The sequence below is a fragment of the Hippoglossus stenolepis genome, chromosome 4, assembly GCF_022539355.2.
Source record: "Hippoglossus stenolepis isolate QCI-W04-F060 chromosome 4, HSTE1.2, whole genome shotgun sequence".
Classification (NCBI taxonomy): Eukaryota; Metazoa; Chordata; class Actinopteri; order Pleuronectiformes; family Pleuronectidae; genus Hippoglossus; species Hippoglossus stenolepis.
Window position 1 is genome coordinate 24,633,174 of NC_061486.1, and position 58,135 is coordinate 24,691,308.

At 41.0% G+C, this 58,135-nt stretch overlaps 6 protein-coding genes across 8 annotated transcripts; 4 read left to right on the plus strand and 2 right to left on the minus strand.

The window, feature by feature from the left end:
* Positions 1 to 309: 309 nt before the first annotated feature.
* On the plus strand, positions 310 to 1,850 carry apoa1b (apolipoprotein A-Ib). The gene is made up of 3 exons (XM_035155403.2): positions 310 to 410; positions 550 to 694; positions 830 to 1,850. Exons 1-3 carry the CDS (start codon positions 368 to 370, stop codon positions 1,431 to 1,433), a joined length of 792 nt encoding a protein of 263 aa, XP_035011294.1. The 5' UTR covers positions 310 to 367; the 3' UTR covers positions 1,434 to 1,850.
* Positions 1,851 to 3,406: 1,556 nt separating this feature from the next.
* Positions 3,407 to 4,842, plus strand: LOC118105737 (T-box transcription factor TBX1). The gene is made up of 6 exons (XM_035153536.2): positions 3,407 to 3,413; positions 3,592 to 3,718; positions 3,840 to 3,941; positions 4,158 to 4,329; positions 4,453 to 4,608; positions 4,771 to 4,842. The coding sequence occupies exons 1-6, from the start codon at positions 3,407 to 3,409 to the stop codon at positions 4,840 to 4,842; spliced, it is 636 nt and encodes a 211-aa protein (XP_035009427.2).
* A 3,712-nt stretch (positions 4,843 to 8,554) lies between these two features.
* Positions 8,555 to 25,484, plus strand: bace1 (beta-secretase 1). Its single transcript, XM_035155373.2, has 9 exons — positions 8,555 to 8,867; positions 18,616 to 18,704; positions 19,282 to 19,498; positions 21,245 to 21,382; positions 21,468 to 21,602; positions 21,695 to 21,796; positions 21,905 to 22,054; positions 23,640 to 23,811; positions 24,021 to 25,484. The coding sequence occupies exons 1-9, from the start codon at positions 8,568 to 8,570 to the stop codon at positions 24,257 to 24,259; spliced, it is 1,542 nt and encodes a 513-aa protein (XP_035011264.1). The 5' UTR covers positions 8,555 to 8,567; the 3' UTR covers positions 24,260 to 25,484.
* Positions 25,485 to 26,417: 933 nt separating this feature from the next.
* Positions 26,418 to 41,918, plus strand: pcsk7 (proprotein convertase subtilisin/kexin type 7). Of its 2 annotated transcripts, none has more exons than XM_035153916.2 (17): positions 26,418 to 26,515; positions 27,827 to 28,131; positions 28,505 to 28,747; positions 29,363 to 29,497; positions 31,278 to 31,443; positions 31,561 to 31,651; positions 31,801 to 31,855; positions 32,055 to 32,193; positions 32,301 to 32,401; positions 34,392 to 34,559; positions 35,318 to 35,422; positions 35,536 to 35,638; positions 38,601 to 38,757; positions 39,052 to 39,146; positions 39,309 to 39,414; positions 40,234 to 40,351; positions 40,677 to 41,918. In XM_035153916.2, the coding sequence occupies exons 2-17, from the start codon at positions 27,886 to 27,888 to the stop codon at positions 40,947 to 40,949; spliced, it is 2,301 nt and encodes a 766-aa protein (XP_035009807.1). In that variant the 5' UTR covers positions 26,418 to 26,515; positions 27,827 to 27,885; the 3' UTR covers positions 40,950 to 41,918. The 2 variants fall into 2 exon arrangements, with proteins under 2 accessions (XP_035009807.1, XP_035009806.1); XM_035153915.2 differs by having other exon boundaries at positions 26,421 to 26,543.
* A 1,255-nt stretch (positions 41,919 to 43,173) lies between these two features.
* tagln (transgelin) lies at positions 43,174 to 49,292 on the minus strand. Of its 2 annotated transcripts, XM_035153919.2 has the most exons (6): positions 49,129 to 49,292; positions 45,526 to 45,568; positions 44,630 to 44,818; positions 44,346 to 44,517; positions 44,085 to 44,187; positions 43,174 to 43,980 (listed from the first exon to the last, which is right to left on the minus strand). In XM_035153919.2, the coding sequence occupies exons 2-6, from the start codon at positions 45,535 to 45,537 to the stop codon at positions 43,842 to 43,844; spliced, it is 615 nt and encodes a 204-aa protein (XP_035009810.1). In that variant the 5' UTR covers positions 45,538 to 45,568; positions 49,129 to 49,292; the 3' UTR covers positions 43,174 to 43,841. The 2 variants fall into 2 exon arrangements, with proteins under 2 accessions (XP_035009810.1, XP_035009811.1); XM_035153920.2 differs by lacking the exon at positions 45,526 to 45,568 and having other exon boundaries at positions 49,129 to 49,289.
* A 1,876-nt stretch (positions 49,293 to 51,168) lies between these two features.
* On the minus strand, positions 51,169 to 53,251 carry cbln18 (cerebellin 18). The gene is made up of 7 exons (XM_035153917.1): positions 53,199 to 53,251; positions 52,578 to 52,677; positions 52,236 to 52,415; positions 51,997 to 52,149; positions 51,807 to 51,895; positions 51,638 to 51,718; positions 51,169 to 51,534 (listed from the first exon to the last, which is right to left on the minus strand). Exons 2-7 carry the CDS (start codon positions 52,675 to 52,677, stop codon positions 51,406 to 51,408), a joined length of 732 nt encoding a protein of 243 aa, XP_035009808.1. The 5' UTR covers positions 53,199 to 53,251; the 3' UTR covers positions 51,169 to 51,405.
* Positions 53,252 to 58,135: the final 4,884 nt, after the last annotated feature.

Genomic DNA, 58,135 nt, shown 5'->3' on the forward strand with positions numbered 1-58,135 from the left:
ACAGCCATATGTTCAGTGTGAACTTATTCAGGTCAATGCAGGGATGAGTGTGTAGCTTTAATGGTGTGTTAAGACATTCTGACTTTTCAGTCTACTTATCTGGCCTTCGAATTGCTTTAGGTGGGGTACTTATTTGATCAATGGTCAATTGGATCATTTTTATTTAAAATTTGTGTTCATTTCTTTGTGTATTTTTTATTGAAACAAATTTGAGCCGGAAAAATCCCCAAATATAACATTTATATATATATATACATTAGGACAAAGCGGCAAATTCTAAGGTTTTGATTAACATTATTACTTTGAGTGTAAATGTTCACTGAATAATCAGCAACTATTGCCTCTTTTTCCACTCCAGACCACCATCATGAAATTCGTGGCTCTTGCTCTTGCCCTTCTGCTGGCCGTCGGTAAGTACTCCATGTGCTGTTTCATTCAGGGAAAAAATTTACCATTTAGAATTTTCTAACTGTGTACTGTCTCTCCCTCCCATTATCTCTCTTTCTGCTCAACTATCTTCCTCCTCATTTTTCTTCTTGTCCTTGTCAGGCTCTCATGCCGCTTCCATGCAGGCTGATGCACCTAACCAGCTGCAACATGTCCGATCCCTCATGGAGATGTACATGACTCAGCTGAAGGACAGTGCCAACAAAGTCCTGGACCAGCTCGATAACACTGAGTACAGCGCACTCAAGTAAGGCTATGTCACACTCCTCAGTCAGTCCCACCTTCGGTCACTGGTTCATTCAACTTTCTGCCTTGGCCCCTTTTTACAGTTCTCTGGTTATTATTTACTCTCTGACATTTATGTAACTTTTTTCTCTCTCAGGGTCAGCCTGTCTCACCGCCTGGATGAAGCATACGTTCAGATCAAGGCTTTGCAGACCTCTGTTTCGCCCATCACCGACAATGTCTTCACTACCATTGCTGAAGCCACCGCTGACTTCCGTGCCTCTGTCGATGCTGATATCAAAGCCCTGAAAGCTGACATCGAGCCCAAACGCGTTGAACTGAGGAGAGTCATCACCGAGCACATTGAAGAATACCGTCGTCAGCTGGAGCCCATCATCAAAGACTACCATACCAAGCACTCAGCAGATATGGAGGCCCTGAAGATCAAGCTGGAGCCTGTGGTGGAAGCAATGAAGACCAGTGTGGCTGCCAATGTGGAGGAGACCAAGACCGCCCTGATGCCCATTTTGGAATCTGTGCGTGCTAAACTCTCCGAGCGTCTTGAGAATCTGAAGGAGATGGCTACTCCCTACGTCGAGGAATACAAGGATCAGCTGAAGAGCGCCTACAGCCAGGCACAAGCCGTCAACCCTGAAGACATCACTGCCCTGAGGGAAAAGATTGCACCTATGGCTGAGGAAGTCAAGGCTAAGGTCCAAGAAATGTTCGAGGCCATCGCTGCTGCCTTCAACAAGAGCTAAATCCTCTCCACCCTGTTCCTGTAACTAACCTTACCTGCCTGCCTGTTATAGATCCATTCCCCCTTTCTCTCCATTCCTTTTTTCTTCACATGCACACACAGACCATCTCCCAAAATGAAGCCAATACCTAGCTGATGCACATCACTGCAACAAAATGGCAGGACTCTTGCTCTCTCTCCACCAAGCAAACAACTTCATACGCACATGCTCAAGCACATGCAAGCTAAGACATACACCGACTTTCACATAACTCAGCACACACATGCTTTGCTCTTCATGTGCCAAGGCCAGCTGCTTACATTTTGTGTAGGAATTGTATGTGAATGATCACAAATGCCTGAACCTCTGTGATATGATGCTTGTTTGATAAAAACTGTGCTTTGACGAAATACAGCTCAATAAACATCTGACTCTTTATATTACTTTTCTCTCTGACTCTTAACTTGAACACTTAGATTCTCTCTCTAAATGACAATATGTAAGGCACTGCAGTTCACTTAGTTATTACATCCACATCTGCCTCATCGGAATTAGATTTGATCCAAACTGTCAAAATACATAAGCTTAAAAGCAAAGACATTCCTTTTCAGAAATGAATCACTACACATTCAGTTATATTGGGGTGTTCTTGACCTCAGTGAGCCTCTAAGGTCATATCACACATACAGCATTTTGAGAGGTCATCATTGATCTAAAGCTCCATTGGAGAAGAACAATATTAATGCAATCCGTTCTACTTCAGACAGTTATCCAATAATATGTGGAGTATTTCTGCTGTGATCCTGAAACCTGTGATTAATGAGTAGATCAGGGCTGCAAATTGGCCTATTGATAAACTTAAGTCTTGTTGTGCTTTGTTCGGGAAAAAGCCTCTTTTCTGTTTTCGATCCCTCAGGACAGAACCCTTCAACACTGTCCTATCATAGAGCCACATGAGGATGTAGATGGAGTCTCACACACACACACACATGCTCACATCTGCAATGACACCGCTAAATACTTCCACTTACCTCTGTAATTAGACAACTTTGATTTATCAAGCTCATATATCATATCATTCGTGTCTTGTTTGGGGTAAAATTAATCATTGTCAGGTATTTTTGCAACACACATTTCCTTAATATGATTTTATGTAAACAGATGTAGGTCCCCACAACATGACTAATACCTGGACCACACTCAAACACACATTGACACCGTCTGAAACCTCAGCTTTAGAGGCAAGCAAAAATAATCATTGGATCTTTGACACAGTTTGATATATAATACCGCCATTAAACAATTTTCAGCCTATTAGTTTTAGGGAATAAGTCTCTCTAATTAGGATGGTGTTGAAACTATGCTCCAAGAAATTAGGCTATGAATAATAAAAGCAGTTGGTTGCTGTCTTCATCTGTCCACACCCAGTAACACCGGGCTGATTAGGATGTTATTAATGTGCTACTGATTGGTCAAAACAAGCTCGACCTGAGGCGTTAGACTATATTAAAAAAATAGCAAGTACAAGCAGGGATTTGTAGATGCTCCGAAAAGGTTGTGTGTATGTGCGTGTGCACAGTACTTGGGGCCACATGCACGCATGCATGTGCAGCTGTGATCAGTGCATGTCAGGGGCACTATGAGTATTGTAATGGATGAGGGCAGCTTGGAGGTCCCCAGTGAGAGACTCATGGTGTATAAAACCAGCGACTTCCTGCACAGAACAGCCACTCCTCATGCTTAATGCTTGGATGTACCTCTATCCAAGTGGCTCATAAAGAACTGGGAGGGAGACTAAATACAATATTCTTGCCTTCAGTTTTATATTGCAAAACTACATTTTTGGTTTGACTCTGTGCTGGTCTTAATGTCATGACAGTAGTTGCTAATTCTGTTCAGAAGAGGAGAAACAGACAGGAGTTAGAAAATAGTTAAAGAATATTAAAAAAACAGCAAAATTCAATATTTTTCTCTTGTTTGAAGACAGTCGGGGAATGGATGGTAAGTAATGTGTTCAAATGTATGCGAGCTCTGGAGACCAGATATTCATTCATTTGATGATAATGATTACCGGCAAATGTATCTGTGATTCGTCTTCAAATTATTCACATCAGCACCTATCTCTCCTCAGGTCCTCTGTTGTCTCAAAGCTGTGCACTATCTCTACCCTGCTGTGCAGATGGGGGGTCACTGTTGAGCACCAAGGCCCCTCAAGTCAGTGGGGTCAGAGTTCAGTTGGAGATGCATGCGCTTTGGCAGCAGTTTGACCAGCTGGGCACGGAGATGATTGTTACCAAAGCTGGAAGGTGACAACAACACATATTTACACTATTAACAACTGACCTTTTCTTGCGCTTCTCCTTTCCTCTTTTCTCTTTCTCTGTCGTTTACTCCATTATTTTCATTTTATGCCTTCATGTGCTGCAGAAGGATGTTTCCGACATTCCAGGTGCAAATCTCTGGGATGGATCCAACTGCTGAATATGTCTTGCTTATGGACTTCATCCCTGTTGATGATAAAAGATACAGGTTACACACACACACACACACACACACACACACACACACACACACACACACACACCAACACACAAAGAACGGGTGTGCAGTGTTTACTGTGCAACAGAGATCATTACTTTTTCTGAAATACAGAAAATCAATCTGTGCTAGTTACCATTTCTGCAAGCTTCATCTTACAAGTCCTATTTCTAAGGTTTAACATTTGTCTGTTTATGTGTGTGTTAGATATGCATTCCATAGTTCATCCTGGTTGGTGGCTGGGCGAGCAGATGTTGCAGCTCCAAGCAGGATGCATTTCCACCCGGACTCACCTGCCCGTGGAGCCCAGTGGATGAAGCAGACGGTGTCCTTCGATACTCTCAAACTCACCAACAACTTGCTGGATGACAATGGACATGTCAGTTAAACCTAAAAAAGAAGATGAAGTGTTTTGGTTTTCATTTCATAGTTAAATAACATGCAGAAATGTCCCTTTTTGGATTTACTAATCATGTGTTTTTTCCTATTTCCTCATTGGCAGATGATATTAAACTCCATGCATCGTTACCAGCCACGCTTCCATGTGGTGTATGTGGATCCGGCACCCAACAGCCACTTAAATGCTTACAGAAACTTCAGCTCTTTCTCCTTCCCAGAGACACGCTTCATGGCCGTCACCGCCTATCAGAACCACCGGGTAGGATCCCAGGATCAGTAGGCTTCAAACTAAATATTACCCTGGCACATCAGACATTCATTTCACTCACTTGAACTAAGCAGAGTACTTGTGCATTAAATGATATAATGAGCAAAGGTTTAGGAAGGAATTTCATTATTTTATTTCCCAACCTTCTCTCAGATTACCCAGCTAAAAATTGCAAGCAACCCGTTTGCTAAAGGCTTTAGGACTACAGACCCTCAGGATTGGTGAGTGCCTATTTGTCACTCAGTCAAGTGTGAATACAGTTTGCCTGATTGAGAAACACATTTTCCCTTGATGGGCCAGTTGAAATCACAACTAGATCACTGTGTATCTTTCACTGTGTATCTTTATTACTATTATCAGCTGATAAAAAGTCATATGGCAGCAGTTTTCGATGATAACTAATCTTCGACCTTTGTATGGAGCACAGCAGACCATGTATGGTAAACTGTGAGGGATGTAGTTCATGTGCGGGTTAAGGCATCTATATGTCCACAATGATAATGAGTGTGTGTGTGTATGTGTGTGTGTAGGGTGGGAAATTCCAGGCCCCCGTCAGTATGGTGTCCACCAGAGGGCAGAACAGATCCCCTTACCGCTAAACCTGGAGAGCAGAGAAGCTGGGGCTCGAAGACTTTAATCAGTGAGTCTCACTGGTATATATGACTCAGAATATACAAATCAAGTTCAGTATACTGAGTTTTAATATAGTTAACACTCCTCTCTTAACAAAAGATTTGTTGAGGTTAGTTGAATTGGAGAATGATTTTCTGCATTTTTATTTTAAATCTATTTGCTGTGTAGATGCTGTGTATAAGAGCCCATAAGAAAGTCCTATTTCAATTTCAACACCAGTGCTTGTACATCTATATACTAATTGTGGGAACTGTTGGTTTTCTCTATCATTGTATAAAGCCTGACCATACTATGTAAAGTGCCTTGAGATAATAACAACAGTCCAACATACATTATCTCAAGGCCTTATACATAGTAAGGTTGAGCCCTTAGAATATTATAGAAAAATCAAACAGCTGGATGGATTAATATGAATTATTTGAGTCAGCATTGAGATAATGGTTCAGATTTAATAGTCAAATAGACAAATAATTGGTGATCAATTGCACCTGTCCGACCATATTCTTCTGCATCCTCAGGACAGGAGGAAACAGCTTTGTTTCTGGTGGAGCAGAATGGACCGTTCCACCACTGTAAAGAGTCTGCAGAACTCACCATGGAGAGGAGAGACGGGGACAATTTATCAGCACCTGCTTCCTTCTTCCCTCTCACTTCCTACAGCGACTGTGCTGGATCATCTGAAGCCAGAGACAATCTGCCCTATAGAGAAAAATAAGCAAAGTGACTGAACTTTGACTTAAATTTGACCTTATTTAATATCATACAGCTTGTGTGTTTATAGCAAAAGTTTGTGATACCCTTTACAAATAGATTTTTAAGAATCCTGCAGTCTAACATCAAGGGCATAATGTCTATGAGAACATGACAGATGTACTGCAGTGACGCTGTACGCTATATATAATATCCAATACATACTATGTATATGAGCACTACCGAGTCGCAGTGGTACATAAAGAACATAAAGCATAAAGTAGTATTAGTCCCTACATACTTAATTGTAATCTGTCATTTGTGCAACAGAAATTAATTTGTTTGTTGTCTGAAATAATAAAATAACATTTCCTCAAATTTTGGTCGATTTTCTTTTATGTTTAGGTTGGTTGTGGGAGAAAAATGGGAGAAAAACCATCATGTAATCCCAGAGAAAACTTCATTACCCAGAATGGAGGAGTGGCGGCAAGACATCACATTGATTTTGCCTTCAAACTCAGAGACATTACTAAAAAGGAACAGTGTTTGATATGAATATGTGGCCAAATGCCCTCAGAGAAGAAGAAGAAGAAGAAGAAAAGAAAAGAAGAAGAAGAAGAAGAAGAAGAAGAAGAAGAAGAAGAAGAAGAAGAAGAAGAAGAAGAAGAAGAAGAAGAAGAAGAAGAAGAATGAAATTTAAGGAATGTAAAATAATTGTTTCCTTCATATATTAATTCTGTACAGCAACACAGGCTGTTCAGTAGCCTATAGCACAGTTTGATCGAAACATCACAAACTGGTTATTATCATTATCCTGAGTGTTATCATTTCAAACTTTTCTCAGGTAGCTGAGTATGAATTGCAGGCCTATAAATGGCTTGCATTATAATGTAGGCTACATTTGAACTTGGTATTGTGTTTCCCCGTAAATAATTAGTGCTATAACTCCAGTGTTTTTCTAATGACAAATTTCAATAATTGTCAGTATTGGGTTTGGTTGTATTAGACATACAAACTGGAAGACCTGGTGTAAGGAATCGTGACAGAAATGTGTTTTTAAGTCAATTTGGATTTTAAATGATGATGGTGTATATGCCTAAAGAAGCCTATTTTATCACACATGTTAAAATGAGCTAAAATGTGGATTTAAGCCAACAAGGCAAACTAGCTTCATTTTACAACCGACTTTACCACAAATAAGGTTGTGTGTGTTCATCCGCATGTATTTATTATTTAGCAGGATTATGAAAAAAGGGGATTCCATGAAACTTTGTGGAGAAGTGATGCATGAGTTAAGATAGAACCCATTAAAAAAAATTTACACTGTGAAATATGGCGTTTATTGACACATTTGTTAATTTCTCAGAAAATAATCATTGATCTTGATCAGAAAAATAGGCATGTTTGGGGGAATGATATTTATGAGTTTGTGCAATTTTTTGCAGATCCAAATAAAAATCCAGATCCAGTGACTTAAATTTTGTTTCATGAGGGGATTGTTAGGCCTTGGCGGAGATGTGTGCTGACATGACATGACATTTTTACTATTGAGACTCAGGGTCCAGATAAAATACAACACAATATGAATTAAATTACACACTGAAATCCTAAAAAGTGCTTTACTGAGAAGTTTTAAAAAGGAGTACTCGATTGAGTGCCATCCTAGTTTTTAAATGGTGCTCTTTGACAATACAGTGAGGATGTTTTAAAGGTTTAGTGTGTAGAATTTAGTGACATCTAGTGGTGAAGTGTCATGTTGCAGCTATCCCCTCACCTCTCCCTCCCCTTCCAAACATCAAAGAGAACCCGTGGAAGCCTTCAGTTTTCAGAAAAACTCAAAAGGAGTTTAGTTTGTCCAGTAAAAAACATGGCGGCCTCCGCAAAGAGAACCCACTCCAGAAGTATTTAAATGTTAAGGGCTCATTCTATGGTAAAGAAAACAACAATTCGTATGATTTAGATGATCACACACTAGTGACAACATCCGTAGGATTCCTTTATATTCAATTTCTGCCAATCGATCCCTTTCACCTAAATCTTCCACACTGGACCTTTAATGTTATTTTGAAAGCGCTGACAGGAAGTCATGTGGGGAGGCGCTTCACCTTGACGGCGGTGATGCTCGCTGCCTCAGCTCTGGAGGATGCAGCGGGGTGGATGGAGGAGGAGGCGGAGGTGAAAGACTGGAAGGAGGAGAACAGAAGGACCGGCCCGGGAGAGGACAGGGGGAGGATGCGGATCACGGTAGCTCGCCGGACAGCCTGTCCACCCACCACGGCTCGGCTCGTTTGACGTGAGGATGTGCGGAGGAAACAGCGCGGGCCTGCGGGTTGATGAGACACGGCGAGCGGAGGCAGCGAGAGCTTAACCGGGAGGGCGGTTAGACCTCCAGCGCTGGATATCCGTGTGGTCGCATAGTGTTTTCTTCTGAATAAGCTGTCAGAAAACCCGCAGTGGAAGCGCAGTGACCCCGTCCCCCTCGGCGGCTCAGCTGCCAGCATGAGTATAGCCGTCATTTTAGCATCGTCGCCACCGGTTCTCCTCCGCCCCGCTGCTGCAGAGCGGGCGTCAAAGTGAACGGAGTCAAAGCCAAACACACACACAGAGACAAACACAAGCTCTTCATCATGGAGGCGTCGTCGTTACGGGGCGCTCTGGTTATATTGTCGGCTATGTGCTGCCTCAGCTGCGGTCACTCGGCGCCGGAAGCCTCGGGCCTGCCTCGGGCCATCCGCGTGCCACTGCGGCAAGGCGCTCGCGCTGAACCGTTACTGCCGCTGCCGCCTGCCGCGGGGAGACACGCGGCGCGGCGCAGGAGAGGAGCGGCAGCGAGCGGCATCAGCTTCGTGGATATGATCGATAACCTGCGGGGGAAGTCCGGACAGGGATACTACGTGGAGATGGCCGTGGGTTCTCCTCCGCAGAAGGTAAAGGTTGCATATACACCATGATCAATATGGTGTCAAAAGCACGCTTCATATACGAATATAACCACGTGATGTGTCATTTATGTATCATTTTGTAATATAAAAAGGTTGCGCAATATGTGCTCATTGTCAGCAGATGTGTATGTGTGAACTGTGGCATGTGTGTGGAAGTGTTATAGGCCAATGTGTATTATTTATGTGAAACTGCAGGCTGCACAAAGCAAATCTCCCCAGGGACAATAAAGTTTATCTTATCGTATCTTATCTTATCTTATCTTATATTTTGCACTCTTACTGTATTTAAGATGAGATAGCCCTTCATTTGTCCCACAACAGAGAAACGTGCAGTGTTACACCAGCAATGAGGACAGTGAAAAATGGAGATCAGTAAAGTAATAATAAGTATAAGGTAAATAGTAAGTATAATAATGTATTCATTTCATTTTTGGATTTATTTGATTGGGACAGTGTTCATGAATCAACAGACAAAATGAAAATTTGCCAGAATTAGCCTTATGAGATCATTTTCATCTGTTGTTCTGAGCCACCTGAAATAAAATATAATTATCTATCTTATATAATTACACATGTCTATGGATAATTCATTACCATTATATATACCATCCAAGTTAACTGTGCAACAAACCCAATAACTAAAACACTACAACCGATAATAATAATATAAGATAATCCATAAATAAACACTGCTACCGCTAAAAACAAGCATGTAACCCATTATTAAAATACATTATAAAAATTTTAAAAATACATCCAAAAACGACAGATATGTAAATTAAATCACGTAAGATAAAGTGGAATGATTACACCTGACCCCATTTTTGGATTACAATTGATAAAAACCTGCTTTGAACATAGTCCGATTGTCCAATACTGTTGATGTCCTTGCAGTGACAGATGGCCTGTGTGTGCAAGTGTGTGAGTCTGTGTGTGTGTGAAAGTGAGAAAGAGGACTGAATGACACAGACAGATAATGGAACCATTAATTCTGTGGAGTGAAGAGTGCCAGCTGGGTGCAGCTGCGGTGTACAGGCTGGCACACAGAGGGCGATGGATAGAGTTGGGAGGGAGAAAGTGATGAGGTGGAAGAAGAGGAGAAGGAGGGGAGGACAAAGGTGACAGAGAGCGTGAAATGGAGAAATGAAATTAACAGCAGCAAAGAGAGACAACCGGGGAGGGCAACCAGGAGTGCATTAGAGCAAGTGTGGGAGACAGTGAGTCTGAGAGAGGTAGAGAGAAACCAAGAGTGTGTGACAGAGGGATGATGTGGGAGGTAGACTAGGGGCTATTAGGAGATGATGAGAGAGATGGAGGGCTCTAAGGTTAAAAATGGAGGTGTCACAAAGCCACTGAGACAGATGCTTCCTACAGTATATCAAGGAGGGAGACACCACAGTGACGACCAGCCAGTTGAGGACAATCAGCAAAGACAGACTAACCCCAACACAAGGTTTTTGAAGCTAAGGTGTCCTTTAACCAGGTGACAGCAGATATTCACCCTGCTGGAGGCTTGGGCATCATTTACACGTTTTTGATTTATTCTTTGTGCCAATATGTTAACAAAATTGAGATATGTATTATATCAAGCAATAGAACCCAAACGATTTATCTGTTGGCCAGTATGAACCTTTTGCAGATATGTTGGTGTCATTGTTTGCTGATATGCACTGTTATAAAAACTTTTATACTACAGTTATAAACAAAGTAAAAAAGCAATTAGGTAAAGATGTTTTTATATAAAATATGCATATTTTCTTAATTCAAGTTCTACATAATTGGTTGTATTTGTTATTTATTTAGATTTTTATTTAAGTTTATGGTTAAACTGTAAAATACCAAGCCTCAAATATATTTTTTTGTCACAAGGGTTTGATTACGACATCTTAGGAACCAGTCAATGTAAGCGTAAACATCCACGATTTTCACTGAGTGATGTTGCAACTTTTATTCCTTTGAACCGAGGTCAATTTTTCCAAGGTTTGCTTTCTGTGTACACTTCTAACCAATCAGAACGCATGTGGTTGACAATGGCACATTTTGAAGCTGTGCTAGAGCAATAGAGGAACACCTTTCTCTTCTGTCAAGAAACAGGCAACCAAACTCCTGTTGAAGAAAATGAATGAACCAAATGCCGACAACTGGGACTGTTTACAAACAAGCTTACTCAAATTACATTCTCAAGTAAAACTAGGGCTGCGAAGCAGCACTTTGCGGGCCTGAGCACTTGCGAACTCGGGACCTCATGTGGGGAGGGCAGTCTGAGATCGGGCGAAACAGCTCAGTGCTGCGTGCTTCACTTCCTGTGTCCGTCACGCAATGTCGAACCACGCCCACAAACCTCGCATTACGGTCCACGCCATCAAGGGCAGACCACACGGTGAAAATTGTATGTAAATCTAATTAAAGCTGTAAAACGAAGCTTACTTCCTGTTGCCAGTAGGTGGCGCTATTCCTACATACAGACTAATATATCTGTTCAGGTTGGGGCTCTGATGAAGCTGAGCCATTTGGGGCCGATTGGACATAAAAGTTAAAAAAAACGTCCTGTTTCATGGTGAATCAGTAGGTGGCGCTATGACCCTGAGTTAGTTTTGACATATGGAGATGTTAACCCTTTGATACACAACATGGGTCAAAAGTGACCCGGCTCAGTTTTTATTTTCTATATCTTTGCAGTGAAGGAATTTTATCATTCAGTATTTCAGGTATTCCCCAATTAACTTGTTAAGTTTGGAATAAAAATCATTTTTGTATCACTACCCTTCTAATGTACAAAATTGGTCAAAAATGACCCGTATTCTTCATGCACAAGTGTTTCTTTGCTATATTTTTTAAATTAAATGTAATTTTATCATTTAATATTCTAAATATTCATTAAACATCTTGTTTTTGATTTCCACAAATCATTATATCCCTTTTTCCTTTCTTACTTTATAAACAAACTTAAATTTTGTATTTCTACATCACTTTTACACACATGGTCAAAAATGACCCATACTGCATGTATTCACCACAAAACACCTACCATTCATTTCACAAAGCTGCTTTTGCACGTCTGATGCATGTAAGTCTTATTTTACAATCCATTACTAGTTAGAAAGATAAATATGTACAATACTAACTAGCTGTTAGCTAACTAGCTTCTTTTCTGGCTAGCTAATTATAGCTAGATCAACAAAATAAAACTCGAAATATAACAGTATACTTAATAGACTGATTGATATACATTTGAAAATATGCTTTAGATTTTCTTTATCCAGAGTGTTAGTAAGGCTGGTCGCAATTATTTCAGACTTACGGTTGACATGGTCATAGATATGCTGCATGAAGAACAGGATGAGAAGGATGAGGAGGAAATTCTTGGTCTTGATTCTGAGTCTGAAATCTCTGATGCTGAGAACTGAGACTATGTTCTAATCTACAGGATGAAGCTGGAGTTGTGGGTGTGTCTTGGAATCCAGCTCTCCGAAATGAAGAAGGCTCCTTTGATGACATATACAAAGACTTCTATGTCATCAAAGGAGCCTTCTCCTAAATGAAGAAGGAGGAATAAGCCATATTTTGAAAGCTTATTCTTCTTCCTTATAGAATAAAATAATATAGCAAAGAAACACCCAGCCATGCATGAAATAACACAGGAAATGAATACAGGTCATTTTTGACCCATGTTGTGCATTAGAAGGGGTTTGCATCGCTTGTGTATGAAGGGGTTAAGGCCGGGACTCTGATCATAGGCGAGTATTTTGTTGCTGATAGGACAATGCACAGTGGAGTTACAACAACTTAATTTTCACGCTGATCAGTAGGTAGTGCTATGACCCTGAGTTAATTTTGACATATGGAGCTGTTTAGGCCTGGACTGTGATTATAGGTGAACATTTTGGTGCTTATTGGACAATGCACAGTGGCGTTAAAAAATACTTCCTGTTTCATGACAAATCAGTAGATGGCGCTATGACCGAGTTAATATTGAGATATGGAGCTGTTCCATTGGAACTCTGATCATAGGTGAGTATTTTGGTCGTGATTGGACAATGCAGTGTAGTTTTTAAAAAACGTCCTTTTCACAGTGAATCATTAGGAGGCTCTATGACCATGAGTTATTATTGACAGATGGAACTGTTCAGGCGGGAAATCTGATCATGTGACAGAATTTTTGTGCTGATTGGACGATGCACAGTGGAGTTATGACAACTTTGTCTCCTTTGGCGAAGGATCAACCTTCACTGCACCTCAATGTTTACACGGTTTGAGGAAATGTCACAATTCTGACCATGAAGGTCGTATGACTTGTCTGAGCCAGTTGAGGACAATCAGCAAAGACAGACTAACCCTAACACAAGGTTTTTGAAGCTAAGGTGTCCTTTAACCAGGTGACAGCAGATATTCACCCTGCTGGAGGCTTGGGCATCATTTACATGTTTTTGATTTATTCTTTGTGCCAATATGTTAACAAAATTGAGATATGTATTATATCAAGCAATAGAACCCAAACATTTTATCTGTTGGCCAGTATGAACCTTTTGCAAATATGTTGGTGTCATTGTTTGCGATATGCACTGTTATAAAAACTTTTATACTACAGTTATAAACAAAGTAAAAAAGCAATTAGGTAAAGATGTTTTTATATAAAATATGCATATTTTCTTAATTCAAGTTCTACATAATTGGTTGTATTTGTTATTTATTTAGATTTTTATTTAGGTTTATGGTTAAACTGTAAAATGCCAAGCCTCAAATATATTTTTTTGTCATAAGGGTTTGATTACGACATCTTAGGAACCAGTCAATGTAAGCGTAAACATCCAAGATTTTCACTGAGTGATGTTGCAACTTTTATTCCTTAGAACCGAGGTCAATTTTTCCAAGGTTTGCTTTCTGTGTACACTTCTAACCAATCAGAACGCATGTGGTTGACAATGGCACATTTTGAAGCTGTGCTAGAGCAATAGAGGAACACCTTTCTCTTCTGTCAAGAAACAGGCAACCAAACTCCTGTTGAAGAAAATGAATGAACCAAATGCCGACAACTGGGACTGTTTACAAACAAGCTTACTCAAATTACATTCTCAAGTAAAACTAGGGCTGCGAGGCTCACAAGCACTTGCGAACTCGGGACCTTATGTGGGGATGGCAGTCTGAGATCGGGCGAAACAGCTCAGTGCTGCGTGCTTCACTTCCTGTGTCCGTCACGCAATGTCGAACCACGCCCACAAACCTCGCATTACGGTCCACGCCATCAAGGGCAGACCACACGGTGAAAATTGTATGTAAATCTAATTAAAGCTGTAAAACGAAGCTTACTTCCTGTTGCCAGTAGGTGGCGCTATTCCTACATACAGACTAATATATCTGTTCAGGTTGGGGCTCTGATGAAGCTGAGCCATTTGGGGCCGATTGGACATAAAAGTTAAAAAAAACGTCCTGTTTCATGGTGAATCAGTAGGTGGCGCTATGACCCCGAGTTAGTTTTGACATATGGAGATGTTAACCCTTTGATACACAACATGGGTCAAAAGTGACCCGGCTCAGTTTTTATTTTCTATATCTTTGCAGTGAAGGAAATGTATCATTCAGTATTTCAGGTATTCCCCAATTAACTTGTTTCACAAATCCTTATTTAAATTTTTCCTTTATTATGTTTGGAATAAAAATCATTTTTGTATCACTACCCTTCTAATGTACAAAATGGGTAAAAAATGAGCCGTATTCTTCATGCAGTGTTTATTTGCTATATTTTTTAAATTAAATGTAATTTTATCATTTAATATTCTAAATATTCATTAAACATCTTGTTTTTGATTTCCACAAATCATTATATCCCTTTTTACTTTCTTACTTTATAAACAAACTTAAATTTTGTATTTCTACATCACTTTTACACACATGGTCAAAAATGACCCATACTGCATGTATTCACCACAAAACACCTACCATTCATTTCACAAAGCTGCTTTTGCACGTCTGATGCATGTAAGTCTTATTTTACAATCCATTACTAGTTAGAAAGATAAATATGTACAATACTAACTAGCTGTTAGCTAACTAGCTTCTTTTCTGGCTAGCTAATTATAGCTAGATCAACAAAATAAAACTCGAAATATAACAGTATACTTAATAGACTGATTGATATACATTTGAAAATATGCTTTAGATTTTCTTTATCCAGAGTGTTAGTAAGGCTGGTCGCAATTATTTCAGACTTACGGTTGACATGGTCATAGATATGCTGCATGAAGAACAGGATGAGAAGGATGAGGAGGAAATTCTTGGTCTTGATTCTGAGTCTGAAATCTCTGATGCTGAGAACTGAGACTATGTTCTAATCTACAGGATGAAGCTGGAGTTGTGGGTGTGTCTTGGAATCCAGCTCTCCGAAATGAAGAAGGCTCCTTTGATGACATATACAAAGACTTCTATGTCATCAAAGGAGCCTTCTCCTAAATGAAGAAGGAGGAATAAGCCATATTTTGAAAGCTTATTCTTCTTCCTTATAGAATAAAATAATATAGCAAAGAAACACCCAGTCATGCATGAAATAACACAGGAAATGAATACAGGTCATTTTTGACCCATGTTGTGCATTAGAAGGGGTTTGCATCACTTGTGTATGAAGAGGTTAAGGCCGGGACGTCCTTTTCACAGTGAATCATTAGGAGGCACTATGACCATGAGTTATTATTGACAGATGGAACTGTTCAGGCGGGAAATCTGATCATGTGACAGAAGCTTTGTGCTGATTGGACGATGCACAGTGGAGTTATGACAACTTTGTCTCCTTTGGCGAAGGATCAACCTTCACTGCACCTCAATGTTTACACGGTTTGAGGAAATGTCACAATTCTGACCATGAAGGTCGTATGACTTGTCTGAGCTCATTTGAGCTGTATATTGTGAAGCAGCCAGGAGCAGTGCATCATAGTGTAAACCTTGTGTTTTGATGGGGACTCATCAAAATTTTACGCCACGCCATGGTCACACCGTGTGACAAAAATTCCAAAATCAAGGTAGTTTTAATCTCCACGTTCTTGAGATGACACTCTTTGAGATAAAACTAATTTGAGTGAAGTTTTAAGGGGTGCTGTGGAGCCATTTTGCCACGCCCAGTTCCAATTACTCCAGAATACATACATTTTCACCAGGCCTGACGCGCCCGCAAAATTTGGTGAGTTTTCGAGTATGTTCACAACGTCAAAAATTCGAAAAGCAATAGGGCCATCGGTGCTCTGGCCCTAACTGTGATCTGTAGCCGTACTTCTTCACACTGTCTGAATAGTCAGGCATGTCCAAATTTTTCTCAGAATTATTGGCTGTTTCATGCAATTCAGTTGTTTTGTCATTGATGTGCAAAGGCCTATATTTTTTTTTTCTTTGACAACATGAAGCCAAAGACTTTACCTGCAGTTTGATTCTCACACATGCATGATGCAGCGTCAGGTTCTCTGCAGAGGCACGTTCACAGCAGCAACAAATCCTCCACATTATTCAGGCAAGAGGTGGAGCAGCCGGGTGCAGCAGACAGAGGCAGGAAGTGACCTATTAATACAGCTGCAGAGATCCCGTGATTTTCTTGACAACACACATACACCGGTGTCAGCTCTTATCGCCCCAATCTCTTTGTTGGTGTCTTCTATGAGTGTTGCTCTGCTTTTTGACCCGGAGATATTGGTTTTCTTTTACTTTTTTTCATTTTTGTGTCTGTCGCGTGTTAGAAGCGTCATCGTATTGTATTCATAATATGAATGTAAGAATCTTATATTTAATGGATATCCAAGGTGTAAGTACCATATTCATTTCTATTGTCCTTATTAGCTTGAAGCCTGAAATAATAATCCATAAAATCAAAGGTTTTAGGCTGCAAAAATAAAGGTGAAAAAAAGCACACATAAAAAGCTTTTAGTTATTTCTTATGAACAAAATATTCACAAATGGATTTTTGGAATTAATTATAAAGCATCTGAGACTCAAAAGGTGAATCTGCTTTGTCCAGACCATGTGGATGTGGTTTGATCAGGTTTGATTGACTGTGCTTTGGCAAAATAAGCAAAAAACAAAACAATGACTTGGCTCACATTTAGATTTAAATGTTGCCCAATACCGATTGGATATATGTCACAACCTTTATAAAATGTCTATGGTCACAACACTGTTTTCCAGCTGAGCCCCATCCACCATGATAAAAGCAAGGGTAAAACCATAAATACAGTAATTTCTTATGTGAAAAACTGTTCTCTCTTTAGCAAATGATAATTTTGTGTTCATATTAAAAACATAGTAAAAGATGGAGTTGAAATCAGTGCGAAATTAGACGATTTAAAAGAGTATATTGATTTCTAATTTGTTTTGGAATTGTCAAAGAGGTCAGCCCCCTTTTACCTTATACCCAGCACACTGATCCTTAGGGAAACAGGGCCAAATGCACTGCAGATCTCAGACCTGTGCATATTAATCAGCACTAAAGTGCCTCATTGACATGATAACAATGTCTGTAACAACAATAATTTGCAGGCTCTTTGTATTGAAATTATCTAAATGTGTTTAAGGCTTCGGATAACACTGCATCCAGATGAATGCTGAAAGCTTTATATAAATAAGTAAATGTGTCTGCACATAATAGATACAGAGCGGCTTCAAAGCACTGTGATTCAGGAAGAGCAAAATGGCCTTGAACTTGAATTATTACGATAAGTGATAAAATGCCAACGCCTGTCAGGATGCAGCCTTGTCTCTGTGTGTGTTTGCGCGTGTGTGTGTATGTGGATAAAACTAAAAACAGATTTATCCTGTGCAGTCAGCAAAAAAATGTCCAGAGGAAAGTGTGGTGTGTGTAACTAGCATTATCACTTAGCACTGGTGTGAACAATACTTGAGACAGTTGCAATTCTGTGGACATTTAAAGAGCCAATCCATTATTGAACACCTTGCTCTATGGCTGCTGCTCTCTTTATCTGTTTGGGTGTTTCTGTGCCACTCGTGTCTTACGTGTCTTTCCTCTTTCCATCTGTTTCCTTTGCCAGTGTGTTGGTGGGTTTTTTTCTTTTCTTTAACTGTGATCAGGAATCTTTAATTTAAACAACAACCACAACGTTGCTAGCTAGAGCCATATGCATAAAAATGTAATTGAACAGTTGATGAATGGGACACAGTTATATTAAGTAGTGTCATTCAATACATCTGTCTTGTCTTCTGCCATTGTGCTCCATTTACACATTCACTGTTTGGACTGATTGTGCAAAATATGATACTCACATGGAGATGCAGATAGGAGAGGAGGAGATGGGAGAAAAGGGGGAGTAAGAGGTGCAACCTAAGAAGAGTGGAGGGCTAGAGAGGAGAAAGAGCAGGGATGCTGAAGGACATGTAGGGCAACAGGAAAATGCCACAGGACACTAGAGGGAAAGAGAAATAGATTGACTATGATATGAAAAATTTAAACAGTGAGAGATGACACTGACAACAGGCCTCCAACAAATAGCCCGAACCTTTAAAAAAAGGTTGAATTAATCAATAACACACATAAAACGCAGAGACAATTGTTTTACAAATGGCCAAGTCTGTCTGAGAGGGAGCAGTTACAGATTTCACTTTGGCTTCGGAGATTGAGCGTAATCAAATTCACAGTGTCAGCCAAGCATCAGTTTTACAAATCTATTGATTTCTGCAAAAAAGTACACTGCATATGTTTAAATAATTCCTCTGTGTCTCTCTCATTCTCTCTCCACCTTATTAGCTGAACATATTGGTGGATACAGGAAGCAGTAACTTTGCTGTCGGGGCGGCTGCACATCCCTTTCTGCACAGATACTACCATCGCTCACTGTGAGTAGAAACGCATGTAAAAGTATACAAACAGCCACAATTATTTTTTCCATCACTAAATTCATTTTTATGGAAAAGTTCAAACAGAACATTTATTATTTTTTAACTGTAGCATTCTTTGCAGATTCTTTTTTTGTGTACTAAAATTATTTACGATACAATACTTGCTGATGGTTAATTTCTTTCTACTTTATTTTATTATTGAGAAAACCCAAAGATGGAAACATGAATAGATGCTTTTTAATATGGTCATTTACCTGTTTTCCTTTTTTCACTGGAATACCACAACTGTTCAGAATTTGTTAATTTGACCTGACAGCGAGGTGACAGAGCGCCTCAATTGTCGGTGCATTTGTGACATCAAACATGACGCACCAGAGGAAAAATACAGAAAGGCAAACTCCTCTACTGGCAATGGGAAAGGAGTCAATTGCCTTTTTTAAACGGATTTACCTTTGTTTAAAAAACCTGTGTAAACCCACTAACTTTGTTTTACAAGAGGTATTATTTCTCAATCACCATTTTCTCACCTCCAACTCTTTTCTTCCTCTCTATTGTCTTCTAAATCCATTCACAGCTCCAGCTCATACAATGACCTCGGAAGGAGCGTGTACGTTCCTTACACCCAAGGCCGCTGGGAAGGGGAGCTGGGCACTGACCTAGTCTCTGTCCCACATGGCCCCAACGCCAGCCTGCGTGCCAACATTGCTGCAATCACCCAGTCAGATCGCTTCTTCATCAACGGATCCAACTGGGAGGGAATCCTGGGACTGGCCTACGCTGACATAGCCCGGGTGAGAGCAGCAACCCAACATGGATAATCAATTCCAAGCATTGCTGATCCTGTTGTCTTTGCTAACAGCTGATGTGCAGTTAAATTCTGTATTTTACAATGATACAACTGCTTGCATGTGTATGAGACGTGCTATTATTAGAGCGATTTGTGACAATTCCCATGTCCAGCAGAACGCGCATGCCTTCCTGTGTACACCAGCACGCGTATGCATACGTGAGTGGTCACTTGATATGCATTTTCAGGCGTGTTAGCATGGATGGGGATTAAAACTGATACAGAGGCTAAACTTGTGTGGACAGAAATTGTTTGAAAACACAGTTTTAGTAGTATCTGGCAAGGGGGGCAGCAGGAAGGACAGGGAGAGAAACAGTATTTACTAGTATGGATCCAGTCAGAGACTGATGGAGGAGAGCATCTCTCCATTCTATAATCATGGACTATATGAGATCACTGGACAATAAGATGGACGAGCTAGCAGCCAAGATGAGGAATCTTGAGGGACTTCGGTGAGCGTAATGTTTCACAGAGAGTCATGGCAACAGGAAGATACTCCAGGTGCCATCACTACCATCTACGGCTTTCAGGAACGTGTCTGCAGCCCATACATTGAACCTTTTGCCTTATGTCCATATCACATTGCAGGGGAGGTCTCACGCGCCATCTTGCTTTATGTTTGCATCCGCTTCTCTGTTAACCCAGCAACTGTGTGTAATGTCATCTGCTCTGTTACTGCAAGACTCTAGACCCTCCACCACAGCGCTTTCTTCATGATCGTCAACTGGGCAAGAGTCTCCCCACTTTCACTCAGTTTGTGGACTGCACTTCCTGAGGAGACTGAAACTGTGACCTGCTATATGCTCATGTTAATGGGGCCTGGATATTCTACCTCACACATTTGCATTTGGGCACTTTTTTCATTCCATGTACTCTGAATATTATTATTCATAATTTATAGTAATTTTACTTGTTTCACTGTTTTTCTTCCTCTTTCCTAAATGCTTATTGTGCTTTAACAAAACAATTATTCAGTGGGCAACAGTGATGTTTTTCTGATTCTGTTCTTGTGAAAGATATAAAATATAAAAGTATATTAGGAAGAATGTGGGGGTGAGAGGGTAGGAGGTTGAGAGCTAGATATCAGATCCATATTAAGCTCTTGTCCAAAAGGATAATGGTGCTTACGTTAACTGTCAGCTGTGGAAATGGGAAGATTTACAAAACTAATGCTTTGCTAGTGTTAAAAGTTTTGATATTCATTATGCCTCTGTAGCAGTAATTTGTTACTGTACATATTTGCTAACATTACTTCTCTCCAGCATACCAAACATAGGCAGTTAGAATAGTTTCAAAGGTGTTGTTCATTAAGTCTCCTGTGAATGATCGAGACAGTGAAATAGGGTAGCCCCTATGAGCCCTGAGCTTGTTAAAAAGCTACAGAGAATACTTCATCTCCTTTTTTGTAGCTTCCTGAATATCTAATCTGGTGTAAGAGGATGATACTGTTATGATGATACTACTATGCTATAATGACATTGGATCTAGGGATGGACATAGAATACAGTTCTTGAATAATTCAAACATCTGACATCTGAAGAATTTGATAAGGAAAATAACACTTTATTTTGCACTTTATAAGAATATGTTATTTTAGAGGAGAGATTTGAAGCTGACGCTATAAACAGCAGCTTGGTTAAGCTATTCAGAAGTAAATCATCCTATCATCACCCTTTCTGTTTCTCTCCAGCCTGATGAGACATTGGAGCCTTTCTTTGACTCTCTGGTTCGTCAGACCCCTGTCCCCAACCTCTTCTCTCTCCAGCTGTGTGGAGCTGGCTACACCCAAAACGACTTCCTCGGCAGCGCTACTGTTGGTGGCAGCATGGTGAGACACACACACACACACACACATGCACATGCACATACAGCATCCAGTATCATATTTGAATATTTCCCCTTTGTGCTCACAGATCATCGGTGGAGTGGACAAATCACTGCACGTAGGAGAGCTTTGGTACACTCCTATCCGCAGGGAATGGTATTATGAGGTCATCATCGTACGTATTGAGGTTAATGGGCAGGACCTCAACATGGACTGTAAAGAGGTGAGATGTGACTGATATGAATTATTTAACGGTCATTCATTGATTTCATCCAAGAGATTTGTAACTTGTGACTATTTCTCTGTCTTTGACAGTACAACTATGATAAGAGTATTGTAGACAGTGGCACCACCAACCTTCGGCTGCCTAGAAAAGTCTTCCAGGCTGCAGTCAAGGCTATTGAAGCTGCCTCTTCGGTCAGTCCTTACAGTAACATACAGACCTTTTTCGCTCTGTCAATATTAAGTAATTGATCATTATTTGGGATCTTTAAATGAATCTGTCTTCCTGCCTCTGTATTTCAGACTGAACAGTTTCCCTCTGGATTCTGGCTGGGGGAGCAGCTGGTATGTTGGCAGGTCGGCACTACACCCTGGCACATCTTCCCAGTTATCTCCCTATACCTGATGAGTGAAAACCGCAACCAGTCCTTCCGGATCTCCATCCTACCGCAGGTAATATACACAATAGCTGCTTTCAGACATGCACTGAATTTAGGATAATTTCAGGGGATGATCTGGAGTTCAGTGTTAGTTGCAGTGGACAGGAGTTTCACTTGCCAGGCCCAAAATCTGGATGAAGTCCGGGTGAGCCCAATGAAAATACAGCAAGATATTGTCAGACGGATTCACTGCGAGAAAGTGGGGCATTAATGTTTTTAACACACAACGGATTACAAAACTGAAAAAACAAAACAAAAAGAAAACAAATATCCGAGGATGAAAAAGATTTACCATATATTACCATACACACTTTTAGAGTTTCAGGGGTAAACAGCGTTGCAGCTCAATCCAATACAATTGAAGTAAATAGTAAATGGTTTCACCAGGCCCGGTCTCCCTACATTAAAAGTTTGGGTCATTTGATTATTATTTGAATTTTGATTTATCAATTAGATTATGTCGATAATCCTTTTGAGTTGTGTGTTGTATTATTTTAAAGCAAGTATGAGTTAACAGGTTATTTTGTTCTGTTTGTGATGTTGCTTTGTTTGGATGTTGTTTTGCCAGGTATGTTGGGTCAGATCAGCAGGTCAATCAGGAAGAGTGAGAGCAGGTTTGCACGACCAGGCTTCGGAGAAAGGAGGGGCTTTATCTTCTGTATTTTTGCAGATGGATTGAATTGTGAGGTCAGCAGTAGGCCAGAGTCCTAACTTGGTCGTGTGTTCGTCAAGTTGAGTGTGGTTTCTGTACTTGTCTTTCGGTTGAGCTCACCCTATACTTACCAGCGCAGGTGGTAGGTTCCAGGCAGGTGAGGCTATAAAGGTAAATGCCAGTCGTGAAGAAAGTAAAGAAGGAAGGAGAGAGGAGTTAGCAGCTTGCTTGAGGCCGCCAATATTTATTGTTTTCTTCCCTTTTCTTTCTCTAGTATGATTTAGTTTTGTTGGATTCCCTACGGTTCATTTCGTCTTCTACCTTTTTGTTGATAAAATGCATTTTATTTCACCTACTCCTGCCTAAGGCTCTGCTTCTTTAGTATTCCATTTTTGCAGTGCCAAATAACATCCTCCACCCCATCTGGGGTTGTGGCACTACAGTGACCACTTCTTCCAACTTAAAAAAACAGAAAAAAATAGAAAATGCCTTCATACTGCTCCTGTGGTGTCATTCAAGTGCTTCACAGTTGTCTATTGTTACATATGTTTGAATAAGTTGTCACCATTTACTTAAATTGTATTGGATTTGGCTGCAACACTGTTTACCCCTGAAACTCGAAACACTTCACCCACCTCTCCATCGGCATAGTGGTGAGTAGATAATAAGTGATCATCTTTTCATCTTTGGGTGAACTATCGCTTTAAGAAAGGTGCTATATAAGTGGCGTCTACAACCATTTAATGATTTATTCATAAAAATAAAAATATTTTTAATACAATCCTGTTCATAATTTAGCACAACATACACACAATACACTACAGTGTGAGAGTCGTATTCTAGTCGTTACACTAATACCGCTAAGGACTTCAACAAGAGTATGTGTTTGTGACTCCTCTCAAATCCAACCGCCCTCTGATCCTTTTCTCTTTCTGTTCATCTTTAGCAATACCTGAGGCCAGTAGAGGATGTGGCTTCAGCCCAAGAGGACTGCTATAAATTTGCCGTTTCCCAGTCGAGCACTGGAACAGTGATGGGGGCTGTCATCATGGAGGGCTTTTACGTGGTCTTTGACCGTGAGAAGAAGAGAATTGGCTTTGCTGTTAGCACTTGCCATGGTGAGGAGGATAGTAAGGAGGGATGATGAGGGGACGAGTAACAGAATGAAAAAAAGTTGGCTTGTGTGAAAAAATAAACATGAATACAGAATTATAGATGACCTGGGATAGAGGGACTAATAAAAGGCTATGAAATATAAAGTTGAAAAAGTATCTAAGTTGATCTTTGTGTTTGTAAAATACCTTTAATCCCATTCTCCCACTTCTAGTGCACGATGAGTTTCGCACAGCCTCTGTGGAGGGCCCATTCCACGGCGTTGACCTGGAGGACTGCGGCTACAACATCCCTCAGACGGACGAGTCCACTCTCATGACCATCGCCTACATCATGGCCGGAATCTGTGCTCTCTTCATGCTGCCGCTGTGTCTCATGGTGTGCCAGTGGCGCTTCGCCCGTTGCCTCCACCCACACGGGGACTTTGCTGATGACATATCGCTCCTAAAGTGAAGGGGGAGAAGAAGGGAACAAAACTGGTCATAGAGACCTTAACTTGAAACACAGGAGAGAAATGGATCTTGGGAACAGGGGATGTATGACAAGTGGGTTCTGTTGAAGGAGAGCTTTGAAAAGGTTTTTCAGGAATATAATATATAAAGTATAGAAAATGCTGAGTGACAGTATGTGAGGATCCACAACTGACCTCAAGCATTGGCGTCAACTTTGCCTGTTTGAGCCACCTATGCAGATCTGCATGGTTAGAAGAACAGAATGGTGAAAATTGAGTCAAATGTGAAATAAAACAATTATGTCTTTATTATAAATAGTGTATAAATAGACCACAGGGAAGAATTGGATTTGGAATTTTGAAAGATTTATCTCAGCATTGCAGAACTCCACACAGAGTGATATGGGAGCAAAAACCTAATTTACAAACATGGCTAAATGAACTGGATGTGACCGAATACGACAATGTGAAACCATCAGTTATGATGGATGGTATGATTTGAACATTTAGTTTATAGATCTTTTCTTTGTGGCATATGAGTGAATGAAACAAGTTGATAAGTGTGAGCATGCCTGTAAGTGTGCACAGCTGTACTGTAATTGAAGAGTATACAGAAAGATTTAATGAAAATTAAGACAAAAAAACGATACTAGCATCTATGAAGTTAAACTATTTTGCAAATGCCAGCAAAGAATTCTGCAAGCAAATCAAGTAAGCATAAAGAGGCTAATGTATGGAAGTATCAGATTGTTACAGCATTTACTGCATAAAATCAGTTTTATGATACTACTGAACAGAGTCAGCATCAGATGTCACCTTTTCTTCTTATATTGATATCTTAAATCTATTGTACAGAATGCATTCCAGGTCTTCTGTTTTGCGCAGACACACACACACACACACACAAAATACACATTGCTTACCAAACTGCTGCACCATCTGATTTGCATATGTAACAACATCACTCATTAACTTAATAGGGCTTCTTTCACAGACACAAACAACCTAACTCAACACATCTTTCAATGGGGACCATACACAGAATGCTTGGACCAGGAAACCAGCCCAAAGTATGTTATAACACTAAAGAACTATATGTATGTCTACAAGCGACAGTTTGTGATGTGTCTCAGCAAGCTGTAAATAGAAAAACTCAGAACTGTATATTTATCTGTCAGGCGCTGGCAGCACTGTTCAACCAATAAAGTAATTATTGTAACTGTCAAATGTCATTTCATTTTCTGCACAAAACATTAAGCACAAACGCAAAATCATACCCTCATACACGTTCAATCTGTGTCAGTGTCTTACTCCTTAAATTTCATGTAATGTTCGAAATTATTTAATGCTATTACATGGTTTGAATAATAATGGCTTTGATTCCACAATGAAACACTTTTAAATCTATCTTATTTTTGTTATCTAATTCCTAAAATGTTACTATATTATTTAAAACAAATTTTGTTCATCATATCTCGATACAGTTTTCAAATGGGCCGGCCAAAGAAAAAAACTTGTAATATTATATTGATATAATGATGTAATAAACTAGAAAGTTCCTCCCTAGAAATTTTGAATGTGTGCAGCGTGCTTCCGCCGGGTCCAGAGACTGTTTCATCATTCCCAAGACATCAAAGATTCCTTTGATCTATGACCACGGACACTGTCAGTCGTTCCTTTGCTGTTTTTCGCAATTTATAAGCGAACCCTTTGGCAAAAGTCTTAGAATAGACGGATCACGCCATTCCCGACCGAGCCGCACGTCTTGATGTATTATTTGTTGTGCATGTGCGACAAAAACTGCGGGAGAAGTAGCGGGACGAAATTTATTGAGAAGTCAGAATAATAAGAGGTATGGGGAATAATAATATATGTGCATTAATGAATGCATAACACATAATGACTTAATACAACTGTAATATCCAAATTATCAGAGATGTTCATCGTCTAACATGTTTGAGAACTTTGCAAGAACGTTTCTAATGGAATTTTTACAGTTAACTCACATAAGTAATTCGTAAAAAAAAAGGTGGATTATTGATTAATGTAAAGACATATATTATATAAAGACTGCATATAAATATGTATATAAAGATATACCTTTGGGCAGGTACAGGAACTGGCCTCTATTCCTCTGGACCAATCAGCAGAGTCTAACACGTTCACGCACGACTGTGTGACGTATGACGCATTGAGACTCGCAGGTTACGGAAATGAGATGACAAGCGCTGGTTAGTCATAAAATTCCCAGCAAACAGGTGAGAGGAAGAAGAAGTGTGTGCACAGGTACGATATGTTTCTGTTCCCGTAACAAACCACCTCAGACAGAGAATGTTACCGTGTTATCGAGCGTGTTGTATTTAACCAGAGCAGCGGTGTCAGTAGTTAGCGTCAGTACAGGAGCTAACTCACCCAGCTATGACAACAACAAGGCTCCGACTGAACCTCGAGCTCCTCTTCTGTGGTTTTCTCTTGTTTTCACTTGTACGGGCTCGTTTATTCTACCAGAGCTACTGACCAAACCATACACAGCCCATTCACTGACTAGCTGGAGCTAGCTGGTTGCTCGCTGACTCAGTGGCTGACGTTCAAATAAAAACTAAGCAATCAGCAAAATAGAGAGCTAGCTAACATTAGCTGAGTGAAGCATGGTTTGATCAGTCGCTGTGTTGATATTCACAGGTGTGAATGCACATCTGTTGATAACGCTTACAGCCAATGTTGTTTGTTTCTCATACATGGGCGTTTCTATATAATATAATTCATAATGGGGTCAATATATTTGGCTACTGAGCAGAATTATGTCCATGAATCTAATTTGTGCTTTTATCATAGGACTAGGATCATTCGCTCTATTTTAAATATCTAGAATACTCAGGAAATTGTAACTGTTTGATATGGGGTTGTTTAAATAGTTCAATTTACAATGCATCAATGACAATCACTATGAATCCTTCAGAAAGTCACTTCCTGGTAGGCTGTGTTTTTGATTATAGCTCTGTGTTGCTGACATCTATCTGCCCTTGTAATTTAGTTGACTCTTGACTCAGTTATTTATTATTTGAATTCCAGTTTGTATAATGAATAGAAAGAGTGACCTGCCTTGTGCACTTCTCTTGGAAGTCAGGAGATTAATGCTTCTCCAAACAGGTTAATCCAGCTGTGCCTTTTTAATCACATATTTTTTGTTTGCTGCTGTATTAGAATCATAGTTGAAGTGTATTGTATGCCTGCATTCTCCACCATCTCATGTCAAAACATTGATGCTTCACTTCAAGTTCAAGGCATTTGTTTAGGTTCTATTAGTGCCAATAGAGAAGCAGGCATATGTGAAAGCTTCTTCTTCCCAGTGGTCAAGTGCAAGAACTTTGATGTAACCAACCAGAGTGTGAATCAAATGTGCTGCGCCCGCAGCTCTTTGAACTGACATCTAGTTAGTGTGATGCTGTGAATCTAGCAAGTGGCCTCTGAATGCAGCACACCAGTGATAAGCAACCAGCCCCTCGTTCCCAGATTGTCCTCACTACTAACAAGACCGTCTTTTCTCCCTGTCTTTGTCCCGCATCCAGGTTGCTGTTCCGATGAGGAGGGCTTGCCTGGTCAACCGTGTTTGTCACCCCCCGTTGCTATGGCAACATCCTATTTTCCCAAATTTCTACTCCTCCTTTTGCTGTCCACCTTCACCCTCTTGCTGGTGACTCTCTTGCCCTCTGCTGTTCCATCGATTCCCTTTCGTTCATCTTTTTCTTCACCTTGGCCGCCGCACTCATGTGATTCAGGTCAGTCCTGGGCTGTCCAGCTCCATGTTGGCCAACACCATGAGGAAGAGGATGGCGAACAAGGCTTGGAGCTATTGGATGTAATAGCTGACAGGGTACAGTGCAACAGACTTTCAGACTTTTTCAAAGCTCATTCAAATTCTCAAAAACAACATTTCCTTAGAAGGCTTCAAAATGTTTACTTCATACAATTACTTTTACTTTACTCTTACTGTGATACATTTAGTATTCCCGGTTTTAGTTATAAAAAGGTTTTACATACACAGCTATAGTCCATTTAAAAAATAATTCTTTCACTTCGTATCCCTAATATTGACATTAAGCTTTTTAATTCGACAAATGCTTTTGTTTTATGCTTTATGTATAATGCTCTTCATTTATATCTCATTTACTGCAACTACTCTTTCTCTGAAGAAGTCACTGAAGTCTCTTCTGATCTGTTTGCACTTCTCAAATCTTCCATCCCAGGTAGCAGAGCAGACTGGGTTGCAGAACCAGGGTCAGATCGGACAGCTGCAAGGCCACTACCTGCTGTGTTCCGTAAAGCCCAGTGCTGGATCTGGGGGGGGTATTTGGAGGAAAAGTCTCCAGCCCGGGGACGTTCTAGCAGCCCACCCTCACGTCCTGTGGTACTCCAAAGAGAGACTGCTCAGCCGCTCGAAGAGATCAATGGCCTTCAATGATCCCCAATATCCTAAACAGTGGCACCTGGTGAGGATGTACACTAGTCTATTTTTATTCTCACCTTGCCCATTCACATTCTAGTAATAATAGATGGTACATGTTAAATATTTATATATATATATATATATATAGCATTATTGTGCTTTAATTTAGTACCTACCGGGGGCAAAGTTTAAGAACTGTCACAAACCAAAGACCTAATCTAACCACAGTCTTTAAATTTTACCTTCAAGCACTTACTAGCAAATGTAAGGGGTGATAATCATGTAGTATTTTAACAGCTTAGAAAGAATCTAACTTTAATAACCACTGTGTTAATTTCCAGTTACACCTGTTTTTCCACTGATTGCATTATGGGTGTGGTGAAATTACTCATTTCACGTGGTTTAAACATGTTGTCACATTTCCTAAAGGCAGTGATTCACAACAAATACTGTGAGAGAGTACTTACCCATGAGTTAGTTGTTGATATTTCGCAAAAGTAAAGCCATTAGTGTGTTTTTTAACTACAGATTAAGATATAATCTAAAAGACATGGATTTTAGTTGATCACCTGATATTCTCGAGCTCAGTACAGGCTGCTTAATCCTACACTAAATCTACTCCTCTTCTTAACTGTTAAACTCTTTCTTTACTTTACAGCATAATTACATCAATAAAGGTATGGATATCAACTTAACAGGGGTGTGGGAGCGCAACATAACTGGCCAAGGAGTCACAGTGGTTGTGGTAGATGACGGAGTGGAGCACACACACCAGGACATTCAGCCCAACTATGTAAGTTATTGCCAACCCTTGACCTTTGTTTTGTTCTCACAGCTGAATTTCTATGGAAAGTGTTAATCACAAATCAAGGAAAGACTGTGTTTGTTGTCGTCACTTTTTGCCAGTGATATTGTCTACTACACTACATTACATTCTGTTCCATCAGTCGGTTTTTATATCATAATCAACTAGCATCTACTCTGGAGAAGAAAATGCTGTACCTGTCTTTCCTGTGAGCAGATAGAGGTTTGCACCTGTGAAAGCAGATAAATGTTCCCCACCTAGACTGCTAGGAACCTGAGTGTGACACCCGACAGTCAACTCTCCCTGACTGCCAACATTAGTGCAACAACCCGTTCCTGTAGATACATGCTGCACAACATCAGGAGAATACGCCCCCTTCTCACTCAGAAGGTGGCGCAGGTTCAGGTCCAGGCTCTGGTCCTCTCACGCCTAGACTATTGTAACTCCCTCCTGGCAGGTCTACCTGCTAGTGCCATCCGACCTCTGCAGCTCATCCAGAATGCAGCAGCTCGACTGGTCTTTAACCTAAATTCTCTCACACTACTCCGCTCCTCCGCTCCCTTCACTGGTTACCATTGGCTGCCAGCATCCGTTTCAAAACACTAGTACTTGCGTACCGTGCTGTGAACAGATCGGGTCCAGTCTACATCCAGGACATGTTCAAACCTTACACCCCAGCCCGTTCACTCCGCTCTGCATCTGCCAATCGGCTTGTTGCTCCCTCACTGCGAGCTAACCACTCAACAAAATCACGACTGTTTGCTGTCCTGGCTCCTAAATGGTGGAACGAGCTCCCCAATGACATCAGGACAGCAGAAAGTCCACACATCTTCCACTAAAGACACATCTCTTCCGACTATACCTTGAATAAAATAAAAAAATTTAGTGCCACTTTAGTAGCACTTATATGGCACTTCCCTATAGCACTTTGTAGTTTGGCTTTCTTGAAGAAAATTTTACTTTCTTGATTCTTAAGTTGCTTTGGATAAAAGCGTCAGCTAAATGTCATGTCATGTTCTTAATAATGGAAGATGACACTCGCATCAACAGACCAGTTTCACTCCGGTACTAATAGGTACTAATGAGTTGTGGGAGTTTCTAATTTTGTTGATGTTTGTGGAATAAGTTTTGCTGATTGTGAACTCATTCTGAAATGAAACATTTCTCGCATCACATGTTGAGTTGAAGTGTTTTTGTTTTTCAACAAATGAAGCACAAAAGGGATGATGTGTAAGAAGTGGATGTATGGTGTTTCCAAGGTCATTTTTAGACACGAACTTCATAAAATGTCTGCAACGTACCAGGAGATTGACTTCACACGCTTTCACAACAACTAAAATCTCCAGAGAGACTGGGTGAGGGGGGGCACAGCATGCAGGAACCACGATGAAACATAAATACCGCTGCAGGGATCACATGTTTTTGTTTATAGAACGTCGATACCGGCATCTGACCTGATCTCCAAAAGCTCTCGAAACCATTTGTTTTCATAAGTTGACATTTTTGTCGGCGTCTTCTACGTGTATCGCTCCTTTCATCCTTGAATATTTGTATTGTTTTTTTGTCGCACATTCAGGCTTTATATATAGTTTGCTAGTTCAGTGCATGTCTGAAAGCAGCTCAACTTTCATTTAGTCAATTGTGACATTCTCAAGTACTAGTATTAAGGTTATTTTTCCTATTAAATCAATGAAGCTTTATTTTAGTTTTAAAAACCTTTTTATAAACCACCCACTTATTTACTCAAAGTGATTCTGTGTCCCTCTAGAGCCCAGAAGGCAGTTATGACCTGAATTCTAATGACCCAGACCCCATGCCTCACCCTGACATCCACAGCGACAACCACCACGGGACTCGATGTGCTGGAGAGATTGCAGCCGTTCCCAACAACAGCTACTGTGCCGTGGGGGTGGCCTATGGCAGTAAGGTCGCAGGTCTGGACAGGAGAATTTATTTTTGGCACTGTTGATCAAAATTCTGAGCTAAGAACTTCTGACATGAAAGGACTGGTTAAATATGTGTGGTAAAACAAACATTTGTTCTGTCATCAGGTATCAGAGTCCTGGATGGCCCTCTGACAGATAGCCTGGAGGCCATAGCCTTCAACAAGCACTACCAGGTCAATGACATCTACAGCTGCAGGTAACAAACACATCTCTGTCTGGCTCTATTAGTTATGTCCGTGAGCCCTTGACCTTGTGTTTGTAATTTAATGTCTGTACTTCTTAGATTACATACACCATATTGTTAAAGTCGAGTTTGGATTCTAATTCAAATTCTTTCTAATCCAGTTGGGGTCCAGATGATGACGGGCACACTGTGGACGGACCGCATCCCCTGGGCAAGGTGAGACGAAGACCATCTGTGTGCGATACTCCTTCTGCCCTGCAGAGGGCAGTAGGCAGCAACAGATCAGTTACTGAAGAGTAGATGTAGAAGTAAAAGAAATGTGTGTACACTGTTTTCATTCAGTTGATTTTTCTCCCTATCTTGATTGAATCTTCTTTCTTTTCCTCATGGCATTAATTGTTATTTTCATCCACAGGCGGCGCTGCAGCACGGGGTGATTGCAGGTAGACGAGGATTCGGCAGCATCTTTGTGGTTGCCAGTGGCAATGGAGGTCAATATAACGACAACTGCAATTATGATGGTTATGCCAACTCCATATACACCATCACAGTCGGTAAGGCACATAGGTCGGGTGTTTAGTTATGTGCCTCATTATGTGTTTTGGGTGTGAACATGTGGACATAAATTTTGTGTGTGTGTGTGTGTGTGTGTGTGTTACAGGAGCAGTTGATGAGAATGGCAGGATGCCTTTCTATGCTGAGGAGTGTGCAGCAATGCTCGCCGTTACTTTCAGCAGTGGGGGCAGCAAGCTGAGGAGCATTGTAGGTTTTTCTGGAACACACAGGCACAGCACACAAATGATGAGTAGACTCAAAGAGCACTTGACATTTATCACAACAAACAACTGAAAAGCAGTGATTTAGAGCTTTTTGAAGTATCCCATGTTTGTGTTTTAAGTATGTAAACGTAATATCCCCATCTCAGTATCCTAGATAAGCCCTTATCTCGGTTTTGAGAAACTTGATTTTTGTAGAGTGCTTGGTGAGTAACTGGGATACTGTTGTATGTATACATCTTATCCTGGTTTCTGACCACTGTCCACTACCTGCCCAGGCTTGGCTTCTGCCATTCTCATGAAGGTGACTCACATACAGTAATAGGATTCCCTACTCATGAGAATTTTCCCTCCATTCTGTGTCACTGAATTCCATATGATGACCCAATCCCACCCCTCACGGCAGCATATCTTTATTCACATGTGCCCAATAAGGTGGATAAACCAAATCCGCAAAGCGATGTTGGCAATTAATAGTGCTAAGCTCGCTTTAAGCCGCGGAGGCCTCATTTTCTATAGCCGCCACACAGAGATCGAAAATGCCACTAGGCTGTTTTGTTGTAACAATGGTAACATTAAACATCACAGGTGCCTGTTATTAGTAACCGGGATACTTGTATTTACTATCTATAAGGAGATTTCACAATGTGTAATGCAAACACCATAACCTAACTCAAACTAGAAGAAAGACTTGAATAGATGATGCCATCGAGGTGCATCTTCTGGATTTGGTATAATCACAGTGATCTAAAGGTCTTTCAGATCTAACTTCTTTGATTTTAAAGCTGTAAGTGCAGACTAAGCAACTGGACCAGGTCGGGTAAAAACAAGGGTCTCAAGCGGAGTGGAACCAGATTGTGACGTTAAAGCCAAGATGACCAAATGCAGTATTTTCTGATAGCAGCTTTTATCAAGCTCAGGAATTAAACATTTGAACTTATTGTGAGTTGGCATGAATCTAAACAGGTGTTGTTGATGTGTCTTTCCCTAACCCTAACTCTGTGAAACACAACAGGTACTCATTAACTATGGCAACATAAACAAGCGAGACAAATCTTTTAGTTTGCTTTCAACCAGTCTGTATTTATGAGACATGATGTCCAGTTATAGTCTTGAGCTCTTTATGACTGTTAGAGAAGAAAAATGAAGACATCAGTTGCAGTAATGTGCTTCATGACTTGCTGTCTGAATTGGATTTCCCCATGTGGGTCCAGGTATCTGCTAATGAAACTGTCAGTCCATATCATTTCATATTTACATTTAAATGTAATAGTCCAAATGAATATTATACATATGTATTTCCCAGTATAAGGATCAGTTTCTACATTACATTACTGCTACATTCTGTCTCTCTGTGGTTCAAGTCAAGAAAGGAGTTGTGCAATTTCAGTTATAGTTGAGCTGCCAAATGCCAAGAAAGTCGTCCAACTGCTTTTACTTTCTCTTGAAGCGTGCAGATACTATTTCTCAAAGCATGGCGTGTGAAACCGTATCCAAGTTGCTCTGTTGCGCCCTCAGTGTTCTGCAAGCTTCAGTTCTTAATGATGTTTACAGCTGTTTAGAAACTAAAGAGCTGCTTCACATCAGGAGGAGCAGAGACTATGTTGAAAAGGGAGTAAGGGCCCATTGAAAGCTACTGACCTCTGTTTGCTGCTGTTTGTTGGTGTCACTGTGGTAACACAGTTTGGAAGTAGAATGTCATTGCCTGTGGGAGAGAAAATGAGCCAGGATTGGGTTCTCTCTGGACAAGAATGACCCACCACTGACCACAGTGTACTCACAGGCCCAGTACATACCGCACACTGCCCATCAGTGTATTCATTCTGTAGAAGCCATTTAGAGTCTGCTGAGAACAGCTGCCTTCACAAATGCAGTGTTTTAAAGATAGAAAATGAGCGACTTGATTACAGTTTAGAGAAGTTACTACCATTACACTGTTTGTACATGAATTTCAGCCCATCTGTCTGTCTCTGTAGGTGACGTCAGACTGGTCCCTGCAGCAGGGGACAGGCTGTACGGAAGGCCACACTGGCACGTCTGCTGCTGCCCCGCTGGCGGCTGGAATGGTGGCCCTCATGCTGCAGGTCCGTCCCTGCCTCAGTTGGAGGGACATCCAGCACATTATCACCTTCACTGCCACCAAGGTAGCTCTGATGAAATTTCCTACGGCATCATTACTGTGTAAATGCTTAAATTCACTGGTTACTTGAACCCCAACTGTGTATTCTTATTTTGTAAATGTGATCCTAAGCAACAAATATCAAAGACCCTGTTCAGAAATGCTATTCACAACCGTCCTTAGTGATCACAGGTGGTCAGCTTGGGGTGTGAATTCACCCAAGTGCTCAATGCATCCTGAGATCAGATCACTCAGGACACATTCAGAGGTCTGGGATGCATGTGGCCACATTCTTCTTGCTGTGTGAAAGCAATTCTAAGCAATTCTAAACTACAGTTTCACAATGAATCAGATGGATTTTTACGCTTCTCAGTGTCCATACCTTGATTTGTTTGTGGTCGCCGCCACAATAAAAAAAGTAAAGTTTAATAACGATCGAATTCTTAAGGTCCAGATTTAGTTGAAAGTTGACGTGTGTTACTCTGGTTACAATGGTCTCGTTTTGAAAGTGACTGCTCATGTTAGATCCAGTTAGGTCAAAAGGCAGCAGTTCAAAAGATGATGCAAAACATGACACTATTTGTTTCACTATAAGAGCTCTGGGAGGCTCCTAGAACAGATCCTAGAACACTTAATGCTTTGACATTGTTTCCAATCCTCTTTTTATCTTTATCTTGGACAACAGCCATACTATTTAAATATGGTCACGATCCTACAGAATGATATCCCTGTGAATGTTCACAGTTTAATTTGATGTTTGTATATGTTTGTTTGTATTAACAGTGTGACAACAGTGCAGACTGGAGGGTGAACGGAGCAGGTTTCCATCACAGCCACCAGCACGGCTTCGGTCTGCTCAATGCATGGAGACTAGTCAATGCTGCAAATGTATGTGCATACTGTACACACTATTAGTGCTGAGCTGTCATCACTATACATTTTTTATATAATTCACATACTACAAGTTACCACTTGAACTCTAAGGGCTCTCTGTTTCACAGGTGTGGGAGTCAGTGCCGTTCCTTGTATCCTATCAGAGCTCAGTCAGTGAAGAGGAGGCGTCCATCCCGAACTATCCAGATGAGCTGATTCGTACCTGGAAAGGTGAATATGTCTGCTTGTCGGCTCCTCTATCAGTGTGTCTGTGTTGGACAGACGCTTGTCGAGTTTACACGCTGATCTCTGTAGCTGACTCCCTGCTTCCCTCCCTGCCTCCTCCTCAGTCAGATTCCCTGTCCATATTAGGTAAAGTCCTCTTGTTTGTGTCTTCCTACGTCTACATTCAAATACTGGGTGAAATTGCGGCCATTTCTTTTTTTCCTCCCTTTTCTTCACTTTTTTCTCCTAAACTGTCTTTGTATTTTACAACTGCTCTTAGTACTTTCTGTTCTTTTTTCATGACTCACCAATTCTCTGTCTGTGTATGTGATCTGTGGTTTTTTCTCTCTCACACACACACACACTTTCTCACATATGGTGGTGACCTCACACCAGCAGAAACATTTCTTCTCCTCCCTCGATCTTTATCTATAAAAGCTCTTCACAGCCAGGAGTCAGGAGCTCAGCCAGAGTGTACGAACACTTGTACTTATATCATTGTGAGGACCATTATGAGCATAGACGACAGAGTCGAGACATTTTGGCTGGTTGTCAGTTTCTCAAAGACTTTTAGGGTTAAGGTTTTGTTGCAAGGGTTAAGGGGCTAGTGAATGCATTATACCAACGAGCGTCCTCACTAAGATTGATAAAGTTGTTTGTGTGCGTGTGCCTGTGCGTGCTTGCGTGTGTGGTCTCATGGACTTGCTAACGGTAACAGAGCAGACTCAAAAAAAACTCTGTCTGGGCTTCATTTCAAAAAGTAATGGAATCACATTAAACTACTACAATACACATTTTCTTCCCCTCAGTTGAATCTGTCTTGGATAAATCCCAGACATACTTTTTGAATCAGTGAGATTGTTCAGGTATGTCTGCCACACTCATTAGCAGTGTTTGGTTTCTTACTGTCGATGCATTTTGGCTACCTGCTGGCTTCTTGTGTGAACACCTCTGCCACTCAAGTGTGTGTGTATGTTTAGCTGTACAGATGGTCAACAGACAGTTAATAATTGAAGCACTGGGTTGCTGTCAAGTGGTTGTTATAAAAATATATATATTGTGTTTAAAAGGAAATGTTGGTTAAAATGTGACAAGATTCAGCTGGTATTGGTTCTAAAAGGGGAAAAACACATGGGGGAGGAGGAAATGTTCAGCTAGAGAAAGCACTACACCTCTTCTTTCTTGTGAACAGAACATGCTTGGTGTTTATGAGCTCACATTGAATTTATCTTGGATAATCACCTAAATAGCTTCCCCCCTACTCCAAAAAGATTTTTGTAATTATTTTTGTTTTATCCGCCAGTGCAGATCAAAACAACAGGTTTTTGTGATTTCCAAAGTAGGGCTTTCACTTTTTATAAAAATCAAGTTCAAATGACTTTGACACGATCACTTCATTTAAATGTGTTTGAATCCCCCTCCACAAAGTCGGATGAGGTTGAACACTTGATGTTGCTCCGCTCGTCTGTGTTGTCTCGTCTGCTGCCTCAGTTTGGTGGAAATCTATCCAGTGTGGCTCCTGGTTTGTTGTAATTCAAGAGTCACTCAGCTGCTTTGTACAATGTCAACAAACAGCCTTTTCTTTGTTTGTTAATTTGCCATCCACAGTGTCCAACCTTCCACTCATAATTTCTCAAACAAATTGACCATTTTCTTCTGCTGAGGTTGTAAGGTAGCTGCCATATTTGCACTAATAATAATAATAATAACTTGAAATTGTATAGCGCCTTTCAAGAGACCCAAGGACGCTTTACATGTGTCAGTGGGGACAAAAAGGAAAAAGAAAAGAAAATAATTTGCACAAAACAGGAAAGAAAGAAAAGTTAAAACTAAAAGTAAGACAAAAAGTTTTTGGCAGGAGTGACAGAACTTAAGAAAAGAAGCTGAAGTTTCTGGTGCTGTTAAGAGGGCAGAAGGTGTTTTCCCACACAGTCCCATATATCTTAGATATATTCTTCCTGGACAATAGTTTGGGTGGTTGCTTTCTTTCATTTTTCACTCCACACTGCATCTTCCAGCTTTCTTCTCCTTACCACCCTTCCCCTTTTCGAAATGTCCTCCCGACTCTGTCTGCCCAAACCTCTGTTTACACTCTTCGTCCCTTTGCGTCCCTCCCTGCCCCGAGGATGTGTGCAGCCCTACATGGTCAAAGAGCACCACGAAAAGTTCTCACATTATATCATCTACTTACATTATAACTAACCGTTTAAAGTAACCCCCAGTTTAAAGTGTGATACTGTATTTAACCTTATTTAAAAGAAAAATGTGTTTTACAGAAGTGTCTTGGCCAAGATTGTACCATTATTTCTCATATAGTCATGCACTGAACTCCGCAGTTCCTCCGTATTTTCTCCAGAGAAGGTGCGTGTGTGAACTCAAATGTCCGAGTGAGACGCTCTGTTTCTGCAGACTTACTCCACCTGGTCTCCTAGTATAAAGTCAGGTGAATTCGATGTGAGAACACAGCAGGGGATCTCCCCTGGATTCACCGCGAGCGGGGTGGATGATGATGCTTCTAACGTGCGACAGACACTAAAATGAATTAAGAAAATTAAATGGAAAAAAAATGTCTCCTGGTGGAAAAGCGGTGTCATAGTGGAAGATGCCGACGAAGATGTCTAGAGAGTTTGTGGCGATAAGAGCTGACACTGGCTGCTCCATCTCTCACCTGAATAATGCGGAGGATTGATGCTGTGCTGTGTTGTGCATGTGTGAAAGGCAGAATGCGGGTAAACTCCATGGCCAATCCTCCAGATTTTCAGACATGACCTGTACGTAATGTCTGGAAACGGCTTTGGGCACACAGAATGGAGGAGCCAAGGATCGAACCACTGACCATCTGGCTATTGGACGACCCGCCGTACCTCCTGAGCCACAGCCTTCCTTATGTCAAACAGAGTAACTGCTCAGGAAGTCTGCACACTGGATATTAAGCTAAATGCTAACACCCTGTTCTCTCCTCCCCCAGTCTCTGCTGCTGACCTGAGACAGTCTGGAATGGAGACACTGGAGCATGTGGCTGTTACCGTGACGATAACCCACGCTTGTCGTGGCAACTTGGAGATTTTGTTGGTCTGTCCAAGCGGTATGATGTCAGTCATCGGGGCACGCCGTTTCATTGATAGGTACATACACACATAGAATTGCTCTGGTATTATGTTGAATACATTAAAACATAAATTTGTTTACAGAGGAGATTGTAATTTGTTAAATTCACTTAGTTGAGCATCGATACATATATTCCTATGCTTGAATAAAGAAATCGGCCAATAATCTTAATGGAGGGAGCAGTGGTCATACTGTTCATTATGTACATTTTTCATCTTTATAATTATGCTCATATGTTAAACTGTCGTCATATCAGTATCTTTGACTGCTGTCCAATCAAACTATTTGTGAATGTGTGTTTGTCCTTATAGAGACCCTGCAGGTTACGAGGACTGGACTTTCTCCACTGTGCGCTGCTGGGGAGAGAGAGCCGAAGGCCTGTACACACTAAAGATATCTGACCACAGTAAGAGGCTGCTACACACACTGACCAGTGTTGGCAAAGGGATACAAATGTCTTTTCAAGCACAAATACACAATATGTCTTTTATGTTTGTGTGTGTTTGGGTTTTTGTTGTTTCATAGTGTTTGTTACCCACCCACACTGACCTTCTCTGTGCTCTCGTAGAAGAGCTGTCGTCTACGCAGTATGCTGCTCTGGGAGTGTTGAAGCAGTGGAAGCTGACCCTGTATGGTTCCTCTATGACCTTCAGTGACGTCAAGGACAGACAGAAGTAAGACCTTGCAGGCCTCGTTTGGATCTGCTTAATGATGTGTTTTCTTTCCCGGTGGTCCTGTTTTTTTACTGGAATTGTGCTCTGATTTATTCACATTGTAATTATTTGTTGCCATTATTTTTTTTTTTAATGGATTCTATGAAAATAAATCCCACCCCTTAATTCACTGGTCCTTCAGAAGCTACATGAGGTGACACAATACTGACCAAATGTGAGCAGAAGAATATTAAAGGGATAGTTCCAAATAATAATAAAAATTCACTCATTATCTACTCACCCCTATGCCGATGGAGTGGTGGGTGAAGTGTTTGAGTCCACAAAACACTTCTGGAGTCTCTTTGTTAGAGCAGAATCCAATACAATTGAAGTCAATGGTGAGTCCTTCTTCAGACGTAATAAAACAACAGAAAAAAACATAACATGCCTCCATACTGCTCCTGTGGTGTCATCCAAGTGTCCGGAAGCCCCGACATTCACATTCGACTCGAAACAGCGTCTACACTGTGTTTTGTCAGTAATCAGCTACTCTGTTTACCCCTGAAACTCCAAAAGTGTTTTGTGGACTCAAACCCCCCCCCATAGGGGTGAGTAGATAATGAGTGCATTTTTAATACTGGGTGAACTATCCCTTTAATGTTACACAACTGTCAGGCAGAAACAGAGCAACCTCTTCTCAACTCCATGTGGTCTCTCCACTGAATAACAGCTCACCAATTTTCATGTGGGTCGTTGCCCTTTTGTGTGTTCAGTGCTGCGATTAACATGTGGGCTTGAAAGATAATTCTGAATGCTGATTGGCCGTGCTCTGATTGACAGGCTTGTGGATGAGGCCATGAGTGGCGAACTTCTGAACAGCAGCTCCTCTCTGCCCTGCTCTCCAGGCCTTGACATTCCTCAAGAGATCGTCAGCCCCTTCACCACCAACAACCTCAAGGTAAAATTGGCAACACCACACCACAACTCAAGTGTCCGTGAGGCTACTGCACATGTTCTAACAATCATGGTTGTTTTTCCATCCCGATGCACTCAGGAAGATTTGACATAAATTTGTGCTATGTTAAAATACAGTGACATTGGATCCAGTTTGATTAAATACATGGTTCCTGCAGCAGCTACAAATGCCATGTTTCGATTAACATTCACAATTTATTATCTATGGGCTTCGAATGTGATCCACTCAAGAAGCAAATTATTGTTGTCCAAAGCTAAGGGAGCTGACCTCCTCTGTACCCTGCTTTTTATTTCCTTCTCCCCTGCAGTTTCTGTTGTTGCTGGGATGCTTTGCTCTCTTTTGGTCTATCTACTACACACTGGAGGTCACACTGTCCCACCTGGACCCCAGGGGCCTTCTTTGCCTGCGCAAGAGGCGCGGAGGGCACCGTGCCAGGAGGGCGCGCCTAGGAAGAGGAGTGGAGGAAGCGTTGGAAGAGGACGGGGAGGAAGAGGAAGTGGACTCAGGGGTTGAGTTGCACGCTGTACTGGACACAGAGGCCAAAGCACAGCTGTTCAATGGAGAGCGGCTGTTAACGTAGCACTGAGCCAAACGATGGGTCTCTCACTGTCTGTGCTCATAGGACGTCTCAGGCTTCTTTCCCTTCTCCTCACCCACCCAGCCTCCTGTACGGTTCTGTCACCGGTCAGTAGTAACTGTGGTGATGTCTCAGAGTAGACTGCTGATAAACTTGACTGAACAGTGGAATCTGTCTTTCTCTGCATTCACCAAACATGTGGCCTTGTATGAAAATATATGTTTGAGCTGTGACTGTGTGTGTGTATGGTTAGCACATTTGTCCATCTAACAAATGCCCTAACGAGGAAAAAACTCCCCTCAGAGATTGGTTGAACTTAGAGTAAATGCAGACATGACCTGGAGATGGACCTAATAGTACATAATATAAATAGTGTATTGGCATGTGAGGAAGTGTGTATACAGGGTTGTCTGTAGTTAAGTGTGCACCAACAGAGGAACTGAGCTTACAGTTTGATGGGATGCCCCTGAGCGTCTTTAAATCATGAGAAATATGAATACATTATGTGCACTCCAGAACAGTACGAATCTGCTATGCGTGCATGAGTGTGTGTGAGAAAGTGTTTGAGTTTGCCTTGTGTGTGTGCTTCTAAGTCTTCCATCATAAAGTTTCCTCAAATGTGAGGTTTTTAGAGAGAACTGTATTTTAAGATCAAGATTTTTTTTATCTTCTGAGGTGTCTTTGATTTTTAAGTCTGGGGTTATTATCTGAGGGTTATTGACCCAACTACTGAAACTTGAAGTGGTATTCTCAAGTGTGGGATTTGCATATGTATTTTTTCTACAAATTGTAATATATACACAATGTGTCTGCTGTACAGATGTATACCAACTCTATAAGGATTTGTACAATGCGTTTTTTCAAGAATGTATTAAAAGAGTTTAATTTTTTTATGTAAAGGAGTGAGTTGGAAACTGTGTTTTGCTGTGCAAGTCACAGATGATGTGGATGACATTAAAAGACTTGAAGGGATATCCTCTTAGATTATTCATGTGGTTTTTGATTGACCAGATATTGTAAAGATTATGTATTATAAAGATTTTATAACTCTTGCTAATAATAGTCTTGTAGATTGTGGTGTGTGTGTGCGTGTGTTGTACAACAAGAAAGTTTAAGGAAAGATTAATTATAACCATGCTAACAACTCTAGCACTGTAATATTTAGTGGTTTCACTGTGGCACATAAAAGAAGTTAATTCATTCAGTCAATACAAGATGGTAAAATGTCCCAAAAAGTAATAAATCATTTAAACCCAAACAAGGTTTTAACAGGGCTCAGACTAGGAGACAGCAACTGTGATACTGTTGATCCATAATGATGCTAGGAGCTAATGTTAATGTCACCATGCTAACTTGTGGAGCATGATGAGTTTGAGGGAATGTATCCTTCAGAGCACGTGGTATAGCCGTAGTCTATAGGGGCTTCTTGTGGCTTCGGTGTCACTAGCTCATCCCGCTCTTGTTATGTTTAATGCTCCTTGTTTGTTTAACATGTGTACTACTTTGTTTAGTCGAAGCGTGATACTCAAGAATTGGACATCTCCTTGCTTGCTGTCGATATTACCTCTTTGCAAACCGGTTCCTTACCAAAGATAAATTAACCCTAGGATAGGTGGCGCTGGGAAGGATCAATCCGTTGGAGCTTTTGTTTCTCGGGGATGGAAGGACGTGTTTGGTGGCAACATTTGGAGGAGCATTTCAAATGAGACGGTCAAGTCGCAAACGGTCTTCAAATGCAGCCTCTGAAGGATGCAGTCCCTGGATTGACACAGCTATGGTCTTGGTCAGTCTTTTAGCTGGCTTTAGGCTGCTACTGAGCACGAACACGAAACACAAGTGGCAAGTAACGGGACAGAAACTTTCCTCAGGTAAAGTATAGACACATTCTTAACACACACATTTAGTAGAAAAAGTGATATGAAAAAGTAATGTTTGCAATAATTATTCCTCAGGAAGAATATGCTCTATAATCCCTTATAAAGTATCTTCAATGAAAGAGATAGGAATGCATATTTGTACAGATGTACTGGTAGGACTCAAAGATTTTGTCCCACTAGTTTCATACAGTCGACTACCGATGGGCATGTGAGAATAATTAACACACACATGAAAAAACTGAAGCCGCTCTTTCAAATAAAGACATATATTTCATTGCAACACCCTTCTTCTAATTTCCTGAAATAGCAAAAGTGAAATACCCAGAATCATTCAGAAGTCAATTCAGAGATGTATTTCAAAGTCATTATTTAATAAGACAATGTACAAAAATATTGGTGCTGATACAGCAGGCGTTGCATTGTGGGAAGTGGGAAGTATAGAACAATATTTTTAAAGTAAAATGAAGGAGTGCTGATATGTCATGGGTGTCACCACTCAAATTGAAAAGACTGTCCCTTCTGTAAGTTACTAGTTACAACAAATCAGTCTTCGAGTCAGAATCAAGAGCCAATATTTCAAAAGAAAGAGAAAAGTTTAAGAAAACTGCTGCCATAATTCAGACATTTGTTATCTATCAGAGATGGAACAGTGGTCAGTTATTTGTCATATGAGTGCTGTGACTGTTTCCATGAACATCTTGGTATTTTTATCTCCAAGGCAAATTTGAACTTTTTCTGGTTTCTAATTTCTAAGACTTTAAACATTGAGTGGTATTGGGCCTAACTAACTGCAGTGGGAGGAACAAAGCATGGTGAGCACTGTGGTTCATCTACCTGGGGGTTCAGGGTACGTGTAAAAACTCAGGAGGAGGGGGAACTTTTTAGAAAGTGACTAAACTCTAAAGCAGAGACAGTTTTAGTATGAAAGGGAAGTTGTAGTGGACCAGTCAGACGCTTACAGGCTCTAAGAGGGTGTTGGGGGCTGCAGAGGTTTTGGGGCTTTTGCGGCTCATTGAATTTACATGATCTGCCGGGGTCTTCCGTAGCTCATGCCCTCTTGACTTGCTCCCTTATTGGATCCCATCTGAAGGCCAATAACATTTTTTCCCGCCTTTATCTGCTCGTCGCTGAAATCTCGCTTGTTCTCCTGAGCTTTCCTGCAACATGTCATTGAAAATGTCATTTAACAGATAAAAGCAATCTTATATCAATATGGTGTTCAGATAGATAAAGCAATTTCCAAGTCAAGTTTGTGACTTACTTGAAGAACCAGTTAGGGTCTCCATTATATGTCCCTTCATCCTTGGTAATGGCCAAGCTGCCCAGAGCTGACAGGGTCCTCTGCACTGCTGCCAGGTCCTTAGCTGTCCCAACACACATACAGCCACAATTATTAACCCTATCATCAACCCTATTGTCTGTCACATGATCATCTGCCCAAAGCTCTTCAAACCAAAGCCGCGTTTTATCTACTTGTATTTATTGTTTGCAGTTACTGATGCAAGGACAGAACCCCACTGACCTTCCCAGAGGTCCACGGTCTGGAACATATCGGTCTTGGTGACACCATACTTCTCGGCAGCATTGAGGAACTGGGAGATCTGCTCCATCTGTTTGAAGGCCATGCTTGAACCCTGGATCTTCTTCACAGGTTTATCTCCAGTAAACAGACTGTTAATCAGCTCGCTCAGGACCTGGAGAGACGACGAGATTGAGTGACAAAGGGTAGACAAGAAGGAATAAAAGGGCGCACAAAGATCGGTAATCTTAAAGCAAATTCTAGCAAAACAGACAAAGAGTACTCACACAACCATCTTTCAGCCAGGCCTGGAAGCCCATTTTTCCCGCCTCTGGTCGTGCCACACCAGAACCGCACTGACGACTAATCCACTCCACCAGGATCTGCTCCAGCTCAGTGTCATACTTGCTGTCAATTTTATCCTGAACCTGTCGGCTCATGCCAAACGCTTGACCTTTGTTAGCCATGCCGACTCCCTGAGAGGTGAGGGTGAAATGGTGGAGACAAGGAGAGGTTGACAGAGGTTTAAATATGGAGGGATAAAGGGACAAACAGTGGAAGTAAACAAAATAAGGAAAGATAGTAGTTGGGTTTTCACTGGTATCATCCCCCATCTGGACAATTTACCACACTTTGTGTATTCATGGACCTACAACATACATTTTCCAGGTACAATCCCCCTTCAGTCCAAAACAATTGTTGGTAGAAAAATGGACATTTCCTGTATGCACAGCATGCATGGGTTTGTGAATACAGATTACACTAAATCATTCTTACTTACATACACAGGTAGACCTTTTTAATGTATATACATACACCAATACAAACATTGACCACATGCATGTCAAAAGCGTGTGTATATAAGCATTAATGCTCAGCACTTATTTGAATACCTTTTGTAAAACAGTGGCATGAACAGTGTTGTCTCCCACTGCACACCATTAAGCCCCATCAGGACCAGAGGCAAATGATATACAATGGGAGCTCTATTTCAGCCAGAAGATTTTTTTTTTTGCATAGTTTCTTTTTTTACGCACCCAAACACACGCACACACATCTCTGTCAGCGCAAACACACATATCACTGCTAGCACTTTTTTTCTTTTGTTTTATGCTTCTGTATTGCCTTTGGGCCATCAGCCAAGTGCAAAACCCATATCAAAGTGCTGTCTGCACCATCCAACCTTTGCAGCCATCTTGATGTCAGGTCACTTCAACTTCCTGTTCCTGGGGAGTTCAAATATTAAAGGTTAAAGCCAGGAGTCGAGTGTATGTGGCTCATCTCTGTCATAGGACAGGGAAGTACCTCGGGCCAAAATACACTTCTGGCAATAGTCAACACTTTTTTCATTAGTTAATGGACATTTTATTTCCAATTGGCTGTAGCATTCGATCTATAAGCTGGCATATTCTCATCTTTCTAATTGGTGTTGGGAACTTGTTAGCATATTTATAGCACATTTTTTGGCTAATAATTTATTCGTTAATTATGACATAATTATGCACAAACATCCCGCATAAAACGCTAATATTTATTTCCAAAACGTTACAGGTCAACCTTGCTGTGATATCCTAGTTGTCCACGTGAACTTTTCTGGCACATTATTCAACGCCAGTACACTGGAAGAGATGGAGAGATTTTAGCCAGTGAGGTCCCCACAAGTGAAGTCAAGGCATCTTGATTGCCCCCTGGTGGCTGGCTGCAGTAAAGGTCATAAATCCCACCTCCTGAACGTTAGCCGATGGAACATGAACCACACAAAAAATTCAAAGTACACATCAAATAAAGTTGGTTTGTGTCATTTTAGGTACTTCTTATCACACTGATGTTTGCTCAAGTGCTAATTTTAATGATAGGTTTGGTGTTGATTGGGTATTTGATGATATAAAAACAGGGTTAAACGTCATGATTGAGAGCTTGATTGACTTATGACTGGTCGAGTGTTTTAGGTATTTAGTATCTATTTTATCTTATGTACTTTTCAATAAAGTATTTGTACCACCACTGCAAATAGATATACTGCATGTCTGCATATTAGAGTGTGCATGGCAATGACATTAATGGATTCCTGCCCAGAGTTGTCCGCAGAGTATTATTACCAACCCTGTTAATTATAAATTCTTTGCATTCCCTGTAGTCCTTTTTCAGACCGCAGGAAACCAAACACACATGCTGGCAACACGCTCATTTATACACAACCACAGGTTCACATATATTTTCACTTTGTCTGTCTGCCTTTCTTTCTCGCTCTGGCAAACACACACACTCATTTCCCTTGCTATTCCCACTGACATACGTCATTATATAATCATTATACACATGTCTGGTATGCCTTTAAGCTCTCTTGTTTTCCATGAGCCTCTAGTTTTGGGCCTCATAAACTACTCTCTGGACCACAAATGCAAATGGTTCACGCTACACTCTATGCAAGGAAGGAGACAGAAGCTATGCTCACCACATTGTGCACTCAATGCCTTCTCCGAGAAGAGAAGAGAAGAGAAGAGAAGAGAAGAGAAGCACTAATTCTCCCATAAGTTTTGTCCTGTATCACTCTCTATGTGTGTATTGCATGACAACTGTACAAAGATCACAGAACATTTGGGGAAGTTTGATAAGTCCATTAGGACCTGGTCTCTATATTTGGTTTATGTTTATCTAGGGACAAGCTGTTATGCTTGGGACCCGGCCCAGGTCCAATAACTCAGGATTATCTGCTAAACAACCTTCTGTACTGTTTGTCTGCATCTCCTCAAATACTCAAGTCAGCGTTCACTTGACATTTATTATATAAACACTTTGTAACAAACTTTCTATAATACTATAATACTATAATTACAATATCTGTAATATTTAAATATGGGTTAGGGTTAGGGTTAGGGGGTTAGGGTACAAATTTTAAAACTTTTTTAACTGTATGAGCAACCATTCCTAAAATAAATCGTATTCCTGCAACTACAACCCTGGCCAGGAAAAAAGGAATCACTAAAATGTGAGTGAGCAATGAAACCAAAGAAATGTCTTGAAACACAAAGATTAAATTGAAAAGACAGTGATACAAAAGGGAAAACGAGGCACAATGGGACAAAGCCACAGATTAAAGTAAAGGAAAGCCTGTAATGTCTCCTCTCAGAAGTATCCCACAAACATGACTTCATCAGTCTCTCTTTCCACCCATCTCTCACAGTTGTGTTTTTTCCTCTGCTACCATGGTGAGTCTGCCTAACGCCAGAACAGGAAACCAGTGTGAGGGCTGCGGCAACTGGGGCGGCCTGAAGGGAAGTGGCATCATGCGGCCCTGCCTCCTCCCCAGTGTATCACCAGACCACCATATAATGATTTGAAATGAATGTAAATGCATAGGGACTTATTCAGATAATGGTGAGAATAATTGTATCCCCCAGTATAAGTTTGGTAGGAGTTGGGGTTTTTGAGAGGTTCCATTAAAATAAAGTTTATAATTATCAGTGTATTACATTATTATAGCTATAGCTTGGCATCTTAGTGCAGTACAGATCTGCAATGTTAATGTTATTAGAGTCATCTGGTTGAAGGACATTCTCCCTGCCAGCTGACGTACTTCACTTTGACAGAGCTTTTTTGTTATGTGGCTTTGCTTAACGCCGGCTACACAGAAAACTGCAGCTTTGCTTCACCTGCCAGGTTTTTCTTATCACACAAAGAATTTTCACAAACTGCTGCCAAGAGCCTTCATGCTCCTGATTATTCTGACAAACTTCTTAATTACATTTCTACTGACCGAGGGCTGAACTGACTGTTCTGTCAGTGCATTGTTACGTGGACGTGGTTAGTTCCTGGCTTTATAAACTGCTGGGCCTCTGTGCTCGGCCGTGTTTATGTGCTGCCACAGGATTGGCAGTGTAGATAACGTTATCTGCTGCTATAGAAACCCAGCTGCCCACTGGTTCTTCCCTTCTGCCACTGCTGGCCTGCTTTTACTGCAACCACATAATATGAGAAATGTCTCCACCCGCTTTTAGACTTTGCAGCGGTTTTCTGTTAATAAAAAACTCATTAACATATAGAGAATGAGAAGACTGGCCGGGCTTAAATGTCTTCTGTTGAGATAGAGTAGTCTCTAGTCTCTCTATCTGCATCTGTATCCTCATCCAGGTGCCTCTTCATGCTCCCAAAGCCCATGTATGGCAGTGGATCATTTGCTTGTGCAAACAAAAATTCAGTGACGTAGCCGCACCTCTGTGCTTCTTCTCTCCTTGCTTCACGCGTAAAACACATATATACCCTAAAATAACATCTGATCATTTATGGAGTTCCTGTCATCATGTAGTTAATTGTGAAAAGCCAAATAAAAAGAGAGAGGTTCAACCAGACTATCAAAGTTTTACAGAGATGGTAATTATTCGATTATGAATATGAATATATCGGATCTATGACATGTAAGTGTTCTGCATCCACACAGTGCTGAATATGATGTAATCCACAGAAACAACTTTAGGAAAACTGAAATTTGCATATGTAAAACAACCGTTGATATACAGTGTACTGTAACCATCAGCTAAACTCATGGTCAAGCGCCGTATCATTTGCAGAAAGAGAACTTCATCAACCTTTACCTGGAGACAATGCGATTATTTTCACATGTATTTCTGTGGAACGGAGACATAAGCATAGTATTTTTTAAATAATAAAAAGTACTGACTGACTGACCTATAAGGTGATAGCCACAGCTGATTTGTCTAACTGACCGTCCCAAAGACACACCAGCAGTTTTATTCTTTAAAGTGGAATAAAAGAAAAGTATACTCACTGTGTGAAGGAATAGGTCACTTCTCTGCTGGCTACTAGTGCAGTTTATGGGTGAGTGTGGGGTGTTTCACCGAGTGTTTGTATATGCCTCCCAGGGACCTCCCTCTTAAAAATGCCGGCTTAAAAGGAGCAGATGAGGCAAAATGACTTCACTACAGCCTACTGAACCAGACTCCCAGGGAGGGAGGAGGGAGTATGAAGGAGGAGTAGGAGGGAGAGGGGGGAAGGTAAAAAAAGGAAACTTCATCCTTAAAAAGGCATGGCCTTTCAGCAGCTCCCTCAGCCTGTCTGTGCGTCTCTTCCCCTCACGTCGAGTTAAAAAGCCAAGCCTTATTTGGGTAGAGTCGTTCCATGCAGAGGAGGGAGACGGCCGCCAGGTTTGGTCAGCGGGAATTCTTCACATATTTTCACCACATCCCTAACTCATTCAAAGTTGCTAAACGAGAGGAGGTGAAGGAGTGGATGGGGCCTGGAGGAAAGGGTGGGGTGATGATGAGGAGAGGAAAGGAAGAGGAGAGGAAAGAAGGAGGAGAGGAGAGGAGAAGAGAGGAGAGGAGAGAGGCAGAGAAATTATGAGGAGTAACAAAGTCATCATTATTCAGACAGAGAATTCCATGTAAGTCCTGGATGCTCTTCAATACTTGCACTGTGTGTGTGTGTGTGTGTGTGTGTGTGTGTGTGTGTGTGTGTGTGTGTGTGTGTGATGTTGTCATGTTAAGGTTGAGGTTAAGCTGTACGTTAAGGTAAGGATTAGGGTTAAGTAAGTCTCCAGGAAATCAGTCAATATGATATGGGATGTGTGCGTGTGACATTTCCATCACACCAATTGACACGTGCTGGGGTTAGTGCTCCTGTTTGAATGTACGGGAAGTTTGAACTGTTATTGTTCTCAGATCTCTTTATTTCAGAAGTACCTTGTTGGTGCCACTTATATAAGGTTTTCTCAATGTATATTCCTCACATTATTATATTATTTCAACATTTCAGTCATGTTTGTTTCATTTTTATTTTCAATCAAATCTGTTTTATTGTTTGTTCCTGCGAGTAGGTGATGATTAAATGTTTCTTATGTCTCTGCTTTATTATAACTGTCAGTGCACAGCCTACAGTACAAAGTAAAATACATGTGTAGTGGAGTCGGATTATCTCCACACCCTGGTTCTCCTTCCCTAACTCCTTATGGCTTCTCCTACACATCTTTCCTTGACCTTGTGACATATTCCATCGGGGTCAAGGAACAGTGGTTAGGAAAGGAGATTATTTGGACTTTCCAAACGCACCCTCTGTATCCAACTGTGCAGGACGGCAGTGCTCATATCTGGGATATTTTGATTTCATTTCTGGATAGTGGGAGGGAGTTGAGACCTGTTTTCCATCTTTACGCATTTAACATTTGACATGAGTGATATTGATCTTATCTTCTAACTGCCATGTAGGAAAAAACGTCTTGTACGTTCCAGAATGTCCCACTATTCCTTTACAGTAACAACAAGGACCCACATAGTAGCTTCCTTCTGGAATGTCTAAACTCTCATAGTGTGTGTGTGTGTGTGTGTGTGTGTGTGTGTGTGTGTGTGTGTGTGTGTGTGTGTGTGTGTGTGTGTGTCTTCCTGTTTGCTCATGTGTGTGTAAGCTCCTACATCATGTGTTTATTTAACTGAAGGAATTCACTGAGTTTGGCAGTGGTTTATATTCATCTGTACTGAGCTTCCATGAAAGGCATTTATTTACAGTGTAATACAATACTGTCATAGGCCAAGCATCAGCAGCAGCAGCACTGTTATGATTCCCAAAGCCTCTGACTGCTACTTGTTGTCATTCATGAACGGCATGTGTGTGTGTGTGTGTGTGTGTGTGTGTGTGTGTGTGTGTGTGTGTGTGTGTGTGTGTGTACAATATTCTTTTATTGTGCCCAAATTAAAACAATTTCACACTTACTCTGTACACAGAACATCTTCGAAGTTGTAGTACTTTATTCAGAAGCACATCTTTTTTTTAACGATGCAAACATTTCCAATCATGTGACATAGATGTTTCTGCCTTTTTAATGCAATGCAAAAATATGTGTTCATTTCTTTGCATTTTTATTATTATAAATGCTTCAATACACATGCATGATTCTACTGTATGTATGTACGACTTCTCTCATTTTTGTCTATTGCAGTGGATAGGGGGGCTGGTCCCTGGAACCTACATCTGGCAGTTCAACATGTTCAACATTGTTCATCTCAGTCCTGGAGTGATGAAGGTTCAGTCACCTGGATCTCCAACTGGTTTATTATGCATTGTTGAGAGGGTATAACATGTAACCAGTAAAGCTGTTGTACGCCAGGTGTCCACAGAGCTTCCTCCCGGTCGTTAAGGCCAGGTAGACCTGATCGCCTTTGTTCAACTGCAGCACCACAAGCTAAGAACATACATAGTAAACAGTGGCATGTTTACAGAATCCTGTAGAGTCACTATATTTCACTATATTAGTTTGTGTTTACATTTGTAGCTTTACTTCTTACCTGACTTGCACTGTCTTCACCATCCTCTCGATTGTCCTCCCACACACTGACTATTACACCGTTGTTCAGAAGCAGCTGGACCTGCACATAGAAGAAAACAAAACAAAAAATGAAGAAGAAGAATGTTTTCTATAATCAGAGATTTGCCAAGTGTCTCTGGTTTGTTTACTTTGTGGTAGAGGCGGCCGTCCTCTCCCACAGATGAGTAGATTGTGAAGGAAAAGGCATACACACCAGCACAAGGGGCGGTGAAGGCACCTGGAGAGAAAGGTGAGGCGTTAGTGGAAAAACTTCTCATTTAAAAAGATGCATAGAGCTTTTATTTCAGTTCACTCCCTCTTGTGGTGTGTGCTTCCTACCCAAGGAGGGGTTGTATCCCATGCCATCATTAAGAGTGACGGAATCAAAGGGGATCGGCACATTAGTGTTGAAAGGACCGAAGCATTTGTTAGCAGATGCAGATGTTGGGAGAGTGATATTTAGAAATGCCTTAAAGGCAATCTTGAGGTTACCTGTGATAATAGAGAGGGACAGGTTAATTGCACAACAAAGCTTAGTGCCCAAATTTTTGTGAATTTTGAAATATCAGTGTGTTCACCTGTGACTTCCTTTACTCTGCTGTTCAGTTCGGAAAGATTTTCCCACAAATTCATCATCCTCTTGAAGGAATTGTCTTCTAGTTGGTACAAGTCATTCGCTCCACAGCAGCAGCTGCGCTCTTGCTTGAAAATGCAGTCGCAGTCCCAGTTGCCACATTCCAGCTCTCCCTGATATTTGACTGGGAGAGGATAGAAGAACAGTGACAAGGGAAATTGCAGACGAACATGCTTGTACTGTCAATCAATGTTCATTCACAGACAGGACAGTCTGAACCATGAACATGAAATGTGTGCTCATTTTCTGTGTGAACACATAATACAAAGCAGTTTGTGTGGCTTACGTGCAGCCTCTCTCACTAAGTCGATCCTGGAGGATTCAGTTTCCCCACGACCACAGGGAATCAGTGACCCCAACAGGAACAAGACTGGAAATACAAACATCTGCAAAAACAGCTGTACTCAGTAATGGATCAGTCACAGAGTAACACACAGGCAAGGGAGGCTGAAGGACAAAACTACATTTGAGCAAACACTTTAAAACTTGAGCCAACTTTTGACCCACAAATCATTAAATCAGAGCCCAGCTCATCTGCTGTCTCATGAATCTAAATATGGTTTGATATCCGCCCAGCTTTCAACATCAAAGTTAGGCAGCTGCTGTTAAAGAAATAAAGACATAGAGCAGCTAAAAAACGTTTACCCTAGTGGTCGAATGTCAATGTAATTGTGCTTTGATCAAAATAATCTAACATTAGCTCACCACAGTTAGAGAATGACTCTCAGTAACAACACCTGCAGAGCCATCCTGTCCAGTGTGTTTTTGTGTGATAGAACCCCACCAAAGCTGTGTTATTTGTCAAAATCTCTACCAGGGCTTTTGCACTGGTTGATCATGAACAGGGTAAATATGTGTGTATATATATTTTACAATATAGTATATTATGTAAGGACATAAGACTTACTGTTTTTTGTTCCTCCCTCTCCTTGTTCCTAACGACTCTGTCAGGTTCTTGTGAGTTTGTGAAACGAAAAGTTTTGAAGCAGAGGATGGCTTTTAGTGTCTTATTCATGCGCTACAGGTGATCCTCCTCCCCTTTGAGGAGGTGAATGACAGAAGCTCCGCCTCACGGATGCATGCACACACACACACACACACACACAAACACACACACACACACACACACACGCACACACACACACACACACACACACACACACACACACACACACACACACACACACACACACACACACACACACATTAAGCTAAACCTAATTCTAATCACAATCCTAAAACCGGGTCAATACCTTACACGCCCATTGAAGTTGTGCTTCAACGAGCTTCACAAAGATGGTTGGGAACTCAAATTTGACCTCATAACCAGGGAAAGACAAGTACAGTAAACACACCACACACACACGTTGGGGACACTCACCGAGGCACTGAAACTTTATCCATCCAATCTGAATGCCTAAAACAAACCCAAGCCCTGAACTCAACCTCATTCTGACCCTAACCAAAAACCAAGACCTACCCATGGGGTAGGTTTTCACAGCCAAACAATCACACTCTACTTCCCTTCACCAATAGAGGCAAGTGCATCCCTGGTGCAGTCAATGGTTTTCCTTCAGTGTGAAGGGTGGACCTTTCAGCTCCCTATTGTTGGGACCATAATACCTGTAATTAGGACAGAGGTGTCTGGTTGTCATTCAGTCCAGGGGATACCGGCAGCTCACAAATGCTGATGTGGTGAACATTGTTGTCAGTTCCCTGGCCATTTAATGGCCTACAGATGAGATGACAAAAGAAGCTGATAGGAAAGTGTTATCAATTCATCGATAAAGGCCTTGATCTGACACTGCTATAAATCATTGCCTGGTTCTCATGCTGAGACAAAAGGAACAAAGAAGTGATACTGAGCTGACGCTCACCCCACTTTCATGTGAATGAAATGATCTTGTTTTGAGGTCCAAAGTAGTTAATAATGAAACTATCACAAATAGATTTTAATCTTGTTTTTCAAGGAGAGATTCAAAAAAAACATCCAAGCTATGCGTGCAGAATATGTTGCACAGGTGAAACAAACAGCCTGGGAGCCACCTTCATCCTGATTTAGAGATCACAGGGGCTTGGTTGTCCCACATTTATTGTTAGCTGACTGAAAGAATGCTGGTAAATATTGCACTCTGCAAAGTCTTTGGATGTTCTTATGGTGTTATTTGAAAAACAGTGGGCCCACTTTTAACTGTTATGGCCAATAAACTTGGAGTCACAGCAGAATACTAAGAGAAAAAAAATATAGAAATGGATTAGATGAAGAATTAGACTGATAACTAAAGAATCTGGTGATAATTAGGGTTTAGGTGTAACACTTACACTGGCTTGGCACTAGGCATGGTAAAAAATCTTAAAGACATTCACGGTACCAAATTCATGAATCTTGTTAGTTATGGTGACAATGAAAATGTTTTTGAAGATTATTTTTGCGTTGCCTCACAATACTTCTCTTCTTCTGCTCCTTCTGAACCATGAATTCCATTTCCACTTATCTTATCCGGCAGTATGGATCAGTTTATTGTATTTTACTTTGAACTGGGCATGAAGTGTGCTGTTATAGTACTACTGCTCAATAGGCATGGTTAAATAATTTGTGAAACTAAACTTAAACAAGTTATTAAATCAACACTTGTCTCCAGAAGAATGAAGTACAGTGATCTGCAGGATGCTGTCGGATTCATTCAGAATCAGTTATTGTGCTCGTGCACCTATAATGAAATGACAATGTTGCATAATAGAAACAGAACTATTGTGAGGTAATGCAAAAGTATTGTAACATAACACAGATGTATTGCATGGTAACGCAAAAGTAACGCAAGGTAACACAACAGTATTGTTTGGTTATGCAAAAGTATTGCAAGGTAACGCAACATGTATTGTGAGATAACGCAAAAGTAGTATGAGGCAATGCAACAGTATTGCGGGGATACTCAACATGTATTGTAAGGGAGAACAAAGTATTGCACGATAATGCAAAGTATTGTGAGGAAACGCAAAAGTAATCCTCAAGAAACAATTCTCACCATAATCCTACTGGATGAATTTTCAGGAAAATTGTTACAGGCATTCATGGATGTAATTGTAATTACATTTCTTTGCCTCTGTCTTTCCATCTCGTGCATCAAAAGTTTTATTTGTCCACCAATTATGACAAAATAGTTCACTGGAGAAAATAAAAGTAGCATTTAAAAAAACAACGTACAGAAATTTTTAGATGTTAACTGTGACACAAACTCTATGCTTTGTGAAAATCAGTTTCAACACAAAACACCCTGCTGGCATTCACAATATTTTGTGATGGAGCAAACGCACTAGTAAATCTTCGTAGGACTATTGTAGGTTTTCTTTTGTGTGTTGATCTACATATTTTCAAAGCCTGGAGCAAAATGTCAGTCAGCTGTGTGTGCCACTTCTCATGCTGTCATTCATCTCTGTGACATGTTTTAACCGGAGGTGGTTTTCTTCTCTAGTCCTATTAGATAACAAGGTGTCTCCTTTGTTGACAGCTACTTTAGAGCTGTCATGGCTCCTGGGACAATGCTTTGTGCTTTCCACCTGCATGTATTCAGTCCCAGGTCACCTGACCTAGTTGTTCACATAGTGTTATCTGCTAAATGGAGGCCACGATGTATCAGGTGTTTTATGTCTATTTTGTTTAAATGTTTATTGCATACAGGTATCAAGGTGCAAAATAATGTCCAGTTAGTTTTTTGAGAAGCCAAAAAACGACCACAGCACTCCTGAAAATTGGGGTTAATTTTTTGGGGGGCTTGCACATACACAGCCTCTTTGGGCTCTATGGCTGATTTGTCCCTCTAGATTAAATTATTCAAGGATACTTCATGGCAGTAGATCTTTGATATAATATCATAACAGAAAAGTGCAGGAGACTGTTAAAAATGAAAATAATGTCACAGGTTACATCTGTGTTTCATTTGTCAAAATATCAGCTGTGAAAAAAGTTTTTAGTTCCCACTTTTACCATGTGTACCTCCACTGGTCTTGGGACGTGTTACCACTGGCTGGTGTTGTTTGCCACTGCTACTCTTGTTTTCACAATCATGACAAAGCTCCTTTTCAGCTGCCATTTAAGGTGACAGCATTGTCCTCAGGCTCGGCCTCTTTTCTTTTAGCGGCTGAATCAAGAGGGATTTGTGTTCCATCCTTCGCCTCCTCACTCTTGTGAATTTAGGCTGGTTATCATTTTATCGCGGGTTCTTTACTCAGCAGTTTCTATGTTTGCCTTAAAATAAAGCTGAGCATCTATTTGTTTGTCATGAAAGAGGCTACAATGAACATTTCAACATGTATTAACCATGAGTTCACTAGCATGGACCACACCACAACAGTGTATGGTTTGAATGGAAATTTAGGCTCTATAGGATTTTGCGGATGGATGAATGAATGTGAAGGGAATGAAAAGGGATGTCTTTGTCAGGCTGGTCTGGGAGGATATGCCACGGACTGGGTGGATGGAGACTCAGTGTGGGGGTTCTGTCTCTGGCACATATATACGCCCAAGCTAATTGCGGAACCCCCCAGGACCTAGGGACAGACATGAGAGAAATATGCACCAGATTGAGTTGGAAGGGATGAGAAGTCAAAGCGATTAGCCAGCATTTTTTTGCGCATATGTTAAAACTTCAAAAGAACTCAGACGCCTCTGAAGCAATCCGCCTGAGTATGTTTGGTTTTAAGACTGCGTTGCTGTTCGCTCAACTGTGATGCATCCATGCAGTGAACATAATCGATTCAAGTCTTCCACCACGTCCATTTTGTAGTATTGTCCCATTGCTGCATTATTATTACTGACGCTGTTTCAGCATCAGGACAGACGTTGTAGGTCTGCCTTGTACCATGTCGATGTCTCCTGTGTGCTCCCTCCCACTCCCCCACTGACCTGTGCTCACTTTACACTTTAACAATAAACACCACCACAATGATGAGCCAACACACACACACACACACACACACACACACACACACACACACACACACACACACACACACACACACACACACACACACACACACACACACACACACACACACACACAAGCTGCCGACAGGAAAAAAGTTCTTTCCTTAGATTATCACAAAACATGGTGTGTTTTTTACTTCACTGTTGCAGAAGAAGCGAAGCCAGTTTGACCAGAAGCATAAATACTAACACACAATATTGTTAATAAGATCAGTTCTACATGTGAGAGATTAGAAAAGAGCAGAATCACTTGTTGACCGGAGCGGAGTGCATAACTAAATCACTATTGACGAGTGGGGGGCACTTTCTAAACGAAGAGAGACTTCAGATTTTTCTGAGTGATTGTATTAAATGATGAAAAAGCAACCATGAGCATTAACAGAGAGAAGACTGAGGCCCATTCAGAGCAAAAGTGGGCCAGATGGAGAACTGTGTCCTCCTTCAAATTAACACTCAATGTTATCGCAAACAGAACAGAGTCCCTTTTATGTTGGTCGACTATTTGGTCCACTTTAAGAGTTTACTTTTCACACATTCAAAATGCAGCGGGAGAGTATCTGCACAGACGCATTCAAAACAGCAACAAATCCTCAGGCGAGAGGTGGAGCAGCCGGGAGCAGCAGACAGAGGCAGGAAGTGACGTCTTAACTCTGCTGCGAAGATCACGTGATTATCCTGACACACAGACACCGGTGTCAGCTCTTATCACCACAAACTCTCCTGACATCTTCGTCAATGTCTTGTATCACTGCTTTTTCACCAGGAGATACTTTCTTTTTGTTTTTTTCAGTTTTGCGTCTGTCACTCGCGAAAAATCCAGCGCTGGCTCGCCTGCTGTGTTCACACATCAGATTCTACTG

What these genes read in the sequence shown, in the direction of transcription:
- apoa1b (XM_035155403.2), top strand. Translation starts at nt 368, where the DNA reads ATGAAATTCGTGGCTCTTGCTCTTGCCCTTCTGCTGGCCGTCG. An exon ending in TGCCCTTCTGCTGGCCGTCG is followed by an intron (nt 411 to 549) that starts GTAAGTACTCCA and finishes TGTCCTTGTCAG; the next exon opens with GCTCTCATGCCGCTTCCATG. An exon ending in ACTGAGTACAGCGCACTCAA is followed by an intron (nt 695 to 829) that starts GTAAGGCTATGT and finishes TTTCTCTCTCAG; the next exon opens with GGTCAGCCTGTCTCACCGCC.
- LOC118105737 (XM_035153536.2), top strand. An exon ending in ATTGTTACCAAAGCTGGAAG is followed by an intron (nt 3,719 to 3,839) that starts GTGACAACAACA and finishes CATGTGCTGCAG; the next exon opens with AAGGATGTTTCCGACATTCC. An exon ending in TGCTGGATGACAATGGACAT is followed by an intron (nt 4,330 to 4,452) that starts GTCAGTTAAACC and finishes CCTCATTGGCAG; the next exon opens with ATGATATTAAACTCCATGCA.
- bace1 (XM_035155373.2), top strand. Translation starts at nt 8,568, where the DNA reads ATGGAGGCGTCGTCGTTACGGGGCGCTCTGGTTATATTGTCGGCTATG. An exon ending in TGGGTTCTCCTCCGCAGAAG is followed by an intron (nt 8,868 to 18,615) that starts GTAAAGGTTGCA and finishes CCACCTTATTAG; the next exon opens with CTGAACATATTGGTGGATAC. An exon ending in TGCTGTTAGCACTTGCCATG is followed by an intron (nt 23,812 to 24,020) that starts GTGAGGAGGATA and finishes TCCCACTTCTAG; the next exon opens with TGCACGATGAGTTTCGCACA.
- pcsk7 (XM_035153916.2), top strand. Translation starts at nt 27,886, where the DNA reads ATGGCAACATCCTATTTTCCCAAATTTCTACTCCTCCTTTTGCTGTCC. An exon ending in CATATACACCATCACAGTCG is followed by an intron (nt 32,194 to 32,300) that starts GTAAGGCACATA and finishes TGTGTGTTACAG; the next exon opens with GAGCAGTTGATGAGAATGGC. An exon ending in GCACGCCGTTTCATTGATAG is followed by an intron (nt 38,758 to 39,051) that starts GTACATACACAC and finishes TTGTCCTTATAG; the next exon opens with AGACCCTGCAGGTTACGAGG.
- tagln (XM_035153919.2), bottom strand. An exon ending in CCTGGCTGAAAGATGGTTGT is followed by an intron (nt 44,518 to 44,629) that starts GTGAGTACTCTT and finishes TCGTCTCTCCAG; the next exon opens with GTCCTGAGCGAGCTGATTAA. An exon ending in GACCCTAACTGGTTCTTCAA is followed by an intron (nt 43,981 to 44,084) that starts GTAAGTCACAAA and finishes GACATGTTGCAG; the next exon opens with GAAAGCTCAGGAGAACAAGC.
- cbln18 (XM_035153917.1), bottom strand. Translation starts at nt 52,677, where the DNA reads ATGTTTGTATTTCCAGTCTTGTTCCTGTTGGGGTCACTGATTCCCTGT. An exon ending in CTTAGTGAGAGAGGCTGCAC is followed by an intron (nt 52,416 to 52,577) that starts GTAAGCCACACA and finishes ATCCTCTCCCAG; the next exon opens with TCAAATATCAGGGAGAGCTG. An exon ending in ACGGCCGCCTCTACCACAAA is followed by an intron (nt 51,719 to 51,806) that starts GTAAACAAACCA and finishes TTCTATGTGCAG; the next exon opens with GTCCAGCTGCTTCTGAACAA.